A 72,089-nucleotide genomic window follows, 5' to 3' on the forward strand; every position below is an offset into this window, starting at 1 on the left:
GACGGCATTATAGTCCCTGGAACCCCAGATGCCGAGTCCGCTGATGAAGGAGAGGTCGGAACCGAATTTCGCGCCACTTCACCTCCTGCAGAAGAATGAAGGGGTTGGAATGCCGACCTTATTGTGTTGTTTTGATTACGGAGCCTTTGAGCTCCTTTTTTATTTTGTCAGAACATGATTGCCGCTTTAGTCCGGCTTTTTAAATTGTATGTCGCTAATTTCATTTTGCCGAGATCGTTGCTTCTTTTTTATTCACGCTTGAAGTGCTTAGTTCGTCAACAAAACTTTATTCCCTTTCGGTCAGGAAGCTCCTGAGGCTTCAATTTCCTAAGCAGAAGTCAATATGCATATACGACAGAAATTAATTAACTGCTTTACTTGCATTTCAATGAAATCTTTTGTACAAGGGCTGAGCTTAAGAGCTCATTTTATTTGCCTGAAAATAAATCTATCTACCGACTGAGCTTAATAACTCGTCTTATTGGTGTAGAAATAACTCTAACTATCAATCGAGCCTGACAGCTCGTTTTCTACTTCGAGCGTCGGGCCTAGACCCTAGCTGTAGTAGATCTTCAACTTGTCCGCGTTCCAAGTCCTTTTTACTGGTTTTTTGGAGATAGTTTCCAAGGTGTAGGCTCCCTTTCCTAGATCATTCTTGATCCTATAGGGGCCTTCCCAGTTTGCGGCAAGCTTTCCATCTTTCGCATTCTTGTTGCCTATGTCGGCTCTACGCAGTACCAAGTCGCCACCCTGAAACGACCGAGGTCTGACCTTTTTGTTGAACCTGGCCGTTATCAAACGCTTGGCCATCATGTTTTTGTATCTGGCGTTCTCCCTGCACTCGTCCAGCAGGTCGAGTTCTACAAGGAGTGCTTCCTTGTTTTGGCTTTCGGTTCCTTGCAGCCTCTGGTTCGTCCTCCAGGATGGCTCGCCGATTTCCACCGGGATCATGGCCTCGCACCCATATGTTAGCTTGAAGGGAGTTTCTCCCGTAGCAGACTGAACACTCGTCCTGTAACCCCATAGGACGAGGTGTAGCTGCTGAACCCAATTGCCTTTGGCCTGAAAAAGCCTTTTCTTCAGCCCATTGATGATCACCTTGTTGGCAGACTCGGCCTGTCCATTAGTTTGAGGGTGTTCGACTGATGCAAACCGGTGTGTGATTTTGAGGTCGGTCATCAACTCTTGGAACTTTTTGTCAGCAAACTGCGTTCCGTTGTCTGTTATTATCTCGGCAGGAAGCCCAAATCGGCTTATTAGGTTTCTCTGAAAGAATCTCCGTATCCTTGCCGAGGTAATGGTGGTGAGGGGTTCGGCCTCGATCCACTTGGTGAAGTAATCGACAGCTACTATCAGCCACTTGAGTTGACCCTCCGCTGCAGTGAAGGGTCCCAGTAGGTCCATCCCCCATTTGAAGAACGGCCACGGAGCCGTGATACTTTGCAGCTCTTCTGGGGGAGCACGGAGGATCAGCGCGTGCTTCTGACATTGTTCGCACTTTTTGACGTGCTCCTTCGCGTCTGCCTCCGTAATTGGCCAATAGTATCATGCCCTCAATGCCTTTCTGGCCAGCTTTTCCTCCCATGTGATCCCCGTTTATGCCCTCATGAATCTCGGCCAGCACGTATTCGACCTCGCTTCTGCCTAGGCACTTTAGCATGGGCGTGTAGAAACCCTTCTTGTAGAGTTGCCCTTCTATTATGGTGAAGCAGGCCGCATTCCTCACGAGTTTTCTGGCCTCTTGCGTTTCGTCTGGCTGGATTCCTTTTTCCAGGTAGGCCACTATGGGTCCTCTCCAATCCTCAGTCTCGGTAATCACCATCACACACGTCGGCTCCAAAATGCTCTGCTGTATCACGGTGCGATGATTTCCTGGGCCCTTTGAGCTGGCAAGTTTGGATAAGATGTCGGCCCGATTGTTTTCGTTCCGAGGTATGTATTGAATTATCACCTCGTCAAAATCGGCTAGCAGTTCCCTGACCTGGTGGAGATACTTCATCATGAGAGGACCCTTGGCTTGATATTTTCCCTCAACTTGTGAGGTAATCAGCTGCGAATCACTCATTATTTTGATTTTTCTGGCTCCATGCTCTCTTGCTTGTATGATTCCGGCAATAAATGCCTCGTATTCAGCCTGGTTATTAGAAGTCGGGAAGGCCAGGTGAAGTGAATGCTCGATGGACACTCCTTCCGGGGTCTCAATGATTACCCCGGCTCCGCTTCCTTTGGAGTTGGACGACCCATCCACGTGTATTGTCCAGAAATCATCATTTCCTTTTTCCTTTTCATTGGATGGGGTTAGCTCCAGGATGAAGTCGGCCAGCGCTTGGGACTTTATCGCCTGCCTGGGCTCATATGCAATGTCGAACTCTGAGAGTTCGACTGCCCAGTTTATCATTCTGCCAGCGAGGTCCGGTTTGTGGAGGACTTGCCTGATGGGCTGATTCGTACGCACAATAACTCGGTGACTCTGAAAGTAAGGTCGGAGCCTCCTCGCCGTGGTAAGTAGTGCGAATGCGACTTTCTCGAGCTTCTGGTAACGAAGCTCGGGCCCTTGCAAGGCCCGACCCACAAAGTAGATCGGCTGTTGTGATTTGTCATTTTCTCGTACCAAGGCGGCACTGACGGCCTCTTCCCCGACTGATAAGTATAAGATCAGCGTTTCCCCAGGTTCTGGTTTGGTCAGTACGGGAGGAGTGGCCAGGCAACTTTTAATATTTTCGAATGCGTTCTTGCATTCTTCTCCCCATCCGAATTCGGCTTCCTTTTTGAGAAGCTTGAAGAAAGGCAAAGCCTTTTCCGCCGATTTGGGCAAGAATCTGGTTAGGGCCGCAAGGCGTCCAGTGAGCTGTTGAATTTCTTTTTTACTTTCGGGCTGCTTCATTTCGAGCACGGCCCTACACTTGTCGGGGTTCACTTCTATTCCCCGGTTGGTAAGCATGAAGCCCAGGAACTTTCCAGCTGGTACCCCAAAAGCGCATTTCGCCGGGTTCAGCCTGATCCTGTGAGCTCTCAGCTGCTCAAAAGTTTCCCTGAGGTCGTTTATATGTGCAGACATTTGCAACGACTTAACTATCATGTCGTCGATGTATACCTCAAGGTTTCTTCCGATCTGCCCTTGAAAAACGCGGTTCATCATCCGCTGATATGTCGCCCCTGCATTTTTGAGACCGAAAGGCATGACTTTGTAACAAAAGTTTCCTTCTCGGTGATGAAGGCGGTTTTCTCATGGTCCTCGGGGTGTAGCGGAATTTGGTTGTACCCTGAGTACGCGTCCATAAACGATAACAGCTGAAATCCTGACGAATTGTCAACTAACTGGTCAATGCTTGGCATGGGGTATGAGTCTTTTGGGCAGACCTTATTGAGGTCGGTATAGTCCACACATATCCTCCATTTCCCACTTGGCTTTTTTACCATTACTACGTTGGACAGCCAGGTGGTATACTGTATTTCCCTCACGAATGCGGCTGCCAACAGCTCGTCGACGTGCTCATTTAATGCCTGACGTCGGTCTGTCCCTATCTTCCTCTTCTTTTGGGATACTGGCCGTGAACCGGGGTACATGGAGAGCTTGTGGCAGCAGAAGGTTGGATCAATTCCAGGTATTTCTGAAGCTTTCCACGCAAAAACGTCTCGGTTTTCTTTTAACAAAGAAACCAGCTCCTCTTTGAATTCCGTGCTTAGGTCTTTTCCCACCTTGGTGCGTCCTTCGCCGTCTTCTGAAATGTCGGCATCCTCCAATTCTCCTTGGGGTTCAGGACGAGGTGCCAAGAGCTCCTCCCTTACATCGAGCTCAACCAAGTTGACCTCTCTTCCGCACGTCTTCAGGGATTGGCCTTTGGTTCCTCCTTCTTTAAGCCGAGTTGGAGATGATGGATTTCCATGATGGACTCGTAGAGTCTCGTAGTAGCACTTTCTTGACTCTTCTTGATCGCCTCTTATGGTGACGACCTCGTTGTTCATCCCAGGCATTTTCAATGCTTGGTGTTTGGTGGAGATCAGCATATCCCATTCATGAATTGTGGGCCGACCTATAATTACGTTGTAGGAAGACGAGGTGTCCACTACAACGAAACGAACCCTACCAGATCGGAACGAATCCTTCGTGCCCAAGGTCAGTTTTAGGTCGATGTAGCCTTTTGGAGGGGACGTTGCTCCATTAAACCCGACCAGCTTAGTGATACATGGCTTCAAGTCCTTCTCGTCCAAGTTCATCCTCTGGAAAGCGTCCCAGAGAATGATGTCAGCTGAACTTCCGTGGTCAATAAAAATTCTTTTGACTCGGCAGTTGACTAGTACTCCGGTGATCACCAATCCGTCAGTGTGTCCGGGTACAACCCTCGCTAGTTCCTCCTGAGTGAAGAACAGTCTTGGGGGAGCCGGCTTGCCGTCCTTTTCTTTGAAAGTTGGCATGTCCCTTACCGACATGACCTCTTTTAGGTATCTTCTCCGGGCGTTGGCCGAGTCTCCTCCTCCTCCTAGGGCTCCACTTATCACGTTGCATTCGAACTCGGCTTCAGGAAAAGCGTCGTCCTTTTCATCGACCTCTTTGCCTTTGGAAGGTCGGTCCTTTCTTTGGTCCTTTCGATCCTCTCTCTTTGGGCTTCGACTTCGGCTTCGGCTACTTTGCTTGCGCTTATTATTTTTCTTGCCCTGTGTTCGGATGATATACTGCTTTAACTTTCCCTCCCTGACGTGTTTCTCAATTGCATCCCGGAGGTCCCAACAATCATCTGTGTAGTGACCGTTTTGGTCATGGAATGCGCAGTATTTGCTTTTATCTAACCCGAACTTGGCTCTGAGAGGTCGAGGTCTCTCGACGTTGCACATTTCGGTATGTGCTACCTCTTTCCATATCTTAGAACTAGCCATGCTTAAGGGTGTATAGTCATCATATCTCCTCCTTGGTGACCGGTCTTCCGACCTTTTATCACGAGTGTCCTTTGCTTTTTTAGATCCCTTCTGATCCCGATCTTTGTTGTTTTTCCTACTCGGGCTCCGACGAGTAGGGCTTCGTCCTCGTGATTCGACATAAACCTTTTGCATGTCCTCCACGTCAATGTATTTGTCCGACCTTCTCCTGAACCCCTCCAGATCGTTCACCGGGTTCTTATAGATGGATCTCGCCAATGGGGAATCGCCATCCAATCCCGGATGATTAAGTGGAGGTGCACTGCTTCAGTTAACCCGCGTACCCTGAGGGCGGCATCCTTGAATCGGTCGAGGTACTTCCTCAGCGATTCGTTCTCCTTCTGCCGGATTCTTCCTAAAGCATAGGCTTGCATCGGATGCACCCTGCTTGTTGCAAAGTTAAGTCAGAAGGTCCGAGCTAGGTCCTCAAACGAGTCGATTGAGTTCCTAGGGAGCCTGGTTATCCAAGTCATCGCTTGGCCAGTCAGCGTTGTCGCAAAGATCCTGGCCTTAATAGGTCCAGTGATCCCGTTGAATAGCATCTCGGTTTTAAAAGCCTCTAAATGGGCTTCTGGGTCTTGACTTCCGTCGTATGGAGGTATCCTGGTGCCTTTGAATCTCGGCGGAATGGCCAAGTTCATGAGCCTCTCCGTGAATGGGCTATCATTAGCCTCTTCATCCTCCAGATAATTTTCGTCCTGGTTGTCGTTCGGCCCACCACCATTTCGGTTGTTACCGAGGTTAAGGTTCTGCCCATTCTGGGCGTGCCCTTCGAGTGGGGCCGCGTTCAGTTGCCGCGGTCCTCCATCGCCAGAATTGTCGGGCCTTCTAGGTCGTTCTCCAACATTTTGATGCAGGAGGTCTTCAGCGTTCTGATGCTGGGTGCCTGCGGCGTTCTGAAGTACGCCTTCCGCATGTTGTTGGGGAGGTCGGTTGTTTGCGACCCCTCCGGTTCCCCTAGTCTGGCTTTCCGCGTTCAAAGTCCTCAGTTCAGCCTCCACCGTCGCCATCCTTTGTGCATCCATGCGCTGCTGGGTCAGAAATCTGTTTTCCATCTCTTGCAACCTTTGAAGGATTGCTCCCATGGCCATGTTTGTCACGTTTGGTGGCTCACTGTGTGGAGGCTGACGAACTGCCGCAACTGTTGCGTTCAGTTGGGGTCTGGGAGTCGGTCTTTGTGTGCCGACCTCGCCGACCTGTACCTCAACCAGCACCGGGTCTAGTTCCAATTGGGGCTGTTCCGACGCAGGTTGGTGTTGAGGCATGCCATAAGGCTGAGACTGTGGTTGACGCGGAGGCATTTGGGATGTTTCCGACGTCGAACGTGTGTTCGTCATCATGGGGTGGGAGTCGAAATTTACGGTTTCCCACAGACGGCGCCAATGTTCGGTCCTGGATAGACCGTATTGCTATACTGTAAGGTATGCGCTCAGAGATAGTGTATATCAAGTGTATACTAGGCTTACAGCCGATGTCCCAATCACTGCGCACAAGCAATAGGCTTATAGCCAAGGGGTGGGTGTGTGCACAGTGTGGGCAGAAGTAATAAATGAGTTCTGAAATCTTACCTAGGGTTCTTAGGCTCTTATTTATAGGATTACCTTCCCAGGATTGTGCCTCTGAAATCCCCCCATTGTAGCTGGATTCCCTCTTTCTGTTGGGGTGTGATCCTTATCTCATATCCTTTTAATTGTTTGAGGTTGTTGAGATGTAACTGATTCAATATCCCTCTGGATATTTTACTAGGTAGTTGGGATATGATATTCATATCCATAACAAAAGAGAATAAGTTCATTGTGATGATGCGTTAGAAAATTACAGAGAACTTCAACTGTCATGGCATTGAAATACCGCAATCTATATTCATGAAGTTAAAAGATATTTGCTAATCACTAAAAAAGAGGACATTGTAACGTAAAAAAGGAAGATACTGGGCATTCAATAGTCACAGAAAAAGGTACGCATAAGATTGTTTTGGTGTAACAAAGGGTTAGCGTTGTTGAGCGAATAGCCAAATCTCCAAGTGCCTTGAGAAAGTAAACGGGATTTGACTAGGGGCCTATAGATTCAAATTATGGATATAGGATTTGGGTAACTTGCACTCATTAAGTGGGTATGCGCTTAACAATGTACCATGATCGAATTCAGTGCATCCAGATTGCCACTAATAGGAAAAATCTAATCATTCTTCGTTATATAATAATATGTGCGCGTGTGTAGTGAGTTTCAGAGTTTGTTTAATTTTTTTTTTAAATTAGAAGCTATTTATAACTTAAAGTTAATAAAAAAGTTTAAAAAAAAGAATTAAAAGTTATTTGGTGATTACATAAAAAATTTAATTTAAAAATTAGTTAGAAGCACATATTTCAAGAAAATTCTATATAACTCTATCTCTATAGCTCTTCATTAAAAAAAAAACACAATTCAAAAAAAGTTGATAAAAGCTTTAAAAAAAGCTCATTCTAAAAGCTTTTGGCTTTTAGTTTTTTTCTTCATTATAAATAAAGCTTTTCATTACAAGAGCTTTTTATTTTAGCTTTTCATTATAAGAGTTGCTTTCAAAATTTATTTGGCTTAACTTTGATTTATAAGTATCATCTAATTTAAAAAATAAATGATCCAAACAATTACTTATACGAATTGTAACCTCTCCGGTCCAAAAAGGAACTGTATTTAAGTGTCCAACAAGCTCAGAAATGGATCTTCTAATATGAATAAAAACATGACATGGTCATGTAAGAAGATCACAATCATACAAAAGTAAATCAACGGTTATGATTTTATAACTACCTATTTTAATATATTTTCTCTCTCCTCCTTTATTACCATTGATCTACCTTTGTATGATTATGATTTTCCACATGACATAATCATGTGATTTTTCACATTAGAGAATCCAGATCCCCAACAGCTCATATTCAACTAATGTGATTAGATTGTGTATAGTATATAAAAAACTATACAAAATCTTAAAGATATAATATTGTTACTATCAAATAATGTTATTATCAATATTACTATTATATTTTAACCGTAGATTTTCATTAAGTAACAGTTATTATTTTCACAAATCAAACTCATTAATTAATTATTAATTCATAATAAATGATAATCGTTGATTTGCGAAAATTAACGGTTAAAATATAATAGTAACATTGGTGGCAATATTATTTGATATAACAATATCCTATCCCCAATCTTAATCCTAAAATTGTTTTATTATATATTTTAAAAAGCTATAAAAATAACAATGAAAACAGAGAGTGAGTGACATTGAGTTGGTTGAGATGTAATACAGTTTCCGGAAAAATGTCGACAATATGAATTGGGCAAAACAGTCCCCAGCAATTGTTTAAAATCCTGGCAACCAATAAGCCAACACTGAACACCACATCCTGGCCATTACACCCCAATGGTTAGGCTTGTGACTATTCGGCCCCAAATTTGGACCTGCTATATCATAAATTGTCAAGCCCATAGGTATTCTATTCTAGCAACATATAATAAAACCACTAGCGGGATTAAAAGTTGAAAACTTATAAAGGAGATTTTTTTTAGACTATCGAGTTCCGCAAAAAAACTCGATATTACTCTAACAAGCATGACATTGTAGACTCGAAGTTAACAAATATTATACAAAAATATAGGAAAGAAAAAATAATAATTTGTTCCATTCAAGATTATATCTTATCATTCATATTTAAGTTCTTAACGTTTTAAACATATGGCACCACATAATCAAAGATATTGTTCGTGTCATTGAATGTTACTTCTTCGGAGTATTGTTTTTATGTTAGTATAGTATCAGAAAAATAGAAAAATCAAGTGGCCATAGAAATGCAAGTACGAATGATCAAACTAAAAAAAGAAGAAAAATGCAACCAAGCTTTGAGCACACTTTGTCCCCAGATACAGTTATAAACCGCCCTTGATTAGTCTCCTACCACTCTGTTCAACCTTGAGTATTCTTTCAACACATGTAAATTATATTTTACCTTTAAGCGTATAACTAGTTTCTTGTGATGCTAAGTGTTCTATCCTAAAATCAAGATTTGGGTGTACCTGCTTTTGGACGGGGGGTTGAACGTGCTAGAAACTTCAAGTGCTGCAGCGGAGTAAGAGATGACCCAAAAGTACTATGATACTCAAGTTGGGATTTGTGTAAGAGCAATTACATTATGCGGAAGCGACTAGACCATTGCAGTTTGAATGTAAAGGATCATCACTGTTTACAATTACCTCTTGTAACACAGATTCGAGATGATGCTCCACGAACTAAAGTCCTTTGCGTCACAACACGAACTCACGAACTGACCTCTTTAGCGTTGCAGTACGAACAACCTCCTTGAAACTGGACTGTGGCAGATCTTCCAGACTATGTCTCAAGGGGAAATGGAAAGTGTGTGGGCACTCTCTCTCTTTTAGAGAGTTGGCCTTACCTCAGCCTCTGCAACCACCAAGTGAAGACTAGAGATCGAGGCTGATGATTATAAATGTAGAATATATATGGGTTCCAAGAAACCCTAGCCATAAGCAGAATGGACTTTAGGTTTCTTGGGCTCTTCTTACACACTAGACCCTGTCGGGTTTTTTTGAAAGAGCAAAATCCAACAATCTCCCACTTGCTCTTGAGTACAAACTTGAGCCAAAAGTCCAAATCCATGTATTCCACTAGTCGTCATCAACTGAAATTGTCTCATCCCGTTTCTTAAGCTAGCCTGGGGATCTACCATATGTTATTAATCAAAGCTCTTGATAATCAACGAATGATTATCTAATTCGGTGCTATTCCACTAAATGCCTGAACTTGAACTCCAAGATTAATAACACTTATAACACGAATATGCATCGCCCCTTTGTAGAATGTCTATAATTGATTGACAAGTTTTCTGTAACTCAATCAATTATTTATTTCCTTGACTATGATAGTTTCTCTAATGGATTACATACACTGGCTAGTGTCTTCAATATCCAAGTACCGAAACATATCAAGGGGACATATCCTACAAATTCTATGTTGTTTATCTCATAAATACCGATAATCAAATAATCTCACTTTCAAAATACCGAGTTATTGGTCGTCAATAGATCGAACCTCACCCATTGGTAAATCAAAGAATGAAAACTATTTGATTACCTATTTATAAGAAACTCAGGATTATGAGCAATTACATAACTATAGCTAACTGGAGATTTGACACCTTATGACAGAAAAACAACCTTGATCAATCTCTCCTTGATCCTTTCAATGTGAATGTTAATTCACACCAATATTTTACAATGACTCGGACAAAACCATTTCATAAAATATTGCGGCCTAAATAAAGTGCCCAACTTTATTTAATAGCTGTGAACCTATTCATCAATTGTGAGAACCTATGATCATGTCCTCCATGAACGTATCGATATGATCATATACTCCACAATTGATCTGGACCTTGATGTTTGTAAATAGTGCGCAAAATAAATAAATAAAACCTTATTTATGAAATTCAGAAAATGATTTCATTGTTTCATTGTCTTACTCCAAGAGCACAATGAAACCAATAACTCCCACTCGCTTAATCCAAGTCTGGGATCCTCCTAAGACCCAAAGAAGTAACATGCCCCTTGAACACAAGTTCAGGCAAACTCTTAGTAACTAGGTCTACAAGATCCACCTCTAATCCTATCCTTGTTGAGTATAGGGATGTAAATGAGTCAGGCTGACTCAGCCCAGCCTATGGTCCGGCCTACATTGAGCCCAGCCCAGGCCCGACCTTTCAGAAAAGTATAGTAGGCTTAGGCTTATAAAAAAGCTTTTTTAACAAATAGGCCATAGGCCAATTTTGTCAAGCCCGGCCTACATCCTTGTAGGCTGGCCTATTTAATTTATTAAAATAAAATAATAAAATAATATTTATTTTATGTGGCAAAGACGCAAAGTACCAGATACCAATATCTCTTACTTTTTGTGCTATTTTATTTTATGAAAGGAAAACTTGTCTAATGTCTCCAAATTTTACATGCTGTTGCAGCTTAATACCATGGAGTAATGGGTACCTTGCTGGATTATGATGTTACTGATGAAGATCTTTCAATAATACTCTTCTTTCCCTTATCTTGATGGTGGTTTAAAATTTTTTGGATGAATGACATTCTCTTGTAGACTTTATTTCAACATTCGGTAATTGTATTTTTCTTATTTTCTTCATTTCTTTGACTCTATTCCTCTATGATATACATTCTAGAGCTGGGGTATTATGTTCACTCTTGTTTGTCATTTTATATTTCTAAAGAGAATTATTTGTACATGCATGAATGAAACTTTCTTTGCTCTATACAATTATTTTTTTCTTAGTATCTACAGTGGGAGGCCTACAAGGCCTGTAGGCCATGTCAGGCTTTCTTCTTTTTAAAAATGGGTCGGGCATGGCCTACAAATAAAGCCTTTAATAGGCCAGATAGGCTGAATTTTTTTTGACGTAGGCTTGGGCCAAAAAGGCCAAAGCCCAGCCCAGCCCATTTACACCCCTAGTTGAGTAAAACTTATAGCTTGAGGTTGATTTTCTTGAGTCAATATCCACTTGAAATAACTGAATTATTTAAAACTCAGCTTTTCAAGATTCCCACTAGAATATACCAGCATATAATCTCTCGTTCTCCAAAGATACTTAAGTACATGCTTAACAATAATTTAGTGTTCCTCTAGGTCCAGAATGGTATCGTCTCACTACTCCCACTGTGTGACAGATGTCTGGTTTAACACCCAACATGGTATGCATAAGACTACTTTTTGCCAAAGCATAAGGTATCCTCCTCATGCATTCTTCCTTCTTAGAAGTCTATAGTTACTCCTTAGGAAGATGAATTCCAAATCTGAGAATTATAATTCTTCTCTTAGAATTCTCATGTTGAATTTTGGCAAGAGTTTTGTCAAAGTAAGTAGCCTGAGGTGATGCTAACAACTTATTCTTCCGGTCCCATAAGAGTTTTATACCAAGAATATAATTGGCTTCCCAATTACTTTCATACCAAAACAGAAGAACCATTCATATAATGAAGTACTCACCACCTCTTCTAGCTTGAACACTAATTGGTCCACATACATTAGTATGCACCAGTTCTAGTTAAATATTTGCGCAAATCCCTTTGACCTTGTAAGATTGCTTATCCATTTTACCTTCCAAATAGGATTTACATGTAGCTTTTAGTTCAAAGACTATGGAACTTTTAATCCCTTTTTTAACTAAAACATGTTTCCTACTTGAGGTAATGTGACTCAATCACAAAGGCCAAGTTATGTTTCATTTGAAACTTTTATTTCTTTGGTGAATGTTCTTGTTCATCATCCTTTCCATTCAACATAATAAATTGAGGGGGTATAAGACATAGGTAATAAAGACTATTTAAACAATATGCCAGAACAAACAAGATAAAGATGAACTTCAAAATGTAACTGAGGAATCAATTGCATTGTCATACCATGTTTTAACCAAAACAACTAACAATAATTAAATTCCTCTTGAAATTCGAAACAAATAAACAGTCACCTAAAACCATAGTCTTTTAAATAACTTGTCCTACTGCAAATGTAGACACAAGTTCCCATTTTCGAGCTTAAAATATCTATCTCCACTGCTGACAGGTATGCCATGTTTGAACTACTGCAAAGAGTAACAAAAATAACCAGTGATTCCTGAATCAATGATTTATTCACTGATCAGGCCTTAATATGCCTATGTCTGGTTCTTTTCATCACCTCTAGAAAAAAATTTCTTTCAATGTACCTTCAGTCTGCACTTGAAGCACTTGCCTTGCGGCTTCTTCATAGAAACTGGTTTGACAACTGATAACCAAGTTATTTTGTTCTTGTTACCACCCTTGGGTTTTCCCTTGGATTTAACAAGACTTTTAGCAAAACTTGCGTTGACTGTATTCTGTCTAGCAGAGCTGCTAGACATAGCAAACATGTCATTAAGATTTTGAAGCATCTCTACTCCACTCTTAACCATGTACATTTTCTTATGCAAGTGTTTGGAAAGACTGACAAGAACATAATAACGAACTACTATATTTGTCCTTTTCCAATCTGAGTATTGCGTCTTTGTTTCCTTAGATGTATCCTCTGCAGGTTGCTATGGCCCTTGTACTGTCAGGACAAATTTTAGCTTCATGTTTTAGAACAATATCAAAAATGTATTTTCCACTTAGTTGGTAACATCTAGAGGTTTTTGACTCAAAATCATTTCTAAGATATTTTTTGAAAAATCTATAAAGCACACAATTACCTATGAAGCACCGACACTTCGAAAACCCTGACGTGTCATGTCCGACACTCTCGGACACTTGGACACTCCCCGATACTCCAACACGCGTTATAAAAAATCAAAAAAAGGTTCAAAGATTACGTTACGTTGAGTTTTTAGTTCCAACTATTAGATTCGTTTGATTGCGATTATCATTTTATTGAGTTTAATATAAATATTTGAGATATCTTATGTTTCTTTGCAAAATTTATGAATATTATAAGTTTAAATTCATTTTTTTGTTAAATTATTGAATATTAAATATAATATACACTACATAAATTAAAATATTATTTAATATCAAAACGTGTCCTAACGTGTCGAAATCTAACATTTTTTAGAATTAACGTGTCGGAGTGTCGTGTCGTATCGTGTGACGTGTCCCGTGTCGATATCGGTGCTACATAAACAATTACATACAAATAATGCAATAAACAAACGAAGTGCAAGTAGATTCTCATAACTACTCTTGTTTATTGTTAACAATCCTTTAGTTTATCTTTACAAGGTTTACGTCGGGCAAGTCGCTTGTAAAAACTAAAATTGTTATTTGGGTCGTCGATGCCATTATCAGAGCCTCGCCGGGAGGGTTAATAAATTTACCAAATTTGAATGTAATTAACCATTTTTTAATTTTAAAATTATCTTTAGTATCCAAATATTACCGACGACGGACCGTACAATACTTACTAAAATTTTGAAATTATTAAGGTCCAATCAAATATAATCCGATCATGCTTATCTGTCGGGGCTTCACATGACCATTTTATTAATGGACCCACAAATGGAGCCCTCATGTTTTAAAATTAAATACTTAATTTAAAACCTTCACCAATTCAATATTTTTATTTGAGAATTTTTATAAGCTCTGTTCAATTCAGTTTTTAATTTCAAAATTATCTTTAATAACTTAGTATTGTCGACGTTGGGTCGTACAATACTTTATTAAAATTTTGAAATTATTAAGGCCCAATAAAATCCTATCATGCTTATTCGTTAGAGCCTCACGTGATTATTTATTGATAGGCCCACAATGCGCTTGGAGGTTAAATTAATTTCTTAATTTAAATCTCCTCCCATAATTATTTAGGTCCAATATAATAAAATACAATTATGCTTATCTGATGGGACTTCGCATGATTATTTTATTAATGGTCATATAATGCGCTTGAAGGTTAAATTAATTTCTTAATTTAAATCTCCTCCCATTCAAAATAAGAAATTTTCCAATTTCCAAGAATTCTTTAAATGAGAGTAACCTATGTTTGATTTCAAAAACTATGTAAGTAAGAGTGCTGATGAACGTGCATCACTTAGCTTATCTGAATTTTGAAATCATTAAGGTCCTAAAATCTGGTTATGATAGGTAGTGTGCTCTTCACACAATCATGATATATGATTGTGGTATGTAGCGCGTGTTTAACACATGATCATTTTAGAAGATCCACAAATTACTCGTAAAATAGACTATTCTCTTAGAAAATTTTCTTAATTATTTTTCGAGATTTAAATCACCCAAGTAACTAATTTCATTATTAATCTAGATTTCAACAATCATAATAATAATTATTTATTAGGATAATTTGAAATCAAAATAATTTTCATAACGATAATAAAATTCGTTATGCATATATTTCAAAATTATTTTTCTGGATTTAAATTATCCAAATAATTGATTTAATTATTAATCTAGATTTCAGCAATCATAATAATTATCATTTATGAGGATAATTTTGAAACCAAAATAATTTTCGTAACGATCATAAAATTCGTTATGCACATATTTCAAAAAGTAGAATTAATCGTCATAATGACCATTAATTCAACCTAATAAATGTAATAACAATTACATTTAAAATTTTGAAATATGAATTAATTACCATAATGACTATTAATATAGTCATACAAACATAACAATCATCATGCACATGTAATTTAACAGGTTATGCAACAATATGGCAACACTATTCTATATGGCATGTTATCACATAGAGCATGTTATCAATCATATAATTATTAAAAGTGTGTATATGTCACTAGAATAATATATAGGACTTGTAAAACAAGTTTCAAGTTAAAATAATGAGAATTGGTGCCAGAACTGATACTGGCTATGGAAAAGCGCGTACCGGAAAGGTGCTGCGAAAAATAAAAAAAATGACAAATCTTAAAAAAATGAGTAGGTTCAGAATCCTAAGTTTGGGATTAAAATGATAAACGTAGCAATTAACGTTTTTACTGTGTGCTTAAGTCTTAACTGCCTATATATATAAACTTTGCACAAAACCCTAGGCCATAATCAGCCTCTATACGTGGGTTTTGTGTGGGTTTGCTGCTGCCTTCTCTTCTCCACCTTTGCTTGACCTTCCAAGTATCTTTTCCCCTCTTTTCTTCACAAAAACTCCATGGGTGAGTGCATTCTAGCCTTGGGAACTTGTAGAGGGAGACATTTCTGAGCTAGAGGGTCAGTGTAAGGGAGGTTTGGGTGCTGACTTGTTGGTTTGGGTGTTGTGGAGTCTTGTTCTTGGCTTGTGTGGCTTCAAGGAGTCATCCTTGTTGGGAAAGGACCTTGTATTGTGGCCATTTTCGTTTTCCTTCAAAGTCAGAATCTTTGAAGTGGTTTGGTGAGCTCCAAGAGCAACCTTTTCTGAGTTTTGAGCTTGGGTAAGTTTCATCACCTTTGATCATGAGTTTAATGGTTAAAAATGGAACCTTGATGCATGTAACAAGCTAAAGATCATAACTTAAGGTTGGGTAAGGTTAAACACACCTAGAAATGCATGTTTAAGCTTCTGTAATAGGTAAAAATGGAACCCTTGGATTGATATCTTACGAAATGCAGAATCTGAGTTCTGCCCCAAAATATCCGGATATTGGGTTAGAAATATCCGGATATTGATATCTGGATATGGATATCCAGATATGGATATCCGGATATGAATATCCGGATATGGGGTTCTGAATATCCGGATATTGCCAGTCAGATATCCGGATATTGATATCCGGATATGCCCCCGACGAATATTCGGATATTCTGGGTTTTCGAAGAACAGTAGATGCACTGTTCATTCAGAATGTTGTTATGGGTTTGTGGACCCTAGTTTGATGAAGTAGGACTTCTGTACTGATTAATCTAAGTCAGAATCAAGTGATTAAGGGCTTGTGGCTTTGTGAGAAGCCTTAAGACGTGAAAAGTAAAGGAAAGACGTTGTCTTTATGTCATATGCTTGTATATTGTATATTGATATGATTGTTGGTCCAAAACAGATTGTGATTCTGCTGTTTTGGGCTTTGATATTGGTTGGACTCTTTGCATTGGTAGCTTGCAAGGTAAGCTTTGTGTCATCGGTTTAGCCATTGTGTGGTTCCACCATTCCCCATGGAAGAATGGTTTACATGCATGCTATTTTTTACATGCTTTGATAATAGAAAATGTTGTTGAGCTTTATGTGCAATGGCTTTTAATATGTATGTGTTGTTCCACTTTGATGGTTAGCCTAAGTATGTGGCGTCATACAAGACGGTAACACCGTGGGTGGGTGCAAGTGGCATCTTGCACTAGTGTGGGTAATAGACGTATTCCTGCATTCTCTGGCCAGTAGATTAGTATTGACACACATGACATGATTATCTGTTGCATTGCACTATTTTGGAACTTATACTGTTGAACTGTTTTAGAACTTATAGTGCATATGTAAGTGAGCTTGTGGTGGAAGATCCTTGAGGACCCCTTGCCTTACTGAGATTTCTGTTTAGAGATCTCAACTCACGTTTGGGGCACTTATTTCAGGTTCAGGTAACCCAAGGGCCGAGACCTTTATCGGCAGGAGGCCGGAGCTTAGTTGATTATCATGTTTGCTGTTTATGCTGATGCACCTGCTTGGTTTTATGCTTTTACCATTACCATGTTGTTTGTATTGAGACTTGATGAGTATGCTGTTTATTTGGTGAGCGTGGGGATTGTCCATGCCATATTGATTTGACGATGTTTAAGTTTGTTTGCGTTGTATAAACTATCAGGGTTGTCCGGTCTACGTGTTGTAGTTCCGTGACTAGAGACATATTGATGTTAATTTTATATTGAGGTATTTCAGCTAGCTGTCTTTTGCAATTTACATACAGGCAATGTTTTGAAATGAATTAAGTAATTCAACTTGGTAAGGATAATGACGTCATAATTGAAAAGAAAAAGATATTACGCAATTTTAATTAAGCATGGCTTAATACGATGACATGTTAACAAACTGGGTATACACGAGGTGTTACATTGTTCCACCTAGACGGTAAGCCTGTGTATGTAGGAGATATACCATAGGGTGATTCTGTGGGTGGGTGCAAGTAGTGACTTGCACTGATTGTAGGTAATAGACGTATGTAAACCCTGCATTTCTCTGGCCAGTAGAATAGTTGACACACATGACATGATTATTCTGCTGCATTGCACTGATTTTGGAACTTTTACTGATTTACTGCTTTTAGAACTTATATTGCATATGTAAGTGAGCTGGGGGTGGAGAAATCCTTGAGAACCCCTTGTCTTTCTGAGAATTCTATTTAGAGTTCTCACCCCACGTTTGGGGCACATATTTCAGATTCAGGTAACTCGGGGGTTGAGACCTCGGGCGGCAGGAGACCGGAGCTGAGTTGAGATTATGCTTTTATGATGACATGCTTGGATGTTGGCCTGCTTTATATTTATTATCATGTTGTTGTTGTTGAGACTCTGTTGGGTTTTGTTGTCTTATTTGGTGAGCATAGAGGTTGTCCATGCCACATTGATTTCTGTTATGTTTGAGTTTATCTGAGTTGTCCAATGTATCAGGATATTGTCTGGACTACGTGTTGTAGTTCCGTGACTTAGATACTCAAAATTATTTATATATTGAGGTTATTCAGTGTGTTTAGCTTTATTGCAATTTACATATAAGCGATGTTTTGAAAAGGAACAAAGTAATCAACTTGGTTAATATTAATGACGTCATAATTGAAAAGAAAAAGTTATTCCGCAATTTTAATTAAGTGTAGCTTAATACGATGACATGATAACAAACCAGGTATACACGGGGTGTTAGAATAGCCATCCCACAATTGTATCAATTCACACTTACCATACTTTTCTCCAAGAATTTCCAAAATGGCCGAATAGTTGTCACCTAAGTGGCTAGAGATTTTTCTTGCATTCTCAAAGTTCAAGGCAAACTTTTAGGCCTACACTAGTTCATTCAAATAGCTACTAACTCAATTCCTCAACCTAAACATTCAATTGCACATTTTCACACCAAATACCATATATGGCCAAATCCATGCTCCTCCCAAGCCAAGAGATTTCACATGCTCATCTGAATCCATGCTCCTCCCATTTTCACACAACTAATACACCACACATCATGTAATTAACCATTATAACTAATTCACAACTCAATTTCACAAGCATCCAACATTCCAGTTTCTCAAAATCATGCTCATCCATCCAAAAATTCACTAAGTTACTAAACTTTTTTCACAATAAATTTTATGAGCTCAATCACTGTACTTCATCATTCTAAGCAACATTTGTCTAATGTACAAATTCAATTTGAGGTCTCCAGCAACCTCAACCAACTCACACATATTCAAATTTTATATCCATTTTCAAATCATCAACAAAACTCAATGAGATTGGGAATACTTACCACAAATAAACTCCCAAGCTCCCTAGGAATGGTATTCAAGCATTCATCCAAGCCAAATAAGCTCCAATGGTCCTAATTTGCTCAACATTTCATAACCTTCTTGGAGGGATATCTTAAGATGTAGTGGTTTTCAAGGAAAACCCACAACATGAATGTTGTTCACTAGATTTTTTGGATGAACTTTGATGTTAGAACTTTCTCCTAAAGATGTCTAGAAATCGAACAAAAAATCAAGCTCTCCCTAGGTGCTCTAATGGAGTCACGGTTCAACAAGGAGGAATGGGTGGGTGCATAGAAAATTGGAGAGAGAAGAAGAGGTTCAAATGTCTTTAAGTGACATGGGTTGCCACATAGGCACAAAATGACAAAAAGTCACTTAAACTACACGCTTAACCCACTAATCACCAATTAATGCATAAACTATTCATTAAATCTAAAATTTAACATTCACCAAAGTCCTTTAATTACGCTTGATCAGATGAATCCGGATTTTTTCGATTATTCGATGAAATCACTGTTCTAGCCTGATATGTGCACTGTTGGCACGTTTCCCAAAACATTCTAAAATTCATCAAATTTCATCAATAATCATATTTCTTGGTCCTAAGTACTTTTTCCAACTTATATTCAAACCTATAGCACAAATTTCACTCAGCACGTTTTTCGGTACAATTGTATCGTTGTATTTTCATCTGTTAAAAACACTATTCATCAATTTTTCAGGAACTTGCCTAGTCATTCAATTTTTCGTTTTGAATCAATTTCCACAGTTATTTTTCTCATTTAAGGCCTTGTTCTATCATTTTACAATTTAGGGTTACGTATTTGTTAGTTTACCATTTTACCCTTTTTATGTATTTTGATCCAGAATTTAGGATTTTCACTAATCCTATCCCTAAATTCTCATTTTACTTATAAATATACATTTCAAATCTACGAGGTGTTATACAACTACAGAAGAATTGAGACCAAGATTTTCTAGAAACACTATATGAAAGCTAGTGTGACTAGGTTGAAAGAAAATATTGGGGGTTTAGGTGAAAGTTTGATACATGATCCCAATGTTATACATTGTTTATACTAGCTTTTTTTAATTCTACTGAACTGTTTTTTTTTCTAGCAGAGGTCCTTGAAATGGAGTCACTATTTCGGAGCCATGACAACTGCCTAGTCAATCTAGCATAGATCCATAGAGCAATTCAAGATATGGAAAGTATAAACTGCATCTATGTCTGTATTAGTTTAAGGATATCTTCTATTAAAAAAAATGTCAGTAATGTGTTGGGATAAAAAATGAGTTTTATTAATTGATATAAGCAGAAAATATCCACACATGAAAACATGTGGCACGTGACAGTATTGAAGCTGCTAAGAGGTGCCATCATAAAAAGAGGTAAGAGTAATCGACAGTACTAAAGTTGCCGATGGAGGGTGACTAAAATGCCTTTGTGAGATTAATTAGGCTAAGACCCATAAAAACAAAATTCAATAAAGGGTAGTACTGAGATTACAAGACATGGTACTTATTTAAGGGCTTTGATTTTCTCATATTGCATGAGAATCGAATTTTCATGTTGTCATTCAACTAATGATGGGTCTCATATTTAGTAAAAAGAAAAAGAAAAAGAAAAGCTTTGCACGCAAGTTGAAGGGTCACAACATGATAATTTAATTCTCATGCAACATGAGAAAATTATTTAAATATATCCATTGATAATACTGATGTTATCAACAATATTACTAATGATACTTGTTGGTCGAACAATTGCAAGGTTTGTCAACAAAGATGAGAAGGGAACTAGTTAAAATCTGGTGTAGAACAACAATACTGAAGTTGTTGTTGGTAGTTCTTAAAGTGATAAGTCCATTGAAAATGGTTTTAAGCATGTCATAATAGCAACATTGATGTTGCCAATAAAAGTTTAAGAGACTTCAGCGTGAGAAGTACGTAATTAACATAGACAACTACGTGGCTATAAGCTACTCAAGAAGATGTTTTATCCTCAGGGGATGGATGAAAGGATGTGACTTGTCGAACCTTATTATAGTATAGTGTTATGTGCTCCTCGTGTCATCTTGTTACCTAACCGGTTAACCCCCTGGTTAGACCCAAGAAGTGGTATGAGAGGTGATATTTCAGATCGGCTGGGACAAATCGACGGAGACAAGAGTTGATGGCTTAGATTGGTTAGGATAAGAGTTGATGGTTCATATTGGCTGGGACGACTAGGTGGCCCAATCTGGTGATAAGCTGTATGATGTGAGAAGATGTGACTCGATGCTTAATTATAAAAAGGGTCGAAATTGCAATGTGTATTTTTTGTTATAAATTATAACTATTTATAAGGAAAAAAAACACTATACATGATGTTCAGAATTAAAAGTTGACTATAGAATAATTGAGAAAAGACTTCCATGCGTGGGGAGTGGACAGTGGACACCCTTTTTTACATGGTTTATACTGTCCACAATTTTGCTTTACTTGAAGACTCTCAAAGGAGGAAGTCCCTCTTCGTGTTTTCTGTTGATAATTGATTTTTTTTCCCTTTTGTTTTATCTTTTCCTGTGTTGCGTTCTGTGGATGTGTGACTATGCAGGTGAAACAATGAATTTGTTATTACCGTGTAGAGCTCCTATTGTTAAGAACTTTGGGATACACCATCCCAAAAGTTAGCTCAAAGGGTGGGAGTGCTCAAGGCCTCTAATCAATGTGGGATTATATATTTCAACACGCCCCCTCACGCAAGAGTCTTTTTAAGCTAGAAGCGTGGAAATTGCACAGGCCCATTTTTGGTTTACCTTTTTGTGCTTTTTTTTTATTTTTAATTCCACTTTTTAATGCGGGGGACGGTGAGGCTCTGATACCATGTTAAGAACCTTGGGATACACCACCCCAAAAGCTAGCTCAAAGGGTGGGAGTGCCCAAGGCCTTAAAAAGGCCATATTAGTTGCCCATCCAATCAATGTGGGACTATATATCTCAACAGCAGCAGTAAATGGAAGAAAAGGAAAAAACAAGAGGCAGTGAGGGGATGGTGTGGCCATAGTAATTCACTTTTATAAAAGAAAAGTCTTCTTTTGGCATTAAAAAAAAGATTTTATAAAAATTATGTTGTAGAAAAAATGAGTTTGTAATGTTATAATAATTCTTTTTTTGTGTTCCAATTTTTATTTTTTTTTATTCAAAAGATGAGGGCCCCATAAAATGATGTTTCTGTAGGAAATTTTTATTTTTTCCTCTGCCAGGATCAATGCAAATTGCAAAGCCCTTAAAAAAATTACATTCAATACAAGGATTAGCAGTAAGTCTGGAGTGGCATGGCTGTCGGATAAAAATAATAATAAACAATTTCTTAAAATTTATAACCAATACAGTCACATAAAATATTTTGAGTCAATTTGGTAATTTACTGATAGCGGGGGTCCTGTTTGGTGATATTTGATATTTTAATTCTAAAGCGTAACATTTATGCAATTAAAAATAGGCTTTAATATATATTTTTGCAATGAATATAGATAAGTTATTTATATTGTCTATATAAAATAAAGATAAATTATCTACCTCTACTTCCAAAACGATGTCATTTTGGGTTCACAGATTAAAAAATTATAATGAAAAAGACTATTATAACCCTAAAATAAATTTAATTACAAAAATATCTTAATTTCTGCTTCAAAATAATATTGTGGATTTAATATAAATAACTTATATACATTAACTACAAAAATAATACTTTAAAAATGTCAAAACATGGCATTTTTGTCTGTCAAAACATGGCATTTTTGTCTTTCCATCCTTAATTTAATTGGGTGGGGACTGCATACTGTTTTTACATTAGTTTTTTTTCTTAACTAGATCGTGATACACATATCTTTATATTAAATCAATGTCCTTAGTTTGTTTATCATAATTATAAAAATATTTTAATAGAAATTTTTTATTTGAAAATATTGGGTCTTGTTAATTTTTTTTGGGTACAAAAGTAATTATGAGTATGTTCTTGTAAAGGTTTCTCTCTTTTTTTCCTGAAAATGTAATGGTCTCTGTGAAAATTCATAAGACTCCACATGAAAATCCATTTTGCTCACTTAAAAAATAAATATAAATCACTTCTAATAACTTAACCAAACAACTACAATTATCGTTATTACAAAAATATATTTTAGATTGATACAATTGATTTAAAAATTGGAAAAGTGCCCGTTTGAGAATTTTTTTTTTTTAGCTTATCTTCTCTTTATAAGTAGAAGTTAGGCCAAATAAATTTTTACATAAATTCTCATAATAAAAAGAGCTTTGTTTATAACCAAGAAAAAACAAAAAGTTAAAAACTCTTAGGAAGAGTTTTTTTTTAAGTTATATTAACTTTTTTGAAAATGAATAGTTTTTACATGACTTTCAAATTAAAATATTTATATAATCATTAAATAAATTTTATTTTTATTTTAAAAACTTTTTTGGACTTTAATTTAAAAGTAATTTTTAATTAAAAAAGAAAATTATATTTTTATATTGCGGGAAAAAAATTATCTTATGTTACTATTATAACTATATATTTTAAAAATATAAAATCATAATATTAATATGTACTGCGTAAAGTATATGGAGTTTGCATTTGTCATTTAACATAACACGACAAACTTTCTTACACACGTAACATTTTGTGGGTTCACACTTTTTGAAGAAAAAAGAAAAAAAAATTACGACACGCAAAACGAATCTCTATAACATTATACAATTATTTTTCCTACGACATAACTCTTATAAAACGCAAGTATATAACCATTGAAAGAGAAAAAAAAAGAAAAGTTGTCAAACATACTCGAAATGTAACGAAACATGCACTCGTATATGTGGTTTCCACTGCTTTTGCGAAGCAAGAATCTCCGTCCCACTTAATAGTTAATACTTAATACCATTAATCTACAGTTTCTCTCTCTCTCTCTCTCTTACAAAGTTAGAAAAACGAAAGAGAAGTGACAGTGATAACAAGAAGAATAGGGGGACCGAAAGATATGGGCCAACCTCCCACTTCAAAACAGAAACTGGATAAGAAAGAAAAAACATCAGTCGCATGCAGCTGTGATTTTTTTTTAGTTAGTTGATCGGAAACTCAATTAATTTTGTTTGAACTCGAGAAGAAAGAAAATACAGCATCAGCAGAAGCTGTCTTCTGTTTTGTTTTTCTAATTTTTCTCATTGGAGTATCTAAAGAAACTTGGGATATACCATCCCAAAAGCTAGCTCAAAGGGTGGGAGTGCCCAAAGCCTTATAAACTCCACATTAGTTGCACATACAACCAATGTGAGACTATATATCTCAACACGTCCCCTCACACGAGAGCCCTTTGGACTTGAAGCGTGGATTATGCACAGGCCCAATTTTTTGTTTACCTTTTGTGCTTTTTGTTTTTAATTCCACTTTAAAGTGGGAGACGGTGAGGCTCTGATACCATGTAAAGAACCTTGGGATACATCATCCCAAAACTAGCTCAAAGAGTGAGAGTGCCCAAGGCCTTATAAACTCCACATTAGTTGCACATACAACCAATGTGGGACTATATATCTCAACAGAGTATGGAAGACTCAACTAATTTTGTTGAGATATATAGTTTCATATTGATTGGATGGACAACTAATTTCTTGTGTGAGGGGGCGTGTTGAGATATATAGTTCCACTTTGATTTGATGGGCAACTAACATGGCCTTTATAAGGCCTTGAGCACTCCCACCCCTTGAGCTAGCTTTTGGGGTGGTGTATCTCAAGGTTCTTTATATGGTATGCCTCACCGTCCCCCGCTTTAAAAAGTGGAATTAAAATAAAATAAAAAAAGCACAAAAAGGTAAACAAAAAATGGGCTGTGCAATTTCCACGCTTCTAGCCTAAAAAACTCATGTGTGAGGGGGCGTGTTGAGATATATAGTCCCACATTGATTGGATAGACAACTAATCTCTTGTGTGAGGGGGCGTGTTGAGATATATAGTCCTACTTTGATTGGATGGACAACTAATATGACATTTATAAGGCCTTGAGCAATCCTACCCCTTGAGCTAGCTTTTGGGGTGGTGTATCCCAAGTTCTTTATAAATTTAGTTAGAATTAGAGGAAAAAGGAAAAAAATGCAGTAGTCTATGATAATTTCCTTCTCCTTCGGTTCTGTTCTCCACAACTAATGGACGATTTATTTTCGCAATTATAACAAGGGTACGTATATCTTTTTTGATTTCCTAGATATTGGCTTGTTATGTTTGATTTTACTCTAGGCCTTGCTCTTCATCTTGTTACAAGTGTTGCTGTCCTCTTGCACGTGAATGTAGAACCTAAGGCGAATATATAAGATAGGTGATGATTACAACTTTTTTTTAATGCTTACATAAAGGTAAGCCCACTTCTTCAGCATTTTTTTTTTTTTTTTTTTTGTAAATTTTTGAATTTTTAAATGATAAATTATTTTTTTTTTTAATTATAATGGAAATCGAAGATTACACACACTATACTACACACAACCCACACCACTAGGTTAACGCCAGTGGTTAAATTAATATTTATTATTCACGTACACTAGGAGATAGGAGAAAACGATATTCAATTTTAAATCTTTTCAATTAATTACAAATGATTTTATGAGCTGACCTAACGAGTCTCTCTCGTTCTTCACTTTTTCAGGGTATGATATGACTCGAATTTGATATGAAATTAATAAATAATAAATAACGAAGCTGACATTAAATCAAAGAGCCAAGACCAGCTATTAGCATATTAATGTTATCGTAGAGCCAACCCTGTTTTTTGTCCTTTTGCATAGCCATTAAATGTGAGACTGTGAGGAAGTTTTTATTCCACATAAATTGAGACTTGCTACATAACAACAAAATAAATAAATAAATATCATTTATCAATCATCATAATCTTGCGCACAAGCTTTCTTATACCACAAACAATGCGCACTAAAATACAAAGACACAGAGGACGGGAAGACTATTTGACTTAAGTTATGCCCCTTCTGAAGTTCTGATTTGAACACAGGATTTGTCCCACATACGAACTCGGAGACAAGAATAATTTATATGTGGCTTGGTATAAACTGTATACACAATTTCTATAACATATCAAGAACAGTGTAAAATAAAAGGGACATCACACATTTACGTAAAAGTGTGGCATATGAATATTGTGAACCACTGAATTAAATACCGGCAATGCACTCCGGTGGGGTCACTGGGTACCTTGACTTATCTTGACAATAATCATAGATCACATGGTTCATACGAACCCACTTGTACCTTCTGTTTTCAATGGCATTAAGACCCTGGTATGCAGCCCCTTCCCACCAGTTTTTTGGGTTTGAGGCACAACTAACAGGTCCTGGCACAGCGCATCCTTCAATGTCAAAGTCCTTGTAATAAGCATAGAAAGGTGCTTTACTCCAATCAATTTTCTCCAAACCACCCCTTGTTGCCCAATTATCTGCTTCCCACAACGTTGAATACACCCCCATGGCCTGCATCTTTGGGTATGGGATTCCCTTCCCTTGTTTGTTTTTGTATTCTCTGATGGGAAAATCATCAACGTAGAATCTGCATGTATATATATATATATATATATACATTGCAATACATTAACAAAACAAATTCGCAATCGGTGTTAGAGAGATATAACATAAAACCATTAAAAATCATAACTTAACCAATTTTTGATATATTACGTAAAGAATCAATTCAACTTATAAATTTAAGTTTTTAAGTGACGGGCTTTTATATTATATCTGACAATTGACTAAAAATTAAGTAATGCTGTTGTTGGTGATGCCTAAAGCCTAATATACTTACACAATATGGTAATGGTTCCACATAATTGTGTAAGTGTGGAAGTCCTTAGCAGGATCAAACCAGAGGTTAACCCTCTGTTCTCTGTCACCCTTTCCGTGAGCATAGATGTTTGTTTGAACTGTATAAGGTTGACCACTACGGTTCCCCAAGAACTCGAAGTCCAGCTCGTCACGAACAGAGTCCGTGTCAGAGTTCATCTACCACAAAACCAATAATTTATTTATATATAGTATTCGGGTCTGGAATTTTAGCAATTTTTAAACAAAGGGATGTGACAGAGAAATTTTCACTTACATAAAATGCAGTAACTGTACCAGCAGAGTCTCCGGGGATGAGTTTGAGCTTCATGCTAACACGGCCAAACATGTACTTAACCTTTGAAGCGAACCCACATCCTGAAAAAAAAAACAAAAAAAAACAAGTATTTAATTTGTGGTAGATAGTGAACATGTGTATTAATTTATATTGAAGCATCTAAAACATAAGAGAGTTTTGGACATGTTACCAGAGCTTCGGTCTAGAGTGAGTTGGATTGTTTTTCCTTGATCAATTTGTTTGATATGGGACTCAGACCACGTGACTCGAAAATCTTGAAGAAAGGTGGCTGGTCGTCCCCAAACACATACAGAAGAAACAAGAACCCATAATAATAAAAGAAAATAGACACCAGCATTTCTACAAGGGTAAAAGATAGCCATGGTTATATTATATATGTAAGAACGTGTTAAAATGAAGGAATTTTTTGTTATGGAATGGAAGTGGAGGGAGTGTGTTATTTATACAGGAGGTTTGGTAAAGCAAAGGAAATTAATTAATTAATTAACATAGAGTTCAGTGCAGCATTTGAATGGAATACGTCACAAAGACCTTAGCTTTCCATACAGCTAATGACTTGCCGTCATTAGGGCCTACCCAACAGTTTGTATTCTTTCTTGGCGCCTTTATTCTTCTGCTGCCTAAATCATTTTCTGAGCGTGTGCGTGTGCGTCCTACATATGCATAATATAATAAATTGAATAAAAATAAACAACATTCATGCGTGGATGGTACAAATTGCTAAACGCATTCAATTATTTTGTTTCTTACTCAAGCTTAGAATTACCGTGGCTTGTATTTCAGATTTTGAAATTTTCACCGCTAAACATCAAAATTTGCATGATATATTAGAAACTAAAAATGCGCCATGTAATTATATATATATTTTTAGTGATATTACGTCAACTAACCAAACACAACATTTCTTTAATTTTCGTGGTATAGGAATAGTAAATCACTTTAAAACACGGAAGAAAATAATTGAAGGAAGGAACAATAATAAATATTAAGAACTTTAAGCTTTGCCGTATGGATACATTTCTTTAATTTTAAGAAATGTATCTATCAACTATCAATTTTGCAATCAATATCCTCTTGTCTATATTAAAAAATATCACAAGCAAAAAATTCTATTTATTTTTTATTAGTTAATTTGAATTTCTCAATAAATAAAATCAATTAAACTAATAACAAGTTTAGTTTTGATTAATTTTGAAAGAATACTTTTTTAATTCAAAATCAATTATAAGTTATTTCGAATGCAAAATAAGTCAATTCAAATTCACATAAAATCTATAAAAGAGAAATATATTTTTTTTTCATTTTTTGAGTGCTAAATATAAAGTCATTTATACATATATTATAAATATTTGAAAAATTGTGCATATTTCGTCTATTGAAATAGAAACAAAGATTTGTGTCCCCATGATGGTAGAGTGGCAGTACATGCAAAGAAAATGTGCAAACTCAAATTCTGTAATGCATTTTGTCGCTTTTCTCTACTTCCCTCCTTCTGGGGGCCACACCTAGCCTTTCGCTGGACCCACCAATTAAATTAGAAAAGAAAGGCTTGTGATTAAAAAACCAAAATCTATCAAAATGAAAGTAATATATGTTGAGATAATTTTAAATTAAGAAAATGAAATGCTATTGGTCAAAAACTCAAAATTAAGGAAAGGATTTGTACTTTTCTCCTCTTTTATATAAAAAGTTAAGTTAACGAACTCAGAAAATGTTAAATACACTATATCCATATATAATTTTTTTTTTTATAATATGTCCACAAAATCTCTCCAAAAAAAAGAAGGCCTATAATGATAGGAAATTCAGTTCATCCCCAACACAGTCGTAGTATCACGAGATCCATCAGTTGCACTCTTCAAAGTCAATATTGTGTTTAGTTGTATTCATACTAGTAATTATAATATCTCTTAAACTCCCATTCTATGATAGAAAGATAAAAAAAGGCTCAAACTTTTTGTACTGCTCCCAAAACAACATGACTAATTCGAGTTATCTAATAAATGGTTTGACTTTTAACAAATAACAACCAGTTAACATTTAATTATTGATTTTGCTTATCACTTCAGAGTTCATACATTGGTTTGGTATGAATTTAATTGCCCATTACTTGTGACAGGCCTAATAATGTTCATTATGAGCTTCCCTGGCATGCTTAAATTTCCTTTGTCAAATTTGAGGGTCCTGTAATTAAGGCGATGCCAGCCATTAATTCATAATTATTTGAGCTATGTATTCATCTATGTAGCGGGGACAGCTTGAGAGAAGTTGATTGATCACGAACGGTACGATTGGCAGCTATACCTCCATCGTGGGACCTACTCATTGGTCGAAGTCATTACTTGGATTTCGATCATGCAAAATATTTTCAGTATTATTCATACATTTTTTTATCAAAAAAAAAAAATTAAAATTAAAAATCAGAAGAGCCGGTCACCAACATATGTGAATTAAATTATGGTAATTTAGTTAGCAGATTTGATCTTCCCCAATAGTATTTTTGATAGAAATTTAAAGTCTTCATTCTAAATTCATCCCAAACAAGATTGGATTGTCTTCCATAAAAGATATATATGATTTATAAAAAAAAATTAATAATATATTTATATTACTTCAACTTCTATAATTTTTTTTTTCATATCTCTCTCTTTTTTTTTCTTTTTTTTTTTTTTTTTGTAAAAACGGGAGTATCTATACTCATTGCACCAAAATGTGCCCCCGATCATGATGCCAATCATCGGGATGTAACACACTAATTCAAATAATAAGTAAGGTTTTATTCATTCCTAATTTGTAATAAATTAAGAATATGATATATTTTAAATTGAAATAATGATAAAATTATTTTAAACTATTAGTACCACCATTATAAAATAACGTTAAAACAATTATTATTTTTTATAAGTAAAAACTAATCATATACTTTGTGTCAAATTTGAAAATTTTAATACTTCGTTTTTTATTGCCATCATAAATAGGGACGGATTTAGGGAAGGAAAATGATGGATAGTTTTCCCTCCTTAAATTTTATTTTTTTATTATTATTTAATAATAATATACTATTAGTGTTAATAATTAGCCTTTTCCTCAAAATTATTTTTAATAATTTTTTGGTTAAAATAATTTTAATAATTAATTTTTTGTAAGACTTGTAAATTTGACTTTTTATTTTGCCAATATCATAACAAAACTCTTAGTCTGCCATTAATCATAAATATATAACCTATGAATTTTAAATTTTGAATTCTCCATTAGGCAGTTAAGTCAACGATAGTAATATCAATAACACTTTTATTATAAACTAGTTATGATTGATGGCAAATGAACCAAAAATTAATAATATGAAAAGATAAAGAAAAAAAAGAGATTACAATTTTACAAATAATAAAATAAATGAATGGCAAAATCACTTCCTATGTTCCTACAAGAGAAAAAAAGTTACAAAAACTAATTATAACTCTCTTACTAGTAATATATAGTTATAATTAAGAAAAATAATTTCTCTCTCCTTAGAAAGTTGTTTACTGACTGGGTAGAAAGAAAAAAAAATAACTTTAATATTATAATTATATTTTGTTGATTGAACATGATTATAATTGGTGGTCGAAGAAATTTTTTTCCAGCAATATAGAAGTTGAGGACCCTAAATGAATACATGTAAACTAAAATACGAACACTTTCGAAATTTTTACTCAGGCTAATTAGTGGTCGTGGAAGTAAATTGTAATCGCAATCAAATTTTACCTACAAATTTTTGGGTTGGCTCTTTGAGATTTTTTTTTTTTTTTTGAAAAATTCGAAATATATATATAAGGAAAAATATTTCTCCAGTCACTTTAGATAAGGTTGTCTACAGCTATTCCTTTTTAACTAAGTACGACCGGTCGTACATTAAAAGTGCATTTTCTCTCCCCGCCACGTCAGCCGACAGTGTCTGAGGAGAGAGAAAAAAAGAGCAGCTTTATTGTTATAACTAAGTAGGACCGGTCGTACTTAGTTAAAAAAGGGTAGCTGTAGATAACCTTATCCAAAGTGGCTGTAGAAATACTTGTTCCATATATATGTATACAAGAAAAAATATTTATGCAGTTAATGCAGATAAATTATCTACACTTATTCTTAAAATTACTTCGTTTTGATATTGAAATCTTAAAAAATTTTAAATATAAAGACTATTATAACTCTGAAACAAATTAAAATTACAAAAACACTATGATTTTCGCTCCAAAACAACGTCATATTAGACTTACTGCAGATAACTTATTTCTAATAAATACTAAAAAAGGAATCCATATATATATTGAGAGAGAGGGTATATGATGACATTAACATATTGAGAGAGAGGGTATATGATGACATTAACAAGTAGGCGCAAAATCAGGTGAGGCTGTCCAAATATGAAATAGCAAATACAAGTGCAGAGAGTGCTGTGCGAAGCACTAATTGTAGCCAAAACACAGTACACAAGTTGCCTTCTTTGTGGGTAAAAAGAAAATGAATGTCATAGTCTCTATAAAGTATGGCAAGTAGGCAACTATATATGTATAACTTTATGAATTATAGCTTTATGAATTATCGCTAAGCCTTTCAATAAGCTAGCAGTAATGCTTCTTATACACAATTCTTTATTCTTAGTAAAATGTTTTAGCTTATATCCAAAGAAAATTGTAAATAAAAATCGCTGGATTGATACTGCTGACTGCAGGTCATAAAATTCGTTTCCAGACCATAGACGATCCAGCTTCGACTAACGGTGAGGAATTTTAATAGTTTATACAAAACTATATATTTAAATTTCTTACCGTTAAAAAAAATTACGATAGCTCATGAAATCTCATTGACCAAGTAAGTTCCATTTACTTGAATCTTACTGATTATTTGACGCTTCGTCTGCGTATTCATAGTAATTGCTTCTTCTTTTTTTGGAGAAAAATTCGTAGTAAATACAAAAAAATAATATTGACTTTCATATTATGCCGAAATGCCCTAATAAGCTCAACATCACGCTATATTAAAAATAGAAAACAATTGTAAAAGAAAATAAAAAAAAATAGAAAGCAATAGAAATGTATATTTTGAGTCGGGCAATATTTATACTTTTTTTCATTTAACTTCTCATTACTATTTTCTTATCATTAAGTCAAAATTAAATTAAAAATTTTCAGTTAAGGAATTTTATTATAATTGATTTAATTTTAATTTAATCATAACATAAATGATTGTGAGAAGTTGAAGGAAAAAAGTTATTTTTATAATCTTTTTCTATGAAAATTATAAAATTAAATAAAAAATAAATAGAAAATGTGTAGTAGTTATTAACTTAGAAAAAAAATTGTTCGCATACCAAAAAAAAAATGTTTTTTTTTTCTTTTTAGATTTTATAATACTTTTATATTTAGCAAACAATATTACAAATTAAGTAAGGATAATTTTTAATTATTTTTTATATGATTGTGAGAAGTAGAAGGAAAAAAGTTATACTTATAATCTTTTTCTATGAAAATTATAAAATTAAATAAAAAATAAAAATAAATAGAAAATGTGTAGCAGTTATTAATTTTAAATTTTTTTTTCCTTTTAGATTTTATAATACTTTTATATTTACCAAACAATATTACGAATTAAGTAAGGATAATTTTTAATTATTTTTTATATGTTACCTCTCTGTTATTATTAATAACAAATATAAAATCATCTTACCCAAGAGTAGTTATAGAAATAGCAGATGTGTTAATCATGTAAATTAAAAAAAAAAAAAAAAAAGGTATTTGTTTGTGTTAAGTTTACGTTGGTAAACATAGAAGAGAAGAATTTTGGAAAGAGTGAGATAAGGGGCAGAGAGAGAGAGAGACTCTAGTGGACAACATGCAGGCTACAGCCATCAACAACAGCTCTGATCGCGAAACACTGAGAACGACACATACATGTATATTCACTCTCCATCATTGTTTAGAGTATGAAAGGAGCGAGTCATCAATTGAGCTAACCACAATATTAAGCCTGCAGAGTTGCAGTGTCCAACGAATTTGTAATAATATAAAGGGTTTTATAATTCTCATTTAACATTAGAATTACAATTTTCCTACACATCTTTCGATTTTTGTGCTGACATGGGTCCTACATATAATTTTTTCTAAATATGGATCTCACATGCTTTTTATCTCTACAACATGAAATTTTAATTCTCCTTCAACATGAAAATTATAAAATCCTAATATAAAAGTTATATAAAGAGAGAAAAAATTAATTAGAACTGCCGCTAAAGGTGTTAAATATGCAAATCTTATAACTTATTAAGGTGTTTTCAGGTAGGGTCTTTTTAAGTCCTAATTCTCAAAACCTTATGCTTTAACGGGTCGGGGTAGGGTTTAACTGTGGGCCAGGTTTTTTCCTTCTTCAAAATTTTCTTAATTTAAAAAGATAAAAAAATTAAAAATTTATAGATATAAAATAAATTATAACATAATATAAGTAAAAATGAAAATTTTAACAATATTAATATGTTTTAGCAGAGAATTTCATCTGTGCATCGGTAAAAATAAAATTTTCTATTGATGTCTATGAATGTTATATATCCAAATTTATTGAAACATATTGTATAATATGCACCTTGGTAATTTTGTAAATAATAATAAGAAAAAGAGTTTTTATAAGAGCAATTGTTCATTTTGGTTTTCAGGTTAGAGTTATTGTCAATATTGGGGGTACTGTCATAAATCCTGCTAAGAAAACAAAAAATTAGCCTTCTTTAACAACGAAAAAAATTAAATTTTTACTTATATTACAATTTTGTTTATATTTTTACTTATATATTTGTGTATAAATATTATTTTATTAAAAAAAATTAATTTGTGAAAAAAATTATATTTTATATAGAATATTTTATGAAAGTATTGAATATTTATTTATCAAAATAATTTTAAATGTATTGAATATGATAAAATAAATAATTTTTTTTTAAAATTATAACTTTGAATGGTGCGTACATACTTTTTTTGTAAATCATTCGGCAATGCGGACTTTTTTTACCCAAACCTATGGTACGTTATGGCTTATTTTAACAACTCTAACTACAAGAGTTGCCGTTGTAGTAATGGAACCAAAAGAAAAAAAAAAAACCACATTATTTTCTTGTTACTGCAGAATTTTTAATTTTTTTTCTAGCACAAAAAAAAGATATTATTAATCCCTAAAATTATTACTATAGTCTATGTTGCACGGACACCGACACGAGACACAGGATTCAACACGATACGAGACTCTGACATGTTAATTCTAAAAAATGCTAGATTTTGACACGTTAGGACACGTTTTGATATTATATAATATTTTTAAATTATGTAGTGTATATTATATTTAATGTTCAATAATTTAACAAAAAAATAAAGCTAAACTTATAATATCCATCAATTTTGTAAATAAACATATGAATATATGATATCTCATATATTTATATTAAACTCAATAAAATGGTAATCGTAATCTAATGAATCTAATAATTGGAACTAAAAACACAACACAACGCAACCTTTAAACTCTTTTTTGATTCTCTGCAACGCGTGTTGGAGTATCAAAAAATGTCAGAATGTCGGAGAGTGTCGGAAAGTATCGGACACAACACATTAGGTATTTTGAAGTATCCGTGCATCATAGACTATAATAAAGAATGCTGAGAAAAGCTACATGGCAATAAACTGTAAATAATCAATTCAATTCAAAATCTTAAGATGTTGGATGAAGACCTTTTTAATGGTTTATATTATTTTCTAATACACTCCTTCACGTAAAAGTCCTTTGGATTTGAAATGTGGATATTGCACAGGCCCAATTTTTTGGTTTACCTTGTGCTTTTTTAATTCCACTAGAAAGTGGAGAGGCGTGAGGATCGAACTCGTGACTTTGTGGTCTGAAACTCTGATACCATGTAAAGAATCACTTCAACCCAAAACCTTAAGGTGTTAGGTAATTTTTAATGATTTATATTATTCTCTAACACATCCCCTCACACAAGAGTCCTTTGGGCTTGAAGTATGGATATTGTACAGAGTTAAAATTTTTTTTTACCTTGTGCTTAATTTAATTCCACTCAAAATGGGGGGCGGTGAGAATCGAACTCGTGACCTTGTGGTCATTGAAGCTCTAATACCATGTAAATAATCACTTCAACTCAAAACCATTGCGCCCACGCAATATCCACGTTTCAAGCCCAAAGGGCTCTTACGTTACAGGGTGTGTTAGAAAATAATATAAATCATTAAAAAATCCCTTACCCAACACCTTAAGGTTTTGGAATGAAGTAGTTCTTTATATGGTATCAAAGCTTTAAGGTATGCATGACAACCATTCTGTTTCCTGACACTGTTTATGAAAAGAAACAATTCTTTTCTATTCGATTTATGTTCCTTGAAACAATTTATAAGGAAAAAAATGTGTTTGATAACATGTTCTATTTTTATTCTGAGAATAAGAATTGCATTTGATAACACAACAAAATAATATAATAGAAATAATTCCTATTAAGCATACATTTTTTTTGAATCATCATTTTCCTTTCATATGGTGTGGTGGTGGTGGCGGCGATGGCGTCGTGGTGGTGGTAATGGTGGCGATGGCGTGATGATGGTAGTGATGGTGGTTGGTGGTGATGGCATGATGGTGGTAGTGGTGGTATGGTGGTGGTGGATGTGGTGGTGATGGTGATGGCGATGGCATGGCGGTGGTGATGGCGTGGCGGTGGTGGTGATGGTGGTGATGACATGGCGGTGGTGGTGGTGATGGTGTGGCGGTGGTGGTGGTGATAGCATAGTGGTGGTGGTGGCGATGGTGATGGCGTGGCGGTAGTAGTGGTGGTGATGACATGATGGTGGTGGTGGTGACGGCAGTGGCTGTGGTAATGGTGATGGTGGTTGGTGGTGGTGGTGGTGGCGGCGACGACGACGACGATACTAGTGGTTGCGATGATGATGTTGTTTGGTGGCGGTGGCGGTGATGGTAGTGGTGGAGTGTGACTGAAAGAGACAAGTGTTTCTCATTTTGTGCCAACAAAAAAACAGAAGTTTTTTTATTCTTTTTTCTATTCCCTATCTCAAAAATTAAACTGGTTCATCCGGGGAATAAAAAAATAAATTGATTTTACCAAACACGTTATCCATTTCTTTTTCCTGAAACAGAAGAAGGTTGTCATGCACACCTTTAGTGATCACAAGGTCACGAGTTCGATCTTCGCCCCCCTCACTTGTGGAATTAAATAAGCATAAGGTAAACCAAAAAATTGAGCCTATACAATAATCCACACTTCAAGCTCAAAGGTGTCTTGCATTGGATAAGAACATTTTCAATTGTTTATATTATTCTCAAACATAATTTCAATATAATTTTCATACTTTTGTAGACACCCATCTTCGTAGCGTTCCCGGTTAAAACTCCCCATATTCAAATATTATAATTATATCTATGGTTGAAATCGTTATGATAATTTTCTTTTGTTAACTATAGTGATTCTCTATTTTCTTCTACTCATATAGTTTTTTTTTCTCATGTCTATTTAGTTTCCATTATATTTGTTGAGATATATAAGTCCCACATTGGTTGTATGAGCAACTACTGTGGAGTTTATAAGGCCTTGGGCACTCCCTCCCTTTGAGCTAGCTTTTGGGGTGGTGTATCTCAAGTTTCTTTACATGGTATTAGAGCCTCGTCGTCCCCCACTTTCTCTTGTGGAGTTTCTTAGCACAGGTAGGCTGGGGCTATTGCATTGTTCACTCTTCAAGCCCAATGGGCTCTTGTGTGAGGGGCGAGTTGAGATATATAGTCCCACATTGATTGTATGTGGAACCAACTAATGTGGCATTTATAAAGGCTTGGACACTCCCACTCTTTGAGCTAGCTTTTGGGGTGGTGTATCCCAAGGTTCTTATCAAGTGGTATCAGAGCCTCGTGTCCCGGGTTCAATCCTCGCCGCCACCCACTTTCTCTTGTAGAATTTCTTAGCACAGGTAGGCTGGGCCTATTGCATCATCCACTCTTCAAGTCCAATGGGCTCTTGTGTGAGAGGACGTGTTGAGATATATAAGTCCAACATTGTTTGTATGAGCAACTAATGTAGAGTTTATAAAGCCTTGGATACTCCCACCCTTTGAGCTAGCATTTGGGGTGGTGTATCCCAAGGTTCTTTACATGGTATCAGAGCCTCAGTGTACCGGGTTCGATCCTCACCGCCCCCCACTTTCTTTCAAGTGGAATTTCTTTGTTCGCACAGGTAGGTGGACCTGTGCATTGTCCACCCTTCAAGCCCAATGGACTCTCGTGCGAGGGGGCGTGTTGAGATATATAGTCCCACATTGATTGTATAAGCAACTAATATGAAGTTTATAAGACCTTGGGCACTCTCACTCTTTGAGCTAGCTTTTGTTAACTACACTGCTGCTCTATTTTATTCTGCTGATATAGTTTTTTTTTTTCTCCTGTCTATTTAGTTTTTTATTATATTTATGAAAATGAAATTTTCTTTATTTATATAAATTGAAGTTGCTATTTTCCTATTATACAATTTTCTTGTTCTTCCCTTCCTCACGAGAACGTTTAAAATCCACCCGTATTCGCCAGGGTCAGTTCAAAACCCACCCCATTACGAGACAGGGCAGGTGCATATTTGGAGTTAATTCATCATCCTGTTTCACCCTACACTCTTCATTTAAATTGTATTATGTTTAGTTTAATTACTATTCATTAATTTAATATTTATTTTGAACAATGTTTTCGTTTATATATATGAAATGTATATTAATTATTAAATGTTGACTGATTATTGCATAAAATATAATAAAACATTCATAAAAACAGGACAAGGCAGGTCAATTACATTTTTTAATATTCTCTAGCAAAACCAGGTCGACCTCATCCCTAAAAGATCATCCACCGACGTATCACATCCGATCTTATTTGCTGGATTTTGCAGGTGGAGAACTCGAAATGAATGTCTTAATCTAAACCAGTTCTCAACTAATCAATTATTAAGGTCAATTTATTTTATATGTTTTTTTTTATTTCTTTTCAGAATAAACTGCTTATTGATTGTGTACAAAAGTAAATGGCAACCTCCAATCGCCTAATTATTTAGAGAAAATAAAGAAGCTGACAATAATTTTGTTTTCGTTTAGGATAAAGCACGGTAATCATATAATCCACAAATATCTTATGAAATCTATGTTTATTTTTATGGCTGTTGTCGGAACGTGGAATCTACTGGACTTCACTCGTCGACAAAAAATTTGGTTTATCTTAGTAGACTTGCACCACCACTGATTATACATTAACCTTTTCAAAATGCATGACTTTTTAAGGATAATGATCAATCAAAAATAATCTTGGGAAATGCAAATCAAAATCGAATCTTGGACTGGCTAGGTTCTAATCTACTCCAATTAGATTTTTAGTTAACAATCTTATCCATTTTGGAATCTTTGTCCTTCAAATTTGTTTGTTTTAGTAAGTTAATGTAAGAATTTGGTGAAGATAATAGGGTATAGAACATGTTTTAATGGTGAAATCGACCTTTGAGAGTATTTTGGCCTTGAATTCTCCTTCCTCTCGGTCTAGAAGCAGATGATGGATTCCCCATTTATTCCCTGTTTGATGAAGAGAATTTAGCCCTGTTGATTGACTTCATCATGGGTTAGGCTCGAATATCACAGTTTCCAACTTGGTTTAATTGTTTTCTACCACACATAAGAATAAAAATGAAAAGAATTGTGTTATTATATTAAGGGCCCGTTTGGTAGCAGGATTTTTTTTTGTTTTTCCGAGATTCCTTGATTGGGTAAATAAGAATGTATCGTTTGGTACAGGATTTTTAAAATTTTCCCGGGAATCTGATTTTCCTGGGATTTTTTTTTGTGTGTGAATTTTTTTTAAAAAACCATCCAGGAATACCATCCAAAATGTGGTATTTTAAGATTTCTATGGCAAGGAAAAATTTAATACAAATAAACACAGCATCAACAAAATTAACTCAATATTCCAGAGAATATGTTAGTTTATCAAACAACTTTTTGATAACATTCTCAGAAAACTCATTTTCTCATCATTTTTTCTGAAAATCGTGATTCTCGGATAAAAAAAAAATTCTCCTGTATTTAACTTTTTAAAAAAAGTTAAAAACAATTTTTTTTTGAGTCAGCTCAAAAGAAAATACTTCTGCAGTAATAGTAATAGAAGAAATATTTTTGTCTTATATTAAAATCTGATTACATCTCTTAACTCAATAATTGCATGTATTGGTTAGACAAAATATGTCTAACTGTATAAGTTCACTATTATTCTAGTTTCCCAATCAATTATGCGAACCTGATCTCATAGGCTTGTTTGAAATCAGTTTTCAAAACCAGTTTTTTGATTTTCAGATTAAAAAAAAATGTTTTGTAAATTTTTTTAAAAAATTGTAACTGTTCTTGGGATCAAATTTAGAGAACATGTCTGGATTATTTTAATATTCTGTTTTGATTTTTAACTTTAAAAAAATTAAAAAACAATTATTTCTATAATTATTCTATAAAACAATTTTAAAAAAAAATCAGAACACAATCAAACATGCTTTTATGTTTTTTGTTTTGGCAGTAAATATGAACCAGCTTTTGTCATACGGACGAAAGTTCTCCAAGTCCCAGATTTGCCAGTAGAGGTACCATATTCTGCTGTTGTATGGTGAATTCTGGTATTTAAAATTCTTGCAGAACGTAACAATGAGGTACATTACCTAATTTATGCATATCGATGAGATCAATTTGAGACTGGTGCTGTGTCAATATCAGCCAGGTAGAGTACCCTTGAGTGTCATACGGGTGTAGTTTTTGGGAATTCCTATTGGCTTGAAATGCATGGATTACTTTAATACAGAGCCAGCGCTACTCACTATATTGAGAATTTGTAACGGATTAAGATTCCCTCCTTTCCTTTTCTCATAATGCACAGAATTAGCAAATAGACCCCATTTGAAATATAATCATTGACTTTGATGGCTCTTGAAGCGACATCATACCCAAAAAATAATAATTGAAGGGCCTAGATTAATTTCTAGATACTGAGCTACTGTTTATCACTTGTAGCAGATGACTTTTCCATTCAGATGTAAACGTATAGACATGAACTGGCCACATGTTACACGGATAAGAAGGTTCTCAACCCTTTGGTATATCCATGCATAATAATTATGAAATAGCAGCTTAATGTGATTACACTAAATGATGTTATCCTAAAGTGAGTGGATATGAAAGCTTATCGACCATACATTATATATATAACAGCTGCAAAATAATGAAACTTCGTTGTTTTTCTGTTAATTTGGTGCGCATGTTGTAACCACCTCATGTTATGGATACATAAACTCCGTTATTTGAATTTGAGTCGCTTCATGTTCTTCACGGATGTCAGCTAGCCAACCTGCCTAGCTACATGAGATTTGTTGATAGAAATTTATTAAAAAAACAAAAAAAACAAAATAAATGATGGTAGCTCCGTTGTTGCAAAGGAACTGAGCAAGTAGAGATGAGAGCATTTGTTTGATCATTTCCAGTACCGTGTTTGGAAGAGGTTTAAAGCCTTAATCTTTAGACCCGACCTAAATCGGGGGTGGGGGCCGGCGGGAGATTTGTTGATAGAAATTTATTAAAAAAAAATGATGGTAGCTTAGTTGGGGTGAGGGAATTGAGCAAGTGGGAATGAGAGTACGTCTTCAATTCTTTCCAGTACCGTCTTTGGGAGGGGTTTAAAGCCTTACTTTCGGACCCGCCCTGAATCGGACTAGTCACGAAACGATAAACCTATTGGAATATCTAAAAAAAAAAAAATGAAGAAAAAATTATGCTATAGACGAATAGCTTTAACTTTTGGTCTAAATTGTTAAATCCAGTAAGTGTTATCAGAACTTAGGTTATGAATTTGATTTTCGAGAAGCCACGGACAGCTAATAAGGTGTTGGGAGCAGAATTGCTAGTTTTAAGTAACATCTTGTCTCAGCAATAATGTTAAGTGAGTCAGTGAACTATAGATTTAATTTCAAATAAAGAACGGATTGCTAGAGGCAAATGCTGGAGGAAGATTACTAGTTGGTGGTTATTGATGGATATAGTCTGAATTAAATCAAAATGTAGTGCTTATTGATGGATTTAATTAAGTAAAAAAAATAAAAAGTTGCACCAATAATATTGGCTATATAGCTAAGCACTACACAAAATTAAGGGATCACCATTTTTTTGCAAGTTATGTTATTATATATTGGGGTTAATGAAAAAATTTATTGGTGACAACACATCTACCATTGAATTTTATGATTATAAGTATTTATATTTTGAATTATTTTTTGCTGAATTCATATGTTAGTACATGCATGGTTCGCCATGAATTTGAACCTATAATAACACAACTCTTGTACTGCACCAAATCCATATATTTGCATCAATTAATGTCAATAATCTGACCTGCTAATTAGGGAAATTAAAGTTTTATGTATAATTAATTAAAGAAGCGACGAATCACAACTTAATGAGCAAAGTAGTTCCAAACATGTTACTGATTCTTATGAATCACAAATTACCCTGTCAGAGTTTGTTGCGTAGTAATTAATCTTAAAAACAATTTTAAGAAGTAATTACTTTAAAAAAAAAAAAGCTTTTTCAGGAAGTTCATGAAAAAAGTCTTTCTAACAGAAACGAAAACCTGAGAAAGAACTTTGAATAACATCTTCTTGATTATGAAAAACTGAATTACTTTATAGTGGAGACTCCCCATATATAGTAGAGTTGCATACATAGCTAACTTGTTGTAAATACTAGTTTAGAAGTCTCACTTTATATATGTCTCTTTGTAATTCTTCTTCTTTCAGTTATATAATAAAATCTCCATTGTGTAGTTGAGACACACGCATTACTCACAAATCTATTGGGTCTTGATATTCAACATGATATCTAGAACCTAATAAGAGAGATCCTAATCCTTTTCAGTGGACCTACTGTCCGCCGAGTAACATTTCTCTGTTAACTATCATGTCCGTTAGTTTCCTGCACCAATCAGTTCTCTGACAACCGTCTTCTGCCACCAGAATAATTATTCGGCAACCGTTCCTGCCAAAGAGTACATCAACGGACTTAGAAGGAGCTGATCTACCAAACGCCGCAAGACCCACCGTCATTAAAGGTTGCTGGCGTCGTGAACCACCGTTTGACCATCGTTGACCGCCACTACCGATCACTTTTCCGGCGAGCCACCCACAGTTGTGATCGTCACAACGCGACGATTCTGTCTGTCCAAGGCCCGCTCTCGGATTCCCACTCACGCACCCTCACGTGCGTGAAACAGACGTGCGACTTTTAGAACTACAGCAATGCATGGAGCTTCGTCTTCAAGCGCGACTTCCACCGCAGGCTCGCTCTCTCCTTCTTGGTCCAGATCGGTCCTTACCTTGTGGTTTCGAGTCCATTGCGGCCATCTCGAAGCATTTCTCCTCTTTATGTTATTGTTCACAACGTCTTTTTGTTGTTTTAGCAGACTGTTCTTGACCCATGGCTGATTCTAGCTCATTTATCCTTCCTCAAGATATTTCTCGACTCACGACCATTGGTTCCACTACTACTGTTATGCATACAGGTAATAGTTTTTCTGGTTTCACTCAAAGTTCAGCATTTGGTCATTGAGTTTTTGATTTCGGTGCCTCTGAAAATATTTTTGGTAATAAATATTTGTTCTCCTCTCTTTCTACCTCTGAATATTTGCTTGTTGTCACTATGGCTAACGGTTCCCAGGTTCAGTCTTGTGGGATTGGAACAATACATTTTTTCTTTCTCTCTCATACTATTGATAATGTGCTTTATGTCCATGGTTCACCCTTTAATCTCCTTTCCATTAGCTGTTTAACACGATATCTTGAATGTCTCATCTCTTTTACCAAAAATTTTGTTGTTTTACAGGACCAGAGTTCGGGGAGGACAATTGGCGGCGAATTTGTGTCCAATGATCTTTACATGCTCTCCAGTTCCTCTCATGGTCATTTTGAGTTAGATTCTCCACTCAATGTTCATGCTCGGTTGGGTCATCCTAGTCTTACAAAGCTCCAGAAGATGGTGCCACGTTTGTCCAAACTGACCATTTTGCAGTATGAATCATGTCAATTTGGGAAACATATTCGCTGTTCTTTTTGTGATAAAGTCAATCGTCGTGCCTCATCTCCATTTAGTTTAGTTCACTCTAATGTTTGGGGACCCAGTTGTACTGAGTCAACTTGGGGATATAGATATTTTGTCACCTTTATTGGCGATTATTCTCGGAACACCTGGTTATTCTTACTCAATTTGGTGTTTCTATCCGCACTCTCCGTTGTGATAATGCTCGTGAGTATCTTTCTCATCCATTTCAATCATTTATGGCCTCTCACAACATTCTTCACCATACATCATGTGCGCACCCCCCAACAAAATAGGGTTGCATGAAAGGAAAAATTATCATCTCATTGAAACAACTCAGACACTCTTAATTCATGGGAATGTTCATACTAGTTTTTAAGGTAATGTTGTCTTTATTGCATGCTATATCATTAATCGCATGCTATCTCATTAATCGCATGCCCTCATCTGTCCTGGATAACTAGGTACCATACTCTATCTTGTTTCCCCATAAGCATTTACATTCCTTGCCCCTTTTTATTTTTGGTTCTACATGTTTTGTCTATGAACTTGGGCCCATCGTGACAAGTTGTCTGCTAAGTCCCACAAATGTGTGTTCCTCGGATACACTCAAACACAAAAAGGTCATCAGTGTTACTCTCTCAATCTCTGTCACTGTTTTGTCTCGGCAGATGTTACTTTCTTTGAGTCCATGCCATTTTGGCTCCACCTTCGTTCCTGGTGATTATGTTGATACTCTGTTTCCTTTACCCTATGTTTTAAATGTCCCGGCACCAGATCCCCCACCACCACCACCATCACCTACGATCACTTCTCAAGAAATCCCGACACCAGAGCCCTCTCTCCAGGTTTATCACCGTCGTCTAAAGCCCCAATTAGCAAGCTAAAGCCTCCTGTATAAGCAAATATGTTCGGCCTTAGCAAGCTTAAGCTCACTCCAGTAGGCTTAAGCGCGAGCTAAGGAGGAATTTCTGACGCGAAGAGCGCGCTTAAGCGCGCTACGTGAAATTTTCATGCAAGCTCCAGCAAGCTTAAGCGCGAACGTTAATCCTACATTCGTAAATTAGGAAGCTTAAGCGCGAATGAGCAAGCTTAAGCGCCCCGAATGATCCAACTTAAGCCCACTTGAAGAATCCACTTAGGGCACGGATTCTTTACTCTTAAAAACACATTTGGGGTTCAGAATAAAAAACTTTTCATATTCTAAGAGAGTCTTTGGTACTTGGAGGCAGAGGGAACGCGGAGAAACACTCGGTTCATGTTCGTGAGCTGCGGAGACGGATCAACATCAAGTTTGCATTGGGGATATTGAAGATTCACCAATCACCTATGGAGTTTGGGGGAGCTTTTATATTGTCTTTCATTCTTGATATTGTTATTTCTTGCTAGTTCTTTAAGTAGTTAGGGTTAGATGGAATTTAATCGATTTATTATGCTTTGAACAATTCGTATGTTAATTTTCCTTTATATCATGAATGAAATTATCTGTTTTTAATGCTTTATATAGGCTTGAATCTTATATAATGATCGTAGGTAAATGCATGACAATAGGAATGTTGGTGTGTGATCCTTATCTGATAATTTCATCGTATGCTCTATGATTCTAGGGATAGACATAGAGTTTGCGTAATCTTTAAGATTCTTGAACTTAATGCTTACATTCTTGGGAAATAACCGGGGAACTAGGGTTCTTGCAAGATTGTGAAGGTTTAGGGTAACAAGGATTGAGCCCTAATTACATGCGAAAGAATTGATTAGATTGATATTAAGGACAATTAACATTAAGAAGGAATTCAACCGTAATAAAGAGATTAAAGAAAATCGAACTCCTAGCTACGTTTTTTTATATTAGTTAATTCAAATCTTTAAATTCTTGCTTTTAATTATTGCGATTACTTAGTTTTAATATTGCAATAATGAATTAGTGCTTAAGTATAATCCTCGTGGGAACGATCTCTGATTCAAGCATTATATTACTTGTACGATCGGTGCACTTGCCGTGAGTCCCAACAATACATCAAGTCTATATTAATCTTAAAATATAACATCAATAAATAATTCATGGCTCTAAGGATACAATCATGAGCCTAAATAAATCCATAACATAATCGCAATACAATCATTAAGCATGTTAACAAGTCTAGATGCCAACATCAAATCTAAACATAATATAAAATCATCAGCTGCATCATCAACTACTCCAATGCAGGGGCCTTGCCCCTAGAAGCATCATCACTACTCTGGGTACCTGAAATGATGTCCCCAAACGGGGTGAGATAACAACATCTCAGTAAGCTCAAGGTTCATAGAGGATCCTCTAACCCCTGAGCCCACTTCCTGCATGACAAGTCAGATATAAAGCATATAATACAGACATACAACATAAACATAGCATCATCATATTATCCTTGTGTAACCCCAGGGTCAAAGCCGTAGACGGTTACACCTGTGTAACTTCCAGGGTCAAGCCATAGAAAGTCAACACAACCTCTGTATGATACAACCCCCACAGTCAAGTCATAGGCAGCCTACATACCATAATCACTGGCCAGGATCCTCATAACATATATCATCAGTGTATCATCATAACATCAAGATCATATAACATCTATATGAATATGAATGAATGCACATATATATCATACCATATACTCTCATACAATACAACCATAATGCCAACATTCATGGTGGGGCCACAAGAGAGAGGAGTCAACTAGAACTAGGAGCTTACCTCACTGATCTTATCAACAACCCAACTCCAACAGTCAATACGTATGCTCCCGTACACTCTCAAGTGCCAAGCTCTCTAGGCAAACCTAGTGCAGGAATCATTTATATAATTAATACTCAATCACTTAATGATTTCACATTACATTCTTACATGCCAATAATATGCCCATTACAAGTCTAGACCAATTATTACTTATTATTTAATTTTGTGCATTATTATAAGCCACCACATTCTTTAATTACTTACATAACTTAGAATCCTCTTCTAGGCTCACTTAGGTAACTTAGATTATTTTCAACTCATCCAAGCCATATAATTAATTATTATAAGTTACTAAGGGTTTCCATAAGCCAATTTAGCTTAAATATCACTTTTACGGTTTTCTCAAAACTGTACATGCTTCTATCTTCCAGTCACTGAGCGCAACTTACTTGTTATAAAATTCTCATATTTTAGTATTTTAATCGAGACTCAATTACCTTTCCAACAAGGTATCACATGCCTCATTCGGAGTTTTCTAGCTCCGGTTATCATCATTTGAAGTTGGACAAGCAAAGCTGTTTGCCAACTCCGAACAGAGCCCTAAACATCCTATACAATTTATGCGATTTTGGAAAATATACTAAACCAATTGCTCTAAAATATTTATGCAGACAACTATACACCTTTATCTTTAATTAAAAATATTATTAGCCTAATTTGAGTAAGAATTAAGGGAGAAAATTTTCGTGGAAGTTCAACTCACAAATCTGTCTTTAGGCAGTGCAGGGGATTCCAACATCCCTCACGATTTTCGTCCCTGGGAGAGTTCCAGAAGTCTGATTTCTTTAAAATTTTAATATGTTGTAGTGGATACCTAGGGATTTAATTTGAGGTATCTTAAGCTTAAGCTTAATTTGAGTAAGTAATGAGAGAGATATGAATTTTAGAAGTTAGACTTTTGGAATTGTCCCTGCACAACTCGAGTTTGGGCAGTCTGGACTCAAGTTCACTTTCTGGACAAACCACAACACATAATCCTCTTAAATTTTATGAAAATATAGATGACATCTCCAGCTTTAAAATGAGGTATCATAAGCCTCATTTTACCAAGGGACGAGGGAGATATCACCCTCCAAAGTTAGGGTGTAAATTAAGGTTTTTAAGCTTGTTTCTTTGTTCATTCTTTAGTTAATTAGTCCCAACACTTAATTAATCCACTAATCCATGATTACCTTATTTTTAACACAACTAATCCACCTTATACTCAAGAGGTCAGAATCATCATGTGTCTCTTTTAGGGTCCAAGTTCATGATTTTCCATGAAATCTATACAAGGATCCAAAGGTTGTACCTTTACACATCAAATCAATCATTTCTTGGTTCAAAACTCACACACCCTCAAGAAAAATCATCAAAACTCTTTCTTTAAAAATTTTAAACAATATTTTCCCCAAACACAAGACAAAACTGAGGATTAAAAGGGAGGAGGAAAAGATTTTTGGGTCATCTTTTCCCAAAGGAAAGCTTACATCATCAAGCTCACACCTTTAGCTCCAAGCTCCACTTTTTACCAACAAGGATGCTTCTTTAAACTAGAACACACCTTTAAAAATATGCTCAAGAGTTAGAGCTCACGAACACAAGAGAGAAAGAAGAGATTTTTCAAGAAAAGTTTAGAAACTTACACTAGAACTCAAGAGAACCAAGCACACAAGTGTTGTTCTTCAAGAGAACTCAAGAACACAACTTCATGACTCCTTGAAGCTCAAGACCATGGTTGTATGTGTGGAGAAAGAGCACAAAATTTTGGCTTCACACCATAAAAATGGTATGGTTGTAAAGAGGATAGTGAGAGGAGCAAGTTTAGTGAAGGAGGTTTTGTGTTTTAGAGAGGTTTTGGTGAAGAAATCTTAGAGAGAAGTGAGAGCAAAGTTTGAGTTTGAATTTTAGAGAGAGAAGTGAGAAGGGGGGTGCTGATTCAGAATGATGGGGAAGGGGAAGGGTGCCCTAATTAGGGGTGCCATGTCACTTTAGTGACATTTGTCCTTTATTGAAACTCAGTGTAATTTTTATCTGAACCGTTGTTAAATTTTTACCCGGAAACTCCCAAGACTCTAACTTTAAGTACTTAACATTAATTTTGTCTAATCAAGTTCATAACTTAAAAATTTGATTAGTAGATCACAAATCCACTAACAGTTGTTTAATTGCACTATAGTTTTTACCGGTGTTCTTAACTGTACCCGAATTTCATAATCTTCTTAACTTTAATATTTTTGGTCTAATTATGACTTGTTAGGCATATATTGGTCTTTATTTCCATTTTCTCATCTTTTTTCCATTCTGGGATTCTACCGGCTGCTGCTACAGCAGTACAAAATACCCGACAGAAGTGACTTTTCAAAAATATCCCATTATGGGTATCAATCTTCATCAATTCATATTCTAACCTCATTCATGATGTTTATATCATTAGATTAGCTCTCTAACTATAATTTTCTAACTTGGAGCTATTCTACTGACTGTTACTGCGTTAGCAGTCAAAAACAACCGCTGAAAACTCAAATGTTCAGAATACCCTCAATATAGGTATCAAACTTCATCAAATGTTATGCTTACATCAGTTATGATATTCATATCATTAGGATAGATCTCTAACTTAAATTCATTGTACTGGAGCTATTCTACAGTCTATTACTACGTCAGCAGTCAAAAACAGCTGATGAAAATTCACCTGACTCGAATACCCTCAATATGGGTATCCAAATTCTTAAAATTTCATTCTCATTCCATTTATAACCATAAGGTCCTCATCATAACCCTCTAATTTAAAATTTATGTAATTAGGGTTATTATAACCGGTGCAAAATGCAATAGCTGAGCAAATATAGTTTACCTCGAATTTCGATTCATTGCCTTCCTCCTTAGCATGAAGCACATATATTGTATTCCTTTGCTTGTCTCATTTGATGCTTTGGAATCTTGCAAGAAGCACACATTTGCCTCTTCATTGCTTGAATCATCAGAGGAGCTTGAATTTTCATCCCAAGCCGTATAAGCCTTCTATTGAAATTTATTCTTCTGCTCTAATTGGTTTTTATCACTCTTTTCTTTCTTTTGAAGCTTTGGGCAATCGGCTTAAAGTGTCTGATTTTCCCACATTCATAGCATGTGTGAAGAGGTTGAGAAGCTCCTTCATCCTTGAATCTTCTCCTTGGAGGAATTGGAGGTCTTCTTCGTAAGTTCTTTTTTTGAAGAATTTTCCATATTTCATCACAGCAAGACTCATTTTATCTTCATCTAATTCATCTAATTCATCTAATTCATCATCGGAGAGATTTTTTTTCCCTTTTCTTCCTCCTTTTGAAGCTTTGAGCTAATAGCCTGTAAAGCTAGCCCTTTGCTTTTCTTCTTTGCTTGCTCCTTCAAGGTTAGTCTTGCCAACTCTAGCTGATGTTCTTAAAGATTCCCAAAGAGTGTAGCAATGGACATAGTCTTCAAGTCTTTCAATTCACAAATGGCCATCACCTTATGTTTCCATTCCCTATTCAAGCTTCTCAAGATTGTAGTTAGCAATTGAAAATTAATGTATGAAGAACCTAATGCATCTAAATGAGTGACAATATATGTAGACCTCTTTTGCATGCTTTGAATGGTTTCACCATCATTCATCACAAATATTTCAAATTCTCTAGTTAAACCAAGAATTTTAGAAACTTTAACTTCACTAGTTCCTTCATATGTTACTTCAAGCACATCCTATATTTCTTTTATGATTTTGCAAGAAGATACACGAAAATATTCATCTCTACCTAATGCATTAGTAATCAAGTTTCTAGCCCTAGCATTCCAATTTGCTTCTTTAATTTCTTCATCCAAAAAATCATTTACTTTCTTTGGAACATCATTGTTATTTTCATCTTTTTTGGGTGGAATTTTATATCCCTCTTCAAAAATGTTCCAAATTCTTCAATCATTGGACTCAAGAAATATTTGCATTCGACTTTTCCAATAATCATAATCGGTTCCATTGAAAAATAAAGGTCTTCTAGTTGAAGTTCCTTAAAGGTGTATGTCATTGTTTAAAGAGACCATCCTTTCTCTTGAAGCGGTTAAACTCTTTACAAGAGTCCAAGCTCTGGTACCACTTGTTGGACAAATGGCCTCAAAACTCAAGAGACGAGGTGAATTTGAGTTTTAAAATTTTTTTCGCAAAATGCCTCATTTTCTTTCTTGAAAACAAATTTCTTGAGTTTTTGTGATTTGAGACAAGTAAAGTGGAAAGAATAGAAATTAACACGAGTAAATAATGAGCAAAATATAATCTAAATATTTTAGAGTAAACCGGCAATGCTTATCTAAAGAGATAATGGTTAGAAAGATTGCAAACAAGATGTATCCTGGTTCGGTCACCACCACCGTGACCTACGTTTAGACCGAAGTTGCGCGATCAACTTTCTACTATTGGTCAAGCTCCAAGGGTACTTGACAAATCACTACAACCTTCATAAATTTGGTTCTTGAAACCCTTACACTTCAACTCACTTTCTTAGACTATGAGCAACCTTTCTACTAGGGTCTCATTACCCGCAACATAAATAAACAGAAGGAGAGTGTTTAGAGAAGAATTAATACTCTTGAAGTACAGATAACACCAGTTGAAGCTTATGGGTATTGATCAATGTCACAAGAATGGAGCTCAAGGAAATTTTATGATCAATATGAGTAAAGATGAGTAAGAGATATGTTTGATTCAAGAAGAACAATAAAGAATGATTGTTCTTTATAAGTGATTTGAGGCGTAACAAATGAGTATTTATAAATGTTGGGTCAAAACTAGTCGTTTTTAGCCATTATAATGCTTACTATCCAGTAAGTATTCGATTACTTTTCGCAAAGTAATCAAATACTCCAGCAAGTATTCAAATACTTTATGAATGTATTCGATTACTTTGTTGGGAACAAAGTATTCAATTACTTGTCAAGAAAGTATTCAGCTTCTTTCTTGACAACAACTAAAGATTGCAACATTTTGAGTTCCATTTCATTCTAACTTGCCTCCTATCACTTTTTATGAAAACCCTTGACTTACTGTAAATGTAACAGCCTGTTGTACACTGATGTTGTTAACATTAATTATGATATTAAGCGCAGTTACAATCACAACAATTCATTTATAAAAACGCGAGTAAACTTTTTCCGTTATTACGCAAGTATTTAAAACAGTAAAAAGCGTAATAATTAAAAGTTGTGACCGTAACTGTAAACTCTTTCCGGAATACTTATTTAGACTATTTTTATAACTTATTTTACTAACTACAAGTCACTAAGGGGTTTCCATAAATCCACTTAGCTAAAATCTCACTTTTACGTTTTCTACCTATCCGAATATGGTTTGGTCTTTATTTTTCTGCGGACAAACCGCTTGACGGGCGCTCCTCATCTTTTAGTATGTTATTCTAGACTCAATTAATTTTCTAGGAAGCTATCACACGAGTTATTTAGAGCACGTTTTCTCCGAATATCGCCGTTTGAAGTTGGACAAACAAAGCTTCCAGCCAACCCCAAAACAGCTCCAAACATCTCTCACTCCACAAATTACTGCAGAAAATCCACTCAATAAATTGCTCTCAAATCTTTTATACAACAAACTAGACACCTAAAGCTTAAATTTGATATATTATACACCTAATTTTACCAAGGAACAAAGCGGGAATTAATTTCCCAAAACCTGTCCAGAACTGCCACATGTGCAGTAAGCAAATGGGCAGTCTGTGTTCCCTGCCTTCTACAGGCCGACGTACAACCCAGATATTTACCAAATTTTACCAAAAGATAGAGGACATCTCAAGCTTCAAAATGGCGTATGGAACGTCCCTATCGGACCTTTGTGGAGGGAGATATGCTCTCCCGAAATTTGCCTAAATTATGCCAATTTCTAGAAAATTCGCCAAAGTTTCCTTTGTTTTTACAAAAATTCCTGAATTGCTAATGTGATCTAAGACCTCAAATGTACCTAATAATCATTGGGTGGCACACACAAGGACCAACAATGCCTTGGGGCGCTTACAACCCACCACAGTTTATTTTACTTATACAATACGTATCACATTGCTTCCTTTATTGATACTTAATACGTTTCAATTATCAAAGTTCAGTTGCATGCATTTGCTAATCATACCCATAATCATAATCTTAAAATAGGCTTATTGCCCTTTCATCATATTACATATGTTTCACGTTACACAAGATCCAAATACAATCTTTACAATTATCCAAATTACAACATAATTCATAAGTCTCCAAATGTCATAAACTACATGTATCTAGTCTTAGGCAAAAATAACATGAACAAATATGACATAAATGTCATCCTAACAACATATATATAATGTTCATGCCCTAAGTCTAGCCTAGGCCCAATGGGCATCAAAATGCAAAATACTAATGATACTCCGGCAATTATCCTACGGGCTTTTTGCCCGCCGCTCCTGCACCACTGCTACCTCCTGAAATAAAGCCCCAAAGACGGAGTGAGATATACGAATATATCTCAGTAACCCAGAGGTTCCGGAGAAAACTCTGCCCAATGGCTCACTTCGATGCATATAAATAATATAAAATAACATCTTGAAAAACAGGATATAGCAAGGAATTTAGAGAAACTGGGGAACATAGGGATAGAAAATACGACGAAACATAAATGGTCGCTACCAATACCACACAACGTCTTGCCTAATGGCTCGGCATATAAGCCTACGGGTCTCAACCAAGGCGTGTTCCTAGAACATCCAACCGAGGCACCCCTCCCATCCACATACACCTGAGACTTCCTAGTGTGCTCATATCTGGATCACACACCACGACCCTAGGTCAACTGGAACTCCCTCTCGGAGACCTATCCAGTGGAAGTTCGCAACGCCCGAAGGCAAACTGTCTACTGGCCAGAGACTCGGTACATCCTATGCACCAACATACATACTAAATGCATGATCATGTTATTCTACATTACTTACATACATTTCCTACCATCACCCTAAAAGGGCATGGTGGAACACACAAGGAGATCAAGCCACAGTACCAAGAGGTTACCTGTTTAGTCCTCTTTACTTAGCTCCCAATAATATATTCTCCAAGCTCTTTATACAGCAGAAATGCCTACACAGAGGACATCCCCAATTACTTAAAATTCATACAACACATGCAAGTCATCAATTACACAAGCATGGTTCCAATTACTTACCTTAATCCCACTTGTCCAGGACCAAGGGCAATCCACCGAATTCACGGTTCGGGGTTCAAATCTACGTACAGTAACCTACAACAACCATGTATGAACCATCAATACACGAAAAATCTATCAAAATATGAAAACGTCAAAAATCCTCCCATACACAATGTAGGTTCAGCCTCTATAGTGTAAATTTGTAATTTGTTTTTCTAAATTTTCTTTCTCATTTTCTTAGGCATCCTTAGGTTACCAAAAGGTCATATCAAGTGCCACTTTTCATTTTTCGTCATTCAAACGTCATTTTGCCTAATATTTTGCTCTAGGTCCAATTAACCACTCAACACTACCAATTATTTTTCCATTGATTTTCCAACCTTCCAACCACCACACAACCCATCTAATTACCATTTAATACACAACACATCATCCAACCAATTTTTCAACATAAATTACTCTCTTTTTCCCTTAATGGCCGAATTTAAACATAGGGTACTCCAAGGGATTTTCAATCAATTTTAACAATTCCAGACCTCATACAATATCATTATAACATCATTCAATCATACAACAACTCACCAACACAATCCTAACACAATTCAAAAACCCAAAGTCATGGCACCATCAAATTTTCCTAAGTTAAAATCATAATTTTCACCAATAATTTTCATTGCCTTTATAGCTCTAACACATCATTCTAAGACATTATCATCTAATACACATTTTCCATTTGAGCTCTCTAACAACACAAATCATCAAAGACAAGCTTAGGGTTCATAAATTCAAATCCATGAATCAACCATCAAAAGGTGAAGAAACTTACTCACAATTACGTCACAAGGCTCCTCATAGCACTTCACAAGCAATGGCTCAAGAAATCAACCCCAAAATCACAGAATTCCCAAAAACTTTGTGGCTGTATATGCCTCTTTTCTCACAATAGCGAGGGTCTCAAGGGAAACTAATCAGTGAAACGGGTTCAGGTGATCATTTTCATCGAATTTCAAGACAAGAATCGTCCGATTCAGTTAAGAATTGATGAAGTTATGAGAGGAAGAAAAAAAAAATGAGACCTAAAGGTGGGGCTGTCGACTTGTTCAAGAGAGGAGGGAAAGAGAAGATGATGAATAGTCATGTGATGAGGTGGTTTAAGTGGTTTTAAGTGAGGTGGACCCCATCGCCACCTCACGTGATTTCAAACTAACTTGAATTTCCCTATGATTCCACTAAACGTCCATAAATTCACAACCTATTTAGAAACTCTAATTTTTAACATTAACCATTGTCCTTTAATTACCCTTGATCAGATGAATCCAGAGTTTTCCGATCGTTCGGAGAAAATGCTGTTTTAAGCTGTTGCGCGCGTCGTAGGCACGCTTCCCCAAACTTACTAATTTCCATCAATTTTCATAAGAAATCATATTCCTAGTCCTATATACCATTTATAACTTGTATTCAAAACCTAGAGCTCAAAAATCAATCGGCACATTTTACGATGCAATCGTACCGCAGTATTTTTACCCGGTAAAAACACTATTCACTGAATTTTCTAAAACTTGTCTATCCACTCAATTTTTCGTTTAGAATCCATTTCCAGAGTTATTTTTATCATCTGAGACCTTCTACTCAATTTCCTTCCTAGGGTTGTGTGCACGACTAATTTACCATTTGCCCTTTCTTTGTATTTAGACCTAATTTTCAAGATTTTCACTAATCCTTTCCTTTAATTCTCATTTAATATATTAATCTATGATTTAGAAATGTTAGGTGTTATAGTAAATGTTTTGAAGTTATAAAGCATGTCAAGGATGTTTTTCATGATATTTTCAAGTTTCTTGTTTAAAGACATTGATAATGTATTCATATAGATAAGTATCCTTTGAGCTCATTCATGCAATATTAATCAATTACCTTTACATTTGGATCTAAGTCCTATAGATGTACTACTTGTAAGTTCTAGGACTTAGGTGCTTCCGTTGTAGCTTGATTCTTGATCTCTCTTTGGACTTGGTCATGTGTCTTGATGATTTTGCATCCATTGACTTGTTGATATTCTTTCTTAGACTTCTTTTTAATTATTGTGAGTTGTACCACTCTTGAGGTCTCTTCCAAGCTTATTATTTGTTATCATCAAAACTCTTGTATTATTGAAATCTTCATTTTGAGTACATTGGTTCCACATTCACTTTATGGTTGCAAAGGCAGAGGTAAGGTCATCTCTGTGATGGTGAGAGAGTATCCACACATCAATAATATTTTCCTTTGAGAGATAGTCTGAAAGATCTACCACTAGTCAGCCTCAAGGAGATTGTTCATGCAGAGGAGAGCAGTTCTTGAATAGGAACCAAAATAAGGAGATACTGCACAGATCTGCGCGACAAGAGTTAAACATAAAATGATGATGATTTGTTGCGCACCAAATCGCAACGGTCTAAACGCTTTCATAGATCCAATTACGCCTACATTTATATGCTTGAATGTCATGTTGGTAAAGTTGAGCAGCCTCAAGATTTGCAGGGCTCACTGGATTAGGATATGTAAGAAGTGACTGGAGCAACTTGCTTATAACTTTTAGGCAAACCATATACATAATTTACGTTAACAGTGAAGTAGTAAAGAGTGTGCCTCTACCTGAACAGATGTCAGAATGGTGGAACACTATAGCAAGGCAATCAAGCATCCTGAATAATGTCCATACACAAAGTACCATCATGGTATACTACATACGATGACGAAGGAGTGACAAAATTTTGTGAAAGGGGATGAAGATTTCAAAATTTATAATAAATTAGGAAGGATAATACAATAGTGAATCGATACCTAATCATGTTTCAAAAATAAGAATTAAGAGTGAAAAACTTATGTTATACAACATTTCTTTTAAGTTTGAATATAGTGTAAGCCTCTAATCCCTCGCTCCATGAGTGACTACATAAACATAATCATGTGAAATAAAGATCATTAACTAGGAATAAGGAGGATGAGGAGCTGTTATATTCATAAACCTTATATTTTGGTTTGGCGTGAAAATTGTTTTACGAACTAGATCAGATAACTCCTCATTAGCTGATTATGAGCCATGACCAATAAAGTATCAAATAAACTAGTCAAAGTATAAAACACATAGTGTGACAAACCATTTCGACGAAACATTTGGGAAGTAAATTGAAGACAAGTGGGTAATTATCACCAAAAGTCAGCCGCGAACTGAAAATAGCCCCATAACGTAGAATATGTAATAAATATTAATGCAACGACTTAGCATCAGCAGAGTAGAAAATAGAAAGTTGAAACAAGAAGATAGAGTGAGGGGAATGAACTATGAACTCAATTCATTTTAAATTTTCAATACATTCCCAAGGGGACTCATTAGGGCCAAATATGGTAGCAGTCCACACAAACATATTATCCTCAGACAAAAGACTTTCACTACAACCAAGCTCCCACAATCAAGAAATTTCAATTCGAGTTATTTTTCATTTTTCTGCCAGTTAATCATGTTATATAACATAATAATTAAAATTAAAAATTAAAATTACCTTTAGGGGTTCCTTTATGATGGCTTTCAAATCAGATATTAACCGAAGGTGAGCTGAAGACGCCATGACATAGAAATCTGAGTTCTCGATGCTGATGGAGTGGAGATGGATGATGATGTCTCTCTTCTATTTGTATATTTCAATTATAGATAAATACAAAATTAGATACAAGACATCCTCCCTTTTTCTTTTCGTTTTCTTTTTTTTTTGCTTTTCTGAAATCCAAAAAAAGAGAAGGACAAAAATAATTGTTTTTAGCATAAAAGAAAAGAATGAAAATAATAGGAATTAAACGAATATAATAAACATTTCTGACATAGACAAAAGGGAATCGAAATTGTGTAACTCTGTCTATGACAGCGTCCATTTTTATTTATTCATTTATTTTAATATATTTGTATTTTATTTTATTCTTATCTCACAATTAGTGTTGTTAAATCACAATTTTAATCCTAGGATCTTTCGATCCTACGATTTTTGGGCAGCAAATGATACTGAGTGCATACAGGATCATGTTTTAGTGAGATCGAATGGGATCGACTTGCAAAATTGTATAATCGCTTGAATCGCAGCGAATTCAGCAATTTATAAAAAAAAAACTCAAAACCCAACTTTTAAATCCATGACCCGTAGGCCCAAGACCCATATTAAAAAAATCCAAAGACTAAAACCCTAAACTCATAATATAAAATGAAAAAAAAAGCATATGAGAAATCGATTGAGAGGTAAGCAAGAAAACGAAAGCTGACTGTTGTTACGCGATATTGTTCATGATCCCTGTTGTTGCGTGATACTGTTCATTGTCCTTGTTGTTGTGTGATATTGTTCTTCTTCATCCCTGTTGTTGTACGACTACTATTGTCTTCGTCTCCTCACCGAAAGACTTCTCCAACTCTGGTTTGTATTACTTTTTCTTTTACAGATATTATAAAAGTGAAACATAGAAAGTGTATAGGAGAAACTTTTAAAAGAAGGGAAACTTTGGTTTGGTAGGACTCGTGGCCCTCGTGGGTGTTAAAATAATACATGTTACAATGACCTTCATTTATTTTTTTGGTGGGGACAATGACCTTCATTATTCTACTAAAAACACGTTACAGTGACCCACATCTAGAAAAGTTGGTATTATTGTTGCTGCATTATATTAGGCTCTTAGAGTGTAACATGCTTAAATTTGTATGGTTTTTGTCTATTTGTTATTTATTTAGTATGGCTTTATCAAGTGGTGTTGCTAGTACTAGTAGCAATGTTGAGGCTCTTCCGGCCTCTAATTTACGAAGCCAATTACACAAAAATGCTACTGGGAATAGATCAAATATTGCTTGGAAACATGGTTTTCCAATTGAGGGAGATCCGAGAAAAGTAAAATGCAAATATTTTGGGAAGGTGTGACTGGAGGTCTTTATTAACTAAAGCATCATTTGGCGGGACACAAAAAGATATTGTAGCATGTAGAGTCGTTCCCGAAGAAGTGAAGAAACAAATGTTGGATAGTGTAGCTAGACTACAAGAGAAATTAATTAAAAAACGACGACTCTCACACAAGTAGACGAAGAGGAAGAAACTTGCGTAATTGAAAAAAGAAAGAGGGATGGAGGTGGTGGGTCTAGTATTTTCAAGAAAAGATGAGCAACTACTCCGACAATCATCAACACCATACTTAAGAAGTCTGTGAGAGAGGAAACATGTTTTGACATATGTTCATTTATTTGTAGGAATGTCATTCCTTTCAATTTGTTAAATTATGATGAATTCAAGAAGATGTGTAAATCTATTTCAAGACATGGATTGGGTTTTAAGCCACCATCGTATTATGAGTGTGGAGTAAAATATTTGAAGCAACATTATGATATGACGATGTAAACTCTTGAACAACACATGGCTGAATAGAAGAAAATTGGATGCACAATAATGAGTGATGGGTGGACAAATAAAAGAAGAAGAACAATCATAAATTTTTGTGTGAATAACTCTACGGGAACTGTGTTCTTTAAGTCCATTTATGCCTCTCATATCACGAAAATAGCTGACAAATTTTTTAAGATGATTGATAAAGTGATTGAGGAGGTTGGAAAGAAAATTGATCCGAGATGTGACTGATAATGCTACAAATTATAAAGCTACTAAAGAGTTATTGGTGGAGAAAAGAAAATGATTGTATTGGACACCTTGTACAACACATAGCATTGACTTGATGTTGGAGGATTTAGAAAAGAAGATATCAGTTTATCAAGAAATAATTCCTAAGAAAAAAAAGATCACAATTATATATCTATTCAAGGACTTTTCTCATTACTTTATTGCAAAGCTTCACCAAAGGTAAAGATTTGATAAGACCTGCCATGACTCGTTTTGCCACATCTTACTTGACTCTAGTATGCCTCTATGAGAACAAACTTCCATTGATAAGAATGTTCAACTTCGATGAATGGAATGGTACCGATTTTCAAAGTCAAGGGATGGAAAGTATATTGAAGATGTGATTATGGACAAAGAGTTTTGGAAAAACATTGTCATTTGCTTGAAGGGCGTTCTTCCTTTGATGAAAGTGCTTCAGTTAGTTGATTCGGATGAGAAAGCAGCCATGAGATTCATTTATGAGAAGATGGATCAGGCTAAAGAAAAAATTCAAGAAGCCTTCAATAGTGTCCAAAAATTGTAAGTGATTTTTTTTTAATTGAAAATTTGTTTCAAGAAGCCTTCAATTCTTTGTTTCAATGCTAATTGTTTTTTATCATTATTTAGTTACAAGCTTATATGGGATGTCATTGACGTAAGATGAGACAAACAACTCCATAGGCTTTTTGCATGCTGGAGGCTATTTCCTTAATCCTAAACTTCATTATTCTCCTTCATTTAAAGTTGATCTTGAAGTAAAAATTGGACTATATGATTGTGCACAAAGGATGGAGGGGAATCTTAATGGTGCATGTGTGATTGATGAGCAACTTGAACAATTCAAGTATTGACGAGGTTTGTTAGGGTGTCCATTAGCAAAGAAAGGAGTTGAGTCCAAAAGTCCAGCAGCATGGTGGGAATCTTATGGGGATGAAGTTCCAGAGCTCCAAAAATTTACTATTTGTGTGCTAATCTTGACATGCAGTTCCTTTGAGTGTGGGCGAAATTGGAGTCTATTTGAGATGATATAATTTGATTAATTTTAATAACTATCTTTCTAAGTATGAATTATATTTCATCTCAAACATGAATCATATGATAAGAATTATATATTAATTGATATAAGTTATTTTACACGCATATATATGGTTGAATATAATTTTGTATCTTTCGTAGTAGGATCTAATGATTTGTGTTGATCCCATGATTTAGGATCCTCTTACCCTTTACCGATCTTGCATAGGATCTCAATTTTAACAGGATTCTCAATTTTAACAACATTGCTCAGCATCTCTGTCTTTCAAAGGAATAAAAGAAAGAAAGAAAATTAAAAGGAGACACTCTCATTCTTTATCTATTATCTATTGGCTATGCAATCCATCAATCACTAGAATTGTTTGTTACTTTGTTTTGTTCACTTCAATTGAAAGCAATAGAAAATCAGCTATTGTGGCTGGGATTGGGACGTTGCTCTTCCTTCATTTTTTTTTTCTTTAATAAAGATGAAGAATATATAAAGACCCTCTTTGAATACTGTTTTTAAAAATAATTTTTATTTTCAGAATAAAAAATAAAAAAAATTGTTTGATAATGCCAATTTTGTAAAAAAAAAATTAAAAATTATAACTGTTTTTTTTTTAGAATCAAATTTAAAGAATATGTCTTAGTTATTTTTATTTTGTGTTTTGACTTTTAACTTTTAAAAAATAATAATACAAAAAACACATTTACATAACTATTCTACATAACAATTTTAAGGGAAAAAAAAACAATCAAACAGACCTAAGTAACAGCTGTTTCAGTTCTTTCTAGTTTTGTTCCTTAGCCCCTGGTTTTTGCTGTAATACATCATAAAGTGGGTTATTTTCTTGTCAAAATGTAGAGGAATTGTTTGGACTTAAAGATCTTGGACTACACATTATGGGTCAAGAATCCTGCATGGTATGATATGTATTGGGCCATTTCTGTCTTGTCTTAAACGAGTTGTCTAGCTAGGTTTATTCCTTTATCTGGGGCATCTAGCAATGCAAAAGGCAACGATACTTATACTAGATTTGGGCTCAAACCCAAATAGTCGAGCGTGAACAATTTAAAGCACATTGATTAATGAATTTTTTTTTTTTGTAAAGCATTGATTAATGATTAATCATAGAATGGTTCAGACCTTACTAGGCTCAAATTTTATCCAATCCACCCCTACACCTTAAAAGAGTTTAGTTTTAATGAAAAATTATTGTCATATTATTTAATAAGTGTGATAACATATAACATGTAAAATTTATTAAAATTTATGACGACACGTCATTACATAACAGTAAAAAAAAATCTTATTATATTGACAATGCATTTAGATTAATTATATTCTATTAAATTAGAATAAGTTTACATAGTAATCATTGTTTAGTTTATGGAGTCTGAAATAAGATTGACAGTGGCGCCGGGTTTAGAGTTTGGGTTATGTTATCTGCAGATATCACAAAACTCACAATTGTCACATATCATAAGCTAGACATTCTTTTATACCACTTAAGTCCCTTTGTTTATTGTGTGGAAGAGATTTTTTTTAAAACAAAAAAACGTGAAGAATGTGATTTATGTGCATGTTATCATCTTCTGTCAATTATCCAACATTTTCATTAGAAAAATGGACAAAATGACAAAAGAAAATACAATTGAGGGAAAGATGTTATATAAATATCGGTATGTGACTGTACCACATTATTTAGTCACAACCGGGGCCGGGGGGATGCATTTCAGAAATGTGAACCTGAGATCATACTTTCAGATTTACCAAACGCTAACTAGAAACAGAAGCGTGATTGCCATTATATCATGTGACTGCAAATTGATAGATTGAAAATATAATACCTTAATATTGAGCGAGATATCACGTTCTTTCTCTTTCTCAGATGGATAGAGAGAGAGAGAAAGATGTGGCGTGATAAGGTGGGACTGCAACTGCAAGGTTCGCATACTACAAGAAACCCAAAAAAAGGGTACAACACCCCCTTCCCATTTCCCACTATATATTAAAAGGGTTTTATTAATGTTATTAGACATGATATAAGTGGGTTTTCCAACACACACAATAATGGAGAGAGAAAGTGAAATGATGAAAGAGAAAGAAAAACATGTGGATCCCACCTCTTTAATATGTGTGTAGAAAAGTGAAGTTATATTATGTAAAATAATAAACATAAAACCCATATTAAAATCCAAAGTAAATAAAAAAAAATTGATGAAACAAACACAGTATTATATATGAAAAAATATTTTCTAGAAAATCAAATCTCATTATATATATATATATATATATATATATATATTATATGATTATATTTTCTTATACAACAGGAGATAAGATATTTCATGTTACACTCATAAATTTATGTGAGTTCTACCGTACAAGGAAAGGAAAGAAAGAAAAAATTAAGAGTAAATACCTTTTTTAGTCCTAAGCAAATTTCATGATGTCTGCTTTAGTCCCTAGCAAATAAAAAAGCTATTTGTGGTCCCTAAGAAATTCAAAATGAACCTATTTAGTTGAAATCATGGTCTCTCACAAATTTAAAAAAGATCCACATTAGTCCCTCAATAAGACTAAAATAGGTCCACGATTTGAGAGGGTCTTTTTGAAGGACTGATGTGGGTTTTTTTTTGAATTTGTGAGGGATCACGATTTCAACTAAATGGATCCATTTTGAATTTCTTATGGAACACGAATAGCCTTTTTATTTGCTAAGACTAAAGCAGACATCGTAAAATTTGCTGAGGACTGAAAAAAGTATTTACTCAAAAATTAAGATGTATTCCACACACTTTTTTAGTGTGCATGAAAGAGTTGTTATCTCATCGTTAATATTTACTATACATTATATAAGAAATAAAGAACCCAAAATCCACAGCTGTAAATGCATGTCCGTTAGTGGGAACATGTCCCTCACAACTGGTGAAATTTGTGGCGTTTTGCTGTTCCTGTTCCTATTTGTCTTTCATATCATCTGCTTGTGGTTCTCAGGTTTATGATGCTTCTTCTTTCCAACAATTATTATATAATCTTGGTTTGTTGTATGAGGTAGGGGCTCGTCAACCGAAGGAGAAGTCTTTCCCTTTTCGGGGTTCCTTCTTTTCTTGCACCTCTGCATTTTTCTCATTTGTCTTTCCATGTTCCATCACTTCAACATAAACAAATCTTAGCAATATATTACTTGCAAGTTGCTATGGTGTCATTCAGTTACTGATGTTTTCCACATCCCATTTCGCCAATTCCTCAGTTACTAAATCCTCTTTGTCTTATATTTAGTCTCTTCTTCCTCCTCCTTTCTCTCTCCCTCTCTCTCTTTTTATATCTCCCTATAATTGGAACCAAATTTCATATTCTTTTGCTTGAGTTCTCTCTCATTCTATCACCTTCTCACGCTTACAAAAGTTTCATACTTACCCTACACAAGAGTTCTCCTTAAAATGGGGCTTGATGTCATTTGTTGTCAAAGACTATACTTCATTTGCATTTCTCTTTTCTTTCTGATAATTTCAAACTGGATCCAGCAGGGTTTAGTTACTGAAGGTAAATGAGCAATTTTTAAAGCTGCTAACTAGATAGAAGGTTAGAAATCAGCACGAACTAACATTGATATCTTCTCTATGTTCTAACAGGTAGAAAGACTCACAAACAAAGTGGTTTTGACCAGGTAAATTTTAGCTTCCGTGTAAAATATGTTATTCCTGCCTCTGTTGACTAACTTAAGTAAGAAAATAAAACACTAATTTTATGTTGAATCATGATGATGTGTGCAGACAATACGTGAGGATAAGACAATACTGAGGGCACAAATAGGCTCAAGGCCACCAAAATGTGAAAGAAGGTGTAGGTCATGTGGACACTGTGAAGCTATTCAGGTACCTACAAACCCCCAAGTGCATAACGGAAAGATAAACTCTTCAAAGTTCTCTGCAATTGCTTATGCAAGGCGAAATGACGATTCCAACTACAAGCCCATGAGTTGGAAGTGCAAATGTGGGAACCTCATTTTCAACCCCTGAATCCAGTTGTACCACAATTTTTTTTTTTCTTTTTGATATAATCAAGGATATACCAATTTGTCAATTCTGTACATGAATATACACTTTTGAGTGATTCTTTCTTTGTCTTTTTTTGAAGCCTTTTTAGTTCTTACCTCCTAATCTCCTCACTGTGAATAACAAGCTTTTATCTAATGTATGTTGTATTTACTTCATAGTCCCCCAGATGCTGTCCTTTATAGCTTTTTATCTTTTATGTTATCACTTGCAGTCTGGTATTTGAGTGCTTGTGCTTCTGTTGTTCTGAACACTAAACAGATCGTTGGCAGCTTTCAATCTTTTTAAGGGTTGTTTTTAAGTTATCAACTTGCAAAGAGCAACATGGTTGCTTTATTCAGTTCATCATTTCCAATAATTTTGGGTGCTTTTGAAAAGCAAGAGGAGATGAATGACGATTTCTCTCTTTCTTATTTCTTTGTCTGAATACAAAATAATATTAATGCCACTAGCATATTTAGAAACTGACAACAGAGAAAGGGATTATGCTATTAACTTTCAGCTGAAGAAGAAAAGAAGAATTATATACAAGATATATGGTTATAGGTGGAAAAGGATTTCACCTAACATATCTCATGCCATGACCATCAGGTTAAAGTCTACAATCAGTACACTTAATTTTTGAAAATCCAATGCCATTCCATGCAGAACTCTCTGATTACAGCTAGCCCCTGCAATTTGAAATCAGAGGAAGCAACAAAAGAAATTGATAAGTTAATGTTCAGATATATAAAATCATTAATGTAACCTCACCGAACGACTTAATGTTAGATATATAAAAGCTTAAGCTGTTACGTGAGGTTACATTAACGATTTTATATATCTCAACCGTTAACCTTTGATTTTCATCTTTTATACATCCCTCCCAAACGTGAAAGAGATTAATTGCATACTTGTTACTAGTTGTCCTGAGCTGAGTTTTGAGTTGCTTTCATTTAGATTGTTCATCTACACTGTCACATGCCCTTGAATTGGAATCAATAATATATATTACCTTGTGGATAGTCACTACCTCTACCACCGCTTGAAGATTTTACAAAACAAACTTATATAGTTTTGGGATCAACCATTTTCAACTATAATGTTAATGTAATTCACTAAAGCGAACTAAAAACTATGACCTACCACTCCTGTAGCCTGTCATATCTGATTTGGTTTTTAGTCCTTCAAGTCTAAAATATTTTAAATACTTCAAGTACACTTAGCCAAATATCTATAGCTATTAATCCAATATAAAAACTAACAATAATGTAACGTTTTTTTTTTCTGGCCATTATAGAACACTGTTCATACTATAGTCCCATTTTCGTAACAATATTGGTCAATGAAGGGAAGCAGGAGGTTCTCCTCAAAGCAACCTAAGACGAGTGATATTCACGGGGTAAATTTTTTCTAATAACATTAAAAAATGACTGCAGTTTTTCCAATAAAGTGCTAGTGAACTTCTGTGTGCGTTAATGATGGTTATTGGAACTAAACGCAAGTTCGTGATTTCTGGTACTCAAAATGACAATACGATAACGAGTCACATGATGTACCACACCACACTTGCCATTTTGCATGCCATTGGTTGGTGCATCAATCGTGAGAAAGCAGAAGATCAACGACTACTGTTTTTGAGTAAGGTAAAGTTCACAGGTTTCCATTTCACATTTTTTGGAGTTGAAACGATGGAAGAAAACTGGCTCCTTCATTATTAGAAACTTTTGACTTTAAAATGAAAATAAAGATCATAGAAAAAGTAGATGGGATACTACGTTGTCCCGTCTTTCCTAGTTCTTACATCTTACCTTACCGAATCCTACTTCATTATTATTTTTTCCTGCAGACATGACTCAACAAGAGTAGTTACCAATGCTCGTGTACGAAAAATGCTTCCTGTTTTGTATTTTTTATTTTCAGAAAAACAAATTAATTAATAATACTGAGTCTAACGGCTTTAATTTTAAATAAGCATTTTTATTATTAGAGTTATATTTGCCTTCGATATAAGCGAGGCAAACGTGAATTGTGTAATTTTCACAGCAAAAACAAGATGAAGAAAAAATTGTGCAAGTTCATCTAATTTCGCGAGTATCCGTTACAATAATTGGTTCTATACTGTGAATTGATATCATGATTGATTGATTTGTACGGACACCTTTTTCTTTTGCATAAATATGAGGTGCAACAGTGTTGATATTAAAAAAATACACTTGTCATGAAGTAAATTTGAACCCCATGTGCATCAGCTTCTTTTCAATAATGAGCATAACTTATTGAAAAAGCAGAACAAGCAATGACACAGGCCAAAGCAAAATTTCCATAACTATAAATAGGTCTGATTTGAGAAACGCGAACAATTTGAAAGAGGCTAAATTCAAATAAGTCTGATTTGAGTTTATTGTTTTTCATGTTGTATTATATATGATCTATTTTTTTTTTTTTTCTCCCATGAGAATCCACGTACTTTTATATTTGTGTAAGAGATATATTTTATCTCCTACAACAACATGAGAAATATTAGACCCATAACTTGTTTGTCCATATGCTGAAAATTTCTACAGCGATTAAAGCATATTACATGAAAGATTAACAATTGACCAAGGAATTTAATAATGGTTAACCATAATGACTAATTTGAGTTGAACACTCAAAGCGTTAACCATAATGAGTGGTCACTAATTTAGATCAAACCAAGGGAAAGAAGAATAAGAGAGTACAATGGGTTGGCAGAAGAAGTCACGTGAGGCAGTGAGAAATGGGAGTGCCCCACGAACATATTATCTATCCTTCATAGACTCAAAAGGATAAAAGAGAATGTTGGTGCAAAGGTCAAGACAGACACAACTGAAAAGCTGAGGGACCACATGAAGGAAAAGGGATTCTGATTCCTTTTTCTCATGCCTTTTGCTTCAAGTTTTATGTGCTGTAAATATCAGCAACATGGTTTTGAAGTTGCCCCATCCCTGTGGTGTGGAAAAACTGCACTGCGCTGAAGTACTCATAAAACAAGTCATACTCTAGTTCCAATCTGATGCTGATGGGCCTGAAGCATCTGGGAATGATAAAAGCCTGATGATTGTATAACGCCCTTTGTCAGGGGCGTTTTCTCCAGCCACGTCCCAGTTAATCTATGTGCATTAGCCACTCTTGGGCCTCAAGGTTTTTATATATATAACGGTATGTGGCAACACCACTTTACCCAATACCCAACGGGCTTTGTCTTACAACCTCTCTATTTAGATGTTAAATTAGAGAAATGATCTGTTTACAAATTTTTTGTGCAAATTTTTTTAAATTACATTATCTTCTCCCAAGAGAAGATAGTGTAACTAGTGTTCTCCCGAGAGAAGATAGTGTAATTTGTAAGAGTTTGTAAATAAAAAAATTTATAAATATAACATGCCCGTTAAATTATAATAATATCGCCGTATAAGGCGCTTACTATTTTCTGTTATTTTTTTTTTATATCTTTTTTACAAACTTATCAAAATCTATATAAAAATGTTTTGCAAGCTACCCCAGTCGGGTAACAATGTCCTACGATAATAAATAGACTAGACGACTTAGAGAAGCTTACGACTTAATCTATATCAGATTAGATTTATCCAATTATATATAGTCAAATAGAGCAGACATAGGCTTTTAAAAAAACCTATTTAAAAAGTACGTCATAGGTTTTTTTTCATATTTTGGACCTATAAGCTTACAGATCGGCTTATATTATATTATTATTTTAAATAAAATAAATAAAATCAATATTTTAATAATTTTTAATAATAAAATAATATTATCTTAATTATTTTTTAATTATTAAATATTTAATAGGCTTAAACAGGTTAAAAAGCCTATGTCAAAATTTTTATTTATTAAATATAAGTCAAACCAGACTTATAATTTATGCCTACACAAGATCAATAGACCAAGTGAGGCTTAAGATATTTTATACAAACCTATGCTATTTACACCCCTATTCCTAGCCAACAATTATGAGGAGTGTGAACTCAAGATAAATAAACAAAGGGCAATCATTTTTCCTTTTAAAAGAGAAAAAAATTTCTACTAGTGACTCATGACATAAGTGGGTCCCACTTTAAATTTGTTTTTGGATCCCACTTATGCCGGTAAAGAAAATGTTTTTCCATAAATAAACTCAAAAAAAAAAGAAAAACAGGATAAAAGCTCGAATCTTGAGAAATACTACAAAAACATTTCTGGGACCGCAAACTGAAAGAAGATTCTTAACAGCTAATGGATGTCTTAATCTCTGTTAAATCCCAAATACGTTTAACACAGACAATCAAATACTACCATACAATCACCATGTAGTCATGTACATGTTCACATCACAATGTACAGTGTCATATTATCCATAATTTGAAAAACCTGTTTCTCCCAAATAGAACTATTTTCAACAAGGTAAAAATGAAGTGGGGCTATAATGTAAATTATAATCCAATTGTGGCTTTCCTAAGAAATCAACATAAACCAAGCATACGTGAAGTTAAAACAAAGGAAAATCCAGTACAGCATATACTATAAGTACACTCCTCAAATACATCAACTATAGGAAACGTGTATGGGACAATGGTATACAGAAATGTTAAAAGTTGTAAAACAATGTTTGCAGCCAAAAGTCCAGTCTGAAATCATGAAAGTAATAATTTCAAGCTAATGCATCCTCCAGCTAATTAATGATATGGTCTTCTGTAGGTCTCTCACTATGTTTCGAAGGAGAATGATCTGCGTGTCCTCTCTCTCTTCCTAGCTCATGTTTTTTATTTTATTTTTCTCGTTGAATAGTAGGGTTAATGCCCATAGAAGAAAAGGCACTAAACAAAAGAAACTACACGAGGCAATGCAGCCCCTACAACATCATTAAAGACTAACTTTGCAGGCTCTCGATTCCTGGTATTGATCTCATGTTACCTAAAAGGCTCAGTTACTACACGTCACTCTAAACAAGTTTTTCCTTTTCTATGGGTATGGTTGAGAGTTCTCTTCCTCTAGTTCACATCTAAAGATTAGAAATCGATTCCTTGTCATCAAAATAATGGGTCTCTTGAAAGCAAAATATATCCTCATATTCTTGCAATCCATATATCCACAAATTCTTTCAAAAATCACATTTTATCTAAATATTTTTTTTAAAATATTTTACTTTGACAACTTATTTTTTGTTTAAAAAAAGAGGGAGATTATATTTATAACCTCTTTACACTTATAACCTCTTACAACCAAATTTTTACAGTAATTTTCGTTAATCTAGCAGTAATAATTTATTGAGGAAAATCAACAATTAAAATTTAATTGTAAAAGATTATAAGGGAAAAGATTCATCTTAAAAAAATAATTCAACACTTTCACATGACATAATGCGGTATTAAATTTATGGAAAAAAGGTGTGTCATTTTAAATGATATACCTTACATCATTTTACTCTTACAAAGAGGTGTGATCCACATTTTTTAAAAAAAAAATTCCTCACTTTTTCTCCCATGATTTATCTCTTTCTCTCACTTAAAATAATACAACTTTGTGTCCTTTAAAATGATACACATTTTTCCCTAAATTTATTGCATAAAATAATGGTTATTTAGTCCCCCATTCATGTCAGAATCATATTTAAAAAAAGGGAAATATTACTCTCCTTTCACATGAGGTAACTTATCTCATTTTCTCTCACTTCGATTTTCGCACCCTACTTTTTTTTCTTTTTCTTTTTTCTTACAATAATGGGACCCACTCATTTTCTCTCTACCACATAAGATAACTATCTTATGTGGAAGGAGATTAATAAAACCCTTAAAAAAAAGCCCCCAGGAATCTGATAGGATTATAATGGTTATTTACACAGTTAAAGGCATATCATCATTATTTGATCCTTCATAGAAGATTCATCAGTTAGTTTTCGTACTATTTTACATTTTTGTTTGGTATAAAGAAAGTTTGATTTCTAAAATTTAGAATTTAACTTTGCAGAAAACCTCAAAAATCTTTTTTTTTTAATAAATTAAATCATTTAATGTTTACATAAATTAAATTAGGAGAGAGATATATTTAATTATAAAAAAAAAAATTATAAACTCTTACAAATTACACTATGTACTAGTGGTAGTACATTGTGTACTGAAATATACTACTCCTAGTAGATAGTGTAGTTTGTAAATATAAATTTTCTCATTAAATTATTAAAAAAAAAATTATTTTATTATAACTTCCTGAAAAAAGTTTTTTTTTTAAAAAAAAATCATACAAGTTATTAATTTATCTGAATGTGCCTCTTTTTACTCATCCAAAACACGCACAGTAATTAAGCATCATAGTTCAAGAATCGCATGGGCCTAAAGAAAGCCCACTAGAATGTTTAACAAAAGAAACTCGATCATGAATTTTTTCATAGGAATTTATTAATAGGTTCGTTTTTTCTGCAGTTACTGCAGATAAATTATCTGCAGTAAGTTCAATACGACATTGTTTTTGGGCGAAAATCATGATATTTTTGTAATTTTAATTTATTTCAGGGTTATTATTGTCTTTATAATTATAATTTTTTAATATTTCAAACCCAAAACGACATCATTTTGGGAGTAAATACTGATAACTTATCTGCAGTAAGCCAGTAACTGCAGAAATATTTTTCTATTTATTAATCTCATTATCATATACACAATTATGGATGGGGCCTACTCACTAATAAAAAATAAAAATTGAGTTATACGAAGATCCATGGGTGTGTAGAAAAGAGAACTACTCTCCAATATGGGTATTTGCTGTCTGGATTGAATTGATTTTGAAGCAAAAATTGTCTAATCCCTTTGGTTTGATCATTTAATCATCCATTCGGGTTTAATTTTTTTTTTTTAAATTCGATCCAATCTAATCCAATTTTATTCGATTTGGATTTGATTGGTTTCCGATTTTTTAAAAAACCTAAAATTGCAGCCATACAAATTACTGACTATATCAAAATAAATTTATTCAAAATTACAAACCATTAAAAAATTCAAGTCTTCAAACTAAAACAAGTCTTAAAACTCATGAAGAGTTAAAATAGATTAGTAGACAATAAAAACTAAAATAGTTTGCTATTAATAATATCCAAGATTTTAATTGTCATCATTTTTCAAAAACAATAAATACATAATACATTGGATCGGTTTGAATTGGATCTATTTTTACCAACCAAATCGAAAAGTAATCCAATCCAATTTAAATATGTGGGCTTTTTTTTAGTTTTTGATTTTTTAGTTTTCGGTTAATTCAGATATCGTTTTTGGGTTTAGTCACCGTAGTTGAATCGGTTTGAATTGGTTGATAAAACCTCACACTCTCCAATAATATGGGAAGTAGATTTTCCCTTTATATAAGATCCCTGATTCTACCCGAATTACAGGCAATTTATATGCATATTCTTAACATAAAACACTACTAAAAAAATATGAATTAGGAACGGATTTTAGATACGGAAAATATTCTGTCCCTAATTGGAACGGATTTAGAGACAAAAAAAACAATATGTCCCTATTTGGGACGGAATTAGCAACAAAATAAATTTTGTTGCTAGTAGGGACACATTTTGAGATGAAAAAATATTCTGTCCCTATTTGGGATGAACTTAGGGACGGAGTATGTTCAATTTTCGTAATCTGTCCCTAATTCCGTCCCTAATTGAGACAGAATATTGTTTGTCCCAACTTGGGATAAAATTATGATATGGTTTATAAAATTCGTCCCTAAATTTGTCTCTAATAGAGACGGAAAATAATCCTTCCCTATTAGGGACATAAAATAATCCGTCCCTAATTGGGATAGATTTATGAACTTAATTTTGTATTTAAATGTTATTTTTTATAAAAATATAAAACATGAACTTTTTGTTGGATTATCTAGATTGGATGTTTACGTTAAAAAAAGTAACATTACATGATTTATGTGGAGAGAAAATGTGATTAAAAGTGTTTTCTAAAAAGGCTTTTTTCAAAACTTGAGTCTGTTATATTTTGCTCTATATAATAGGTCAAGTCTCCTTTAAAAACGAAAATATTATAAATCAAAATTTAAACTAAACTAAATGACAAATAAAAAAGAATTAGATGAATTCGATCAATATCCGAACCGTATTATAAAACACGGAAAAAGAATCATTGGCTTATCAAGGCAAAAATTCCGTACTAGTGTTAATTTGTAAAAGTATCTCCACGCTGAAACACATC

The 72,089-nt window shown here is 34.8% G+C and overlaps 3 protein-coding genes and 1 pseudogene across 3 annotated transcripts; 1 reads left to right on the top strand and 3 right to left on the bottom strand.

Moving 5' to 3' along the window:
• Positions 1-1,198: 1,198 nt before the first annotated feature.
• Positions 1,199-3,136, bottom strand: LOC133287993 (uncharacterized). Its single transcript, XM_061485690.1, has one exon. It carries the CDS (start codon positions 3,134-3,136, stop codon positions 1,199-1,201), a length of 1,938 nt encoding a protein of 645 aa, XP_061341674.1.
• Positions 3,137-25,747: 22,611 nt separating this feature from the next.
• On the bottom strand, positions 25,748-27,459 carry LOC133287992 (probable xyloglucan endotransglucosylase/hydrolase protein 6). The gene is made up of 4 exons (XM_061485689.1): positions 27,212-27,459; positions 27,001-27,101; positions 26,707-26,903; positions 25,748-26,454 (listed from the first exon to the last, which is right to left on the bottom strand). The coding sequence occupies exons 1-4, from the start codon at positions 27,402-27,404 to the stop codon at positions 26,064-26,066; spliced, it is 882 nt and encodes a 293-aa protein (XP_061341673.1). The 5' UTR covers positions 27,405-27,459; the 3' UTR covers positions 25,748-26,063.
• Positions 27,460-55,586: 28,127 nt separating this feature from the next.
• Positions 55,587-56,760, bottom strand: LOC133287994 (ubiquitin-conjugating enzyme E2 2-like; annotated as a pseudogene).
• Positions 56,761-63,276: 6,516 nt separating this feature from the next.
• Positions 63,277-63,895, top strand: LOC133287996 (EPIDERMAL PATTERNING FACTOR-like protein 2). The gene is made up of 3 exons (XM_061485691.1): positions 63,277-63,379; positions 63,469-63,503; positions 63,610-63,895. The coding sequence occupies exons 1-3, from the start codon at positions 63,277-63,279 to the stop codon at positions 63,853-63,855; spliced, it is 384 nt and encodes a 127-aa protein (XP_061341675.1). The 3' UTR covers positions 63,856-63,895.
• Positions 63,896-72,089: the final 8,194 nt, after the last annotated feature.

Source organism: Gastrolobium bilobum, unplaced genomic scaffold, assembly GCF_033153095.1.
Source record: "Gastrolobium bilobum isolate Gb01-03AN ecotype WA unplaced genomic scaffold, APGP_CSIRO_Gbil_v1 utg55347, whole genome shotgun sequence".
Classification (NCBI taxonomy): Eukaryota; Viridiplantae; Streptophyta; class Magnoliopsida; order Fabales; family Fabaceae; genus Gastrolobium; species Gastrolobium bilobum.

Bases quoted from the DNA above. Each gene is read 5' to 3' on its own strand.
- LOC133287993 (XM_061485690.1), bottom strand. From the start codon at position 3,136: ATGAACCGCGTTTTTCAAGGGCAGATCGGAAGAAACCTTGAGGTATAC.
- LOC133287992 (XM_061485689.1), bottom strand. From the start codon at position 27,404: ATGGCTATCTTTTACCCTTGTAGAAATGCTGGTGTCTATTTTCTTTTA. The intron at 27,102-27,211 runs GTAACATGTCCA...TTTTTTTTTCAG, and splicing joins CACTCTAGACCGAAGCTCTG to GATGTGGGTTCGCTTCAAAG. The intron at 26,904-27,000 runs GTAAGTGAAAAT...GTTTTGTGGTAG, and splicing joins GTACAGTTACTGCATTTTAT to ATGAACTCTGACACGGACTC.
- LOC133287996 (XM_061485691.1), top strand. From the start codon at position 63,277: ATGGGGCTTGATGTCATTTGTTGTCAAAGACTATACTTCATTTGCATT. The intron at 63,380-63,468 runs GTAAATGAGCAA...ATGTTCTAACAG, and splicing joins GCAGGGTTTAGTTACTGAAG to GTAGAAAGACTCACAAACAA. The intron at 63,504-63,609 runs GTAAATTTTAGC...TGATGTGTGCAG, and splicing joins AACAAAGTGGTTTTGACCAG to ACAATACGTGAGGATAAGAC.